We start from the raw sequence: 69,600 nt of genomic DNA on the forward strand, positions 1-69,600 counted from the left end.
CCCCCCCACCAGCCCATCTGCTCTGAACAAACGGCTTTTAAGTTTTTTCAGTTCAAACCCCACCAGGTGGGGCCAACGCTGCCACAGTCCCCCACCTCCCACCTGTTTCCATTTTCGAGTGGAAAAACAACTTGGTGGTCATAAAGAATCAAGAGGGCATACATATCATTAACCTTATCTTAGAAGAGGATTCCTCATTTTATATTCTTAACAAATGCCCTATAAACATAAAAACATTGAGGAGTTTGGTCTTGGCTGTCTGTTGGAATAGTAAGTGCCCGCCAGTGCAGTGTCGCTCTCCAGGTGTAACGAGGGCGTAAATCCCGCTGGCAGCGAGGGTATGAGCATTTATACCCGAACCACAGCCGCACGGCGTCTTAAAGCCCAGTTACCGAAAAATACGCAAATACGCAGCGCGGCACTCTAAGGGCTAGGCCTCCCAGCCCCAACAATCCAGGAGAAGATCATCCCAAGAGGATTAGGTCTTTAAGAAGCGGCCACTAAAAGCCTTGCGGTCTTCTTCCTGAAAATGGCAGGACTTACCAGTCCCCAGCCTGTCCCCGAGGGAACCTTGCAACAGGGTCGGCCTACGCACAGCAGTTGGGCTTCTCCATCCGAGTCCCCGGGAAACGCTGGCTGACTGCTCACCCGTGTTCACTGAGTTTCAGGTTTGATCTGATTGCTCTCTTAATGGGTTACCAGTAAATGGCAGTTAATTGCAGCCAAACAAGAGACTGTATGAAATTGCAGCCACGCTGCACCTGGGGACCCTTGCAGCCCACCGGTGGGGCCAGGCCAGGCCTGGATAACCGCGGCAGCTCTGCTCTTGCGTCTGATTTCTAGCCATTTGTTTACCCGTGAGCCTCAGTGTCCTCTCATCTGTGACGTGGGTGTCCTAACATTCCCCTCCTCCCAGGCTCAGAAAGGAGAGCTGTGTTTCGCGGCCCGGAGAGGACTGGCCCCGTGGCCTTTGTTCCCCCCCGATTTGAGTGGATTTAAGTTCAAATCAGAGACAGGGAAAATGTGTGCAAGCAGCTTGATACACGTCCTGAGCCCAAAGGTGACTCGATCCAGACAGGTGCCCCAGGGGTAAAATCAGGGCATCGGGCTGTGTGACCCCGACATCACTCCAGCTGTGTGCCCACTCCTCAGAGTCCGGGTTCCGTTCCAGTGTGAGAGACTCCGGGCTTCTCTGCCTCGGAACCGGGAGGCTTTGACGCGTGTGCCCGCTGAATCTGCCCCCAGAATCCACCAGCCATGACAAAATTCTTTCTAGATTCCAAGTAGAAACACACTCTTGCTGTGGCGAGCACAGAGAAATTTAGACCATGGGAAGCAATGAGGCTGCCCAAGCCTGGGTTCTTGAGGCGAGAGCCCCCAGGTCACTCCGGGGTGGCATATGTACACGGAGATGGGTGTCAGAACCTGGGCCAGCCTGGCCTCACAGTGAGGCCTGCCTCCAACTCTTTGCAGATACTCACTCATATAACCCTTCCAACGGCCCTCCAAGGTAAATACTGTGATTACCTCCATTTTATAGATGAACAAACCAAGGCACAGAGAGGTGAAGGTGTTGCCCAGAGTCACACAGCTAGAAAGAGGCAGGACTGGGTTTCAACTCCAGCCGTCTGGCTCCAGAGTCTGTGCTCTCAGGAATCGTGCTCCTCAGTCTCTGACCAAGCTCTCCCCCCCACCAAACCCCCCTGGGACAACTAATCAATAGGAAGCTTCAGAGAACTTGAGAAAGCCTCACGAGCCGAGCCCTGTGCAGGCTAGCTCTTTGGGGCTCAGTTTTTCTACCCAGTAGAGAAGAAATTGGAAAAAGCAGTACTTTTCAAACCGTGTTCCATGGAACACTTGGGGTTTCCTCAGAGGCCCCCTCAAGAGGTTGCCATGGCTGATGAAAGAACTAGCAGGCAGGGCTCCAGGCCTACCTTTAGCCAGAGAAGCTCTGCTCTTTTTTTTTTTTTAAGATTTTGGGAGAGGAAGAAGCAGGCTCATAGCGGAGGAGCCTGATGTGGGGCTCGATCCCACAACGCCGGGATCACGCCCTGAGCCGAAGGCAGACGCTTAACCGCTGTGCCACCCAGGTGCCCCGAGAAGCTCTGCTCTTATCTGTTGCACACTGGGCCTCCGTGCTGGAGTCTGTTCGAAGGATCCTAGGACAGAAAAAAACATGAGCAAGAAGGAAAAAAAGAGAGAGAGAGAGAGAGAGGAAGTTTGGGAACCACACATAGATCAGTAGTGGTCAGACCTGAGCATGCCTTGAGTTTTAAGGATACAGAGTCCCTGGCTCCATCCCGTACCTACTAAATCAGGTCTGGGGGTAAGACGCTGGGATCTGTGTTTCACACGAGCTCCCCGATGCGGGCTCATTTGCGAGAGGCCACGCAGGGCAGTAGCCGAGGGCAGCATCCTGGCCGTGGGTTTTAGCGCAGACTTGCCCTGGGGAAACTTCCCCTCGGGGACCGTGATAAGGGAGGTTGAGATCACCTCCCTGGGGCAGCTCCAGGGCCCCCCTGTGAGGGAGGAACGGCTGCCAGGGGCCTTTGCTGGGCCCGGCTGAGCAGAGCGGAGCGGTCCGGCATGGCACAGCCGCGGCTCCCGGGCAGCCTCAGAAACCTGCAGCAGGACCCCTATTAGAGTCACAGAGAGGTTCCCAACTTCCCTAGAGGCACACGGCCAGGAGGTGGTGGGGACAGAAGTCAAGCCTGGGTGCAGGCCAAGGTCAGAGCGTGATATCCACCATCCCAGACTTCGCCTGACCTGTGGCCGACTGGGCTTCAGCCAAGCATCCGGTGGACCTGCTGGCCTTGGCCTGGGGACACCAGAGGCTGAGCCCTGCATTGGGAGCGAGACCCCAAGCTATGCTCTGGGGAGCGGTCTGGGGTAGAGCAGCTGCTGAGGGAGGGGCCCCTGCAGGGTTCCACCCAGACCCCCGCCCTCAGCCTCCTAAGGAGGCCCAGCCTTCAACCCAGAAGCCCTACCCCAGCCCCGCACAGTGGAGAGCGCTGAGCCTGGCTCTGGACTTCCTGTTCCAGTTTGGCCAAGGACTCGCTGTGTGACCATAGGCAAGTGGGTCTCTCTCTCTCTGGGCCTCAGACTCCCTCTAAAACAAACCAGGCCAGTGGTGGCCTGTGGAGCCATACAAGTCCCTGGCGTCCTCCCCCTGGCCTCCTCCCCCACCACGCTCACTGCCCTTCACCCCAAAGCTCTAGTTTATATCTCTTACAGATGTGATCTCATTGGCACGAAAGATTTTTAACGCCGAGGCAGTGTGACCCCCAGGGGTTAGGTCATCTTGAAGCTACATCTTATGGGCTGCCTCAGGCCTCCTCCTGCACCCCATTGCGGAAAAGTCACTCCCCAAGAGGACCTCAGACTCCCCTGCTCACCCCTGCTCCGCACCAGAGACCGCTGGTCCAGGTCCCTTCCCTCCTCACCCTGGCAGAATAGGAAAGCCTGCAAATGGAGGGCCAGGGCCCCTCCCCAGGGGGCCACGCACAGTCCCCAGATGGACCGTAGCAAGACTACATAGAACGATGCCCCTCCCAGGTGACCGCCTTTACAGCTTGCAGTGCTCTTTCCCAGGCAGATGAAGGTCAAGTTGAAAGGCGTAGCTTCTGGGCAAACTGGGTCCAAACCTTAGTCCTGACCATTTGCTCCCTGGCAACCTTAGGCAAGTTCCTGAAACTGGCTGGGCCTCAGTTTCCCGATGTGGACACTGGGCACCATACGGTGCACTCAAGGGGTGGCTGCAAGGAAGAAACAAGTTACTGCATACAAAAGGCTGAGCTCGGGGCGCAGTGAATGTTAGCCACAATGATGACAATGACAATGACAGTGAGGACAGGAATCTCATTTCAGCCTCTCACCAGCCCTGGGAGAGAGGCCGAGCAGGAGCCTGGTTCAGGTGTGAAGGCAGGTTCAGCAACTCACTCAGGGATAAGACCAGAGGACAGGAGGTGCAGAGCTGACAGGGCTCTTGGCGGCTTCTCGCCCACTCTCCTCATGTTATGGATGGGAAGGGACTTGCCACAGTTAAGCAGGGCATCCGTGGCTGAGCTGGTGGTGGAACTCAGGGCGCCTGACTCCCAGACCAGTGTTCTGAGCTGCTGCAGACCACCAGATTCAGCAGAGGGGGGAAAAAAGTCCTTGTGTCCATTGTTTTGGAAACAATGCTGTGTCTCTAACCCTTAGAGACCATGAACACAACACATTAGTTTATCAAGGCTCTGACAAGTTCTGCAGTGAAGAAAAATAGCTCACTTTTTTCCACTTTGTGTTTCCCAAACAACTGACTACAGAACCATGCATTTGTACCTAGTTCTGTGGACCATCCTCTGGGACATGTTGTAACGGGCGACTCCTTCAGCCCCTGTGTTCCGTGCTTAGAGGCGCTAAGTCAGCGGTTCTTTGGAGAGCTCTAAGCACACCACACTTCTGACATTGTTTAGCCCTGGAAAGTCCCTGAGGCTCATAGGGGATTCCCATGGGCCTTAAGAAGTGAGCCAGGAGCAAGGCAAGGTGGAGTCTGGACCTCTCTCTAGCCGAGCATCCCCTTTGCTCAGGAAGAACGTGAGTCAGTGTGCAGCCTCTGAGCAGGGGAAGGGCCCCCGCAGCCTGGCTAGGAAATGCCAGCCCCAGGATGTTGGTTTTGCTGCTGTCCCAGATCCCAGATATACACAGAGGGGCTGAGCCCATTGCCACCGGGCCCTGGGGCAGGGACAGGAGTGGGCACGCCATCCTGCCAGGACATCTGGCCCCACTAGCCCTGTCACCGCACCTGCTTTGAGCTGCCTCATCGCTTTCCCTGGGCCGGGCCACAGACCCTGGCATCTTATCCTGATGGGCTCCATGCCTACGCAGTGCCAGCCTCCTTCCTTGTTAGGACACTGATGTCTCTGGGGGTGGCATGGAGACTGTGGTTGGGGGCAGGCAGGCCAGGGAGGAGAGAAGACTGCCTCTGATAGCTGTCACTGCAGGGACCGGTGCTGTGGAACAGGGGAGGAGGCTCTCTGCAGCAGAGCTGATCAAAACCAAACAACACAGGGAGGGGTGTTGAGGAAAGCCCAGGCTTGGGAGCCAGATCTCTGGGTGTGATCCCAGAGCCAGTGCGTAGCCGTGCAGCCCTAAGCCGCTCGCTTAGTCCCTCTGAGCCTCCGTTTTCCCCTCTGTAAAATGGGGACAAAATTGCCTATCTCCTGGGGCTGTGGCAAAGATGAACTTAGAAATGGAGAGAAATGTCCAGCCTCGGGCAGCTGCTCGTCTCCATGTGACAGGAGACTCCCACGAGTGGAAACGTGGGCCGGTGACATGAGACGCAGGCTCCGGGTCCTGGCTGCGTCTGAGTGCGCAGCCGATGGACGTTTCTGAGCTCCACTTTCCTCATCTGCGAGATGGGCCTGCTCACCCGCACAGGCTGTAAAGCACCCGGCGAGGTTAGCCGTCACGGTCACGGTCACGAGGGCCCCCCGCGCGAGCCGCGTGCCATTCACCGTCTCTGTTTAGATCAGCTCTAGCGGCCGCACTGCACAGAGTGTGGTGGGTGGTGACGGGGTCCGCCTCCGTGAGCACCCTGGGGAGCCGGCACCGTGCTGCGCACATGCCCACCTCATTCCCACTATCTCTGCACCCCAGAGGCCCCAGGCCGGTCAGGGAAGTGCGCGTCTGGGCGCTGCAGGCTGCCCCACCTAAGGAAGCGAGCCCTCCTGGGCTCCAGTGCTCCCAGAGCTCCTGGTTTTCAAGAGAAGCCAAAAGTGTCATGGAATACACTGGAATTCTTATACTGGCAACTCTTTTTTTTTTTTTTTTTAAGAAAAGTAGTGTTATTTAGCAAAAAAAAATATGGCCAGGGCCACAGTCGGACATGGGACCAGACTGCCTGTGGCCTGAGAGCCCAGCCAGGTGACCCCACCATTTCTCATGGCTCTCCTCTGTGGGACTCAGGATGGGGGGGCAGCGCTCCCCCTTCAGGTGAAGGTGCCGATAGGCCTGACAAAGGGCGACTCCATGCTGTCCCCGAGATGCTAGGAGGAGGCATGGTCGCCCGTGTGGAGATGGCTACGACCCTGCCAGCCCAGGGACATGGCGTGGGTATCAGGCTAAGGACCGAGGACCAGGGCTGACTTCTGCGGGGGGTGAGGAGGGAGTGATGAAAGCTGGCAGAAGAGAGTAGGACGTGCCTTGCTGACATTTACCGAGTGCCGGGCAAGTGCAGGCCCTTGACATACACTCGGTAAGTCATTCAACAAACACTGGCTGACCACTTCCCGTGTGGCGGGCCTAGGGCTCAGGCTGAGGACCCAGATGTAAACATGAGACCACGTAAGTTATCCTGATGTTGTCCTCCCCAAAATCACATGAAGTGGGGATTATTGTCCCAACCTCACAGGTGAGGCAACTGAGCTCAGGACAGACAGAAATAGCCCAAGGAGACACAGTAAGCGAGGGACCGGGGATGGGAATCGGGGGCACTGTACCACTTCCAGGCAGATGCAGGGGAAGCTGCCAGCCTGGCTTGGTTCTCTCGCTTCCAGAAAGCCAAGCCCAGCACCAGTTTTCTCCTTGACATTTCCAGTAGGTATCTAAGTGTAAGAATGCCCCACCATGAGCCTCACCAGGGCTCTGTCTTCATTTGGAAGCATTAAAGAAATACTGCTCATGAACATTCTTGCTCTTCCTAAATTAGCCTTGCGGCAAGAAGCAAAGTAGCTCACCGCCGGTGTGGGGAATTGCCGGGCAGCTGGAGGCCTTGTGAAGGAGGTGGGAGGTTGGACAGTCTGCATTAACCTGAGCCAGAGGTCTGTGCCTCCGACTCGCTGCGGGTCCCCCGGGCCGGCAAGCAAACGCACAGGGTCTCACGACCGTCACGAGGACCACAGTGCACAGGGCTCACCGAAGCAGGCTGAGCCGAGCCAGAACGAACCTGAGAGGTCCTGAGGCCCACAGGGGAGCTGGGAGGGTTGGTCACAGGAAGAGGCCAGGCTGAAAATCTACTCAGGGACCCCGGGCACAGCTGGGCCCTCAAAGCCCCCAGCAACCCGTAGCTCCAGCCCTGCCTCCTAGACCCATACAGATGCAAACTCCACTGGGGCACTGGGAGAAGAATCGTTCTCCAGCCCTCAGCCTCCACTCCAAGATCTCCCCTGCTTCACCTTCCAGCCCCGCCGGCTGTGGAAAAGCCGGGAAAACATGTGGGCAAAGAGGACTAGAAGTGGGAATAGAGGCAGAGGCCAGGCCCCCAGCTGGAATACTGCCCCAGCGCAAACAAAAGAGGGAAGAGGTTTCAATTGCAGATCAGACGCAAACAAAAGAGGGAAGAGGTTTCAATTGCAGATCAGACTCTAAGTAGGACTTCCCAAATGCGGGCACTCTTCAGCACCAGGACAGGTTAGCAAGGAGGACAAAGGAAAGTGTCTGTGTCTCTTTTTAAAGCGTCCTGTAGTTGTCACGGGAGAGCAGTCCGCTTGCCTGCCCCGGGCCTCGTCTTCGCCTCTTGCCCCTGAGTCTGTACGGTCAGGAGCTAGTTGCCAAGCATCTACCTGGGAGGTGAGTGCCGGAGCAGGGACGGCTCCGGGAAGTCAACTCCCTGCCTCCTGGGAAATCCTCCACGGGGCTGCTGGGGAGCAGTGACTGGGGGAGGATGGCCCCTGCGGTTGGGGACAGGGGTCCTGTCCGGTCGGGAGACAGACACAGCCAGCACCAACAATGAGGGGAAAGGGAAGCGTGGGACGTTTTCTCGAGCGCATAAAGCAGCAATGGCTGGTAAAATCCACACGTGGTGGGCCTTCTCTATGTGCTTTGCGGTGTCGCAGACGTTAAGGGACACGGGGGCTGGGCGTGCAGCCAGCTGGTTAGCTCAGGGCCTCCAAGGGCCCGCTTGGCGCTGGGGTCAGGGTGTTGCGGGTGAGTGACAGCCGGGGTCCTGCCGTCACCCCAGCAGCTGCCCCATCAGTGATTTGATGTGTTTGAACCCGGGTTGTCCGATTGGGCGCTCCAGGGTCTGTCTTTGGCACATGCCTCGCAGGAGCTGGGACTGGGGCCCTGGCAAAGCATCACCACCCAATGTGGCGGCTGATACTGGGCCGGGAAACGTGACTTTCTCACATTATAATGCAGCATTTTAAAAATGAGGGTTCAGCTTTTGGCTGGAGAAGTGCTGACCAGGGCTCCCTACCGTTGCCCATGGGCAGGGAGCTCGGACCAGCGCTGGCTAACGGGGCGGGACAGCCTGAGAAGAGAGAGGCCCCGGGGCAGAGGGAAGGGGGCGCTGGGAGCCATCACGCCGCGAGCTCACTGGCATCTGGTGTGTGAAGGCCAGAGAGGCCCCCAAAACAACCTACCCTGAGCAGGACAGCTCCCACGACAAAGAATGAGCCCGTCCCAAATGTCAGTCAATAGTGCTGAGGTCCAGAGGCCCTGCCATCCGCCAAGAAAAAGGAAGGAGACCATGTGTGCGTGTGAGGGGCCGCGAGCAGCTTGATGCGGCCAAAAAAGAAGTGGGGAGAAGACGAGCCTGGAGGGAGGGGCCTGCTCCCCCCCTCCTTACCTCCTCTCCTGCCTGCTTGCTTTAAACCGAAATCTACAGAGCGCCTTCTGTCTGGCAGAAATGGGCAGGATCTGCTCATACGGTCTCGCCGAATGATGCCCCGGTCCACATCCCGTGGCCTCTCGTTGTCACTGAAATGGCCTATGGTGGTGAACTGACACCACAGAGACCAGTAGAGATGGAGCCCTTGCTAGACATCGGAGACACCTAGGGAAAAACAGGCCCCGCTCCTGTCCCCATGGGGTTTACGCTCTAGTGGGAGGCACACTCCCCAATAATCCCATGACCGATCCTTGATTCCAGCCGTGAGAAGGGCCGGCAAGAACAGCGCCTGGCTCAATGAGAGCACTGTGGAGGCATGGACCCCCCTGCGTGCTGCAGGGGGTGGGGAACGGCCTACGCCGGGGGACCGGACAAGGGGTCCCTGGAAGAGGCAACATTTCAGTCGAGCCTGAAGGCTTCCTAGGAGGTCGCCAAGCAGAGAAGCCTGCAGCTGGGGTACTTACAGGGAGAGAGCAGCAGGTGCAACAGATTCAAGATGGGGGAGGGGACCGGGAGTGCTGGAAAAGTGCGAGAAGCCCAGGGGAGCTGCAGAGGGGGTGTGGGAATGAGGCTGGGTCCCCGGCACAGGGCTGGGTCACACGGAGCCTCGTCGTGGAAGGAGCTTGGGCTTTATGCAGGGAGCCAGGGACGGATGCTGAGCGGAAGAGGTCCTTGGGGAGATTCAAATTAAAACAGTAACAACAACAACAAAACTGTACTGACTGTCCCTTTCCCATAACTTGGGCTCTCAAGGACGGCATTAAGCATCACCATGAACCAGGCCCGGGTGATAAAGAGAAGGATAGACTTGACCTCTGACCTGGGAACTCCCTTTGCGGCAGGGCAGATGGACAGACCCGCCAGCAGAACGTGAAGCGTGCAGGGCGGACGGTGTGCGCAGCCAGAGGGATGTCCCCTCGGGGCCGTGTGGAGGAAGACAGACTCTGAGGGTCCTCCCTCTGCAGAACCGTTAATCTAAAATCAAATGTTTTAATGCATCTCTGGCCTCACCAAAAGTAAGCGGAATCCCCAACTTGCCCCCATCCAAAACTAAAAGTCTGTGAGCAAAGACCAGAACAGGAGCAGTGAGTGGTAAGCAAGTGTGACAACTGGGGTCTGTCCTGGGCCCAGACGCTGATGTCAGGACTATCGACAGGGAAGTAAATGCTGGGGTGTGGCCAAGTGAAGGAACGGAGCCTGTGGTCTCTCGTTCTCCCGGGTCCCTCTAACAGGAATGAAATGGTCCCTGCTACCAGGTACCATCCCCACTCCCTACCCCCTCCCACCCCGGCAGGTCACAGAAATCCTCTCTGGAGGGAAGCCTCTGCTCTTAAGACTCTAGAGATTCCCATAAGGTCAAATCGGAGTTCAGCATGCATGAGAGTCCACAGAGAAATATGGCAAATTGAGACCCTCCAAGCCCTTTTCAGATACAGTAGTTACCAATACCAAGTATAAGCTAATATGTATGTAATACTTAAAAAAATTTAAGATGAAGTCATAAACATGAGCAAACAAGAGACTATCTGAAAAGACCAGGTGAACTTGGGAAAGAACAAAATAGAACTTTTAGAAGTATATAGTTAGTAACATTAAAAAAAATAAAACCCAAGGGTACCTGGTTGGCTGAGTCAGTTAAGCATCTGACTCTTGATCTCAGCTCAGGTCTTGATCTCAGGGTCATGAGTCCAAACTCCTCCTTGGGCTCCACGCTGGGCATGGAGTCAACTTAAAAAAAATAAATAAAATAATAAAATAAAATAAAATAAAATAAAATAAAATAAAATAAAATAAAATAAAATAAAATAAAATAAAATAAAATAAAATAAAATAAAATAAAATAAAATAAAATAAAATAAAATAAAATAAAATAAAATAAAATAAAATAAAATAAAATAAAATAAAATAAAATAAAATAAAATAAAATAAAATAAAATAAAATAAAATAAAATAAAATAAAATAAAATAAAATAAAATAAAATAAAATAAAATAAAATAAAATAAAATAAAATAAAATAAAATAAAATAAAATAAAATAAAATAAAATAAAATAAAATAAAATAAAATAAAATAAAATAAAATAAAATAAAATAAAATAAAATAAAATAAAATAAAATAAAATAAAATAAAATAAAATCCAAGGATGGATTAAGCAGCAGAGTGAACTGCTGAAGAGAGAATTTTAAAAATGGAAAACAGGTCTAAGGAAATTACCCAGAATGCAATGCAGAAAAATAAGTTGGTGGAAACCATGAGGGGAAATCAGAGCCTTCTGGTCTACCACAACAGCCACTAGCCACGTGTGGTAATATAAACCTGTATTTGAATTCATTAAAATTCAATAAAACTTTAGACTCAGTTCCTCAGCTGCACTAGCCACATTTCGAGTGTTCTCTCCATGTGTGGCTCCCAGCTGCCATAATGGACAGTGCAGATTAACGCATTTCCACCAACCTAGAAAACTCTGTTGGACGGCACTGCTTACAAGAGGGGGAAGACAGAATTAGAAAGTCCAATTCCAGAAGGAGAGCAAAGAGAGACTGGAGCGGACACCTGGGTGGCTCAGTGGTTTAAGTGTCTGCCTCCAGCTCAGGTCATGATCCCAGGGTCCTGGGATCGAGCCCCGCATCCGGCTCCCTGTTCAGGGGGGAGCCTGCTTCTCCCTCTCCCTCTGCCTCTCCCCCGCTTGTGCATGCCCTCTCTCTCTCTGACAAATAAATAAATAAAATCTTTAAAAAATAAAAAGAGAGAATGGAGAAGGGTCATATTTTAAGAGATAATGTTGAGAATATTCCAAAAATAAACCCAGAGATACAGGAAGCACAATTTGTATCAGTCAGAATAAGAAGCAATCCACACGTAGCCGCATCATAACGAAACTGCAGACACCAAAGACAAAGAGAAAACCTTCAAAGGACTAATGAAAGAACAGTTGGGCCGGCAGCTGCCTGCTCTTTAGCAGAAAGGAAGACAGAAGGTAGTGGCACAATGTCCTTGAGGTGCCAGGAAGAAATGACTGTCAGCCTAAAACGGTACCAGCAAACTCTTTGAAGGACGAAGGGGAAACCTAGGTTTTTTTCAGATAAAAGTTGTAGGAGCTTGCCACCAAAAAATACCCTTCATCAGAGGAACTTTTAAATCACGTTCTTCAGGAATAAGAAAAATTATCCTAGAAGTTAGGTCTGAAGCACAAGAAGTGATGAACAACTTGGTCAACATGTAAGGGAAGTTATTTTAAGCAAACGTTAATAGGGTAAGATAATCACGATGACAATGTCTAAAATTGTGGGGTTTTTAAAGGACAGAATTAAAACACGGTAGGTTGTAAGTCAGAAACAGTGATGAGGATGTTTTCTTACTACTTAGGACAGAGCGTTAAGATACTGCTCAACCCTAGATTTTGTTACGTTAAATACATATGGGAAGTTTTCACGGGTAACCGGCACAGAACGGGTCTAGAATTTAGCACACATCGGAATCACCTGGGGGGGGGGGCTTGTTCAAATACAGATTACTGGGCCCACCCCTCAGAGCTTCTCTCCAGGAACTCTGGGCGGGTTCCTGGAATCTGCATCGCCACCCAGTTCCCAGGTGCTGCTGATGCTACTGGCCCAGGGGCCGCACTTTGAGAACCACTGAACCAAAAGCAGAGAAACGGGGTGCTTCACTTCCAAACCAAGAGAAGGGGGGAAAGGCAATGAGGAAAAAAAAAAACCAAAAACCTTCCATTTAACCCAGCTCTGTGCAGGACAGATCATACAAGCCACACATATAATTTTAGATTTTCTAGTGGACACGTCAAAAAGTAAACACCGGTGAAGCGAACTTAAAGAATATATTTGATTTAACCCAATATACCCCAAACATTATCATTTCAAGATGTGATCAATATAAAAATTATTGAGATTACTTTTTCTTCTCTTTTTGGACAAAGTCTTCAAAATTCAGTGTGTATTTTATGCCGTAGACGCATCTCAGTGTGGACGAGCCACGTAAGGGGGGCTCGATAGCCACGTGTGGCTTGTAGCTGACATCCTGGACAGAGGCGGTCTAGGCTGTACGTGACAGGAGCTTGCAGAGGACAGACGCCCCCACTCAGCCCCCGAGCACCCACTGCAGGCCAGACACCGAGCTGGACACTGAGAGCGTCATACATGACCTCCTTCAGTCCTCACTAGACCTGTGAGGTTAGACATTATTATCATCCCATTTCATTGACGGGAAAAGTGAGGCTGAGAACATTCAAAACACTTCCCCAAGAGAAGCAGAAGAGCCGGGGTTCAAACCCAGGTCTCTCATATTCCAATGCCAATCTCAGAACCTCAAGGTTTCTGTGCAGTATTTTCTGTAACAGACCAGAGAGTAAATATTTTAGGCTCTTTGGACCAGACACGATCCCTCGGTGGGAGAAGGGAGAACCTCTTCTTCCAGAGTCAATCTCGGTCCTCCCGGTGTTTGGAAGGATCCGGACTGACTGCCTCTTGGCGACACGGCCTCAAACTCTCTAACTCACTGCCTGACTGTAAACGTGAGTTATTCCTCCTCGTAGGGCTGAGACAGAGGGGAAATAAAAGCCAGGATGGATGGAATCCCAGACGTAAAATCTGGCACCATAAGGCCTGCATTTTGGAAATTGCCTTTAATTACTGGTTTATGACCCCAACGACGTCCCCCCTTCAGGCCTTCTGAGTGGCGTCTTGGAGCTCCGTCCTGGGTGTGAGGAGGTGGGGAGGTGAACGGCTATCTTCAGAAGCCAACATGCGTGGTTTGCTCCTAGGCCCCGGCTGTGGCCCTGGCCGTCCTGGAGCCTGAGCAGCGGGAGTGATGTGAACTGAACGCCAGCTCTCCTCCCCGGCCCGAGGCCTGTGAGCTACACGTATTCACACGCTCAAGAAACAGACACACACACACACTCGAAGTTTGCTTTTTCGCTTTGTCCCCTTATCTGTCCTTCCCCCCCCCCACCCTCCACTCATTCTCTCCCTCCTGTTTCCTTTGTGTCTTTTGTTGTTTCTGTGGCACTCTTTCTTTCCTGAAGGCTTGCTGGTTGAATCTCTCTCTCCAACTCTCTCTCTCGCTCGCTCTCTGACTTTTGCTTCCTGTCTCCTTCCTCCTTCCCCTGCCCCTTTAGAGCCTTCACTTGGGGAGGCCTAGCCAAGCGCCGACCCCCTGGGCACAGGATAGACAAGCCCACCCCTCACCTCCCAGGGAGCCCCGCCTCTCCCACCTAGACCAGACCGGAGTCCTGCTGGGACAATGCATTTCGGGGGAGGGGGGGTGGGGGGGCTTGACGGCACGTGGGACCCCTAAGCACCTGAGCTGAACTCAAAGCACGTTTCCTCCCAGGAAGGCAGCGGGACTGAGGCAAGTACGGTGCCTGCGATAGCTTCACGTTCAGAATTGATACTAGTCATTAACCTGGGAGGTAGATAGTATCAGTATTATGCCCCTTTTAGAGATGGGAAAACTGAGACTTTAAGATGTCATGAAATTGGCCCAGAGCCAAGGTCTGTTCAACTCCAAAGCCTCTTTCCACAGGCCTGGTCCAAATGGACAATGCAGGCTGTGTCTTGGAATGTCAGGTAACCCTATGCGGCGACATTCGTCTCTCATCTTCCCAGAAGCCGGTAATAGACAGGACTCAGCCACAGGAACAGCACAGAGACTCTGGGCTCTTTCCAAGCCAGGGAGACACACCCACGTTGTGTGCCAGAGGTTTGCACCCATAGGACCCAATCTGAAAGACTTCCCTGCGAGCCAAACCCGTCCTGGGGAGCCGGGGACCAGCAGGAGGGACACCGAGGCGGGGGACAGGCAGCTTTGTCACCAGGCAGAAACTCGGGGCCCCCAGGCGGTGCTGCCGAGGAAGTTGCTGTTTCCACATTCCCGGGCGTCATGGGCTCAGACTGGTGACCTGCAGGGAGCTCTGGGCCCAGCTGCCATTTCCCTGGGGGCAGGAAAGAGACCTGCCACCTACCCAGCATCCCCAGTCACTGAGTCCCCAGAGCAGCCCAGGGAAGGAGGCAGGTGGCAGGCAGCAGCATCCTGCCAACCTTAGGGTGTTGGAAACGGAGGCATGGGGCATCATCGCTGCCCACCCCAAGTGAGGTCGCTCTGCCCAGTGCCCTGCGGCAGCAGAGCTGCCGTCCTCCTGGCCAGCAGCCGTGGGCTCCCAAGGGCTCTTGGCTGAGCGGCTAGAGGCCCCAGTGTTGGGGAGAAAGCTTTTGGCAGAGCTGGACACGTGTACGGTCCCCAAGCGGATGCCGCTGTTTCCAAAGAGTTTATGTGGCGGGGGCAGGGGAGGGGTGAAGGAACTGGGGAGAGGGACCTCGTCACTCGGAAAAGATTTCTAGGCTGCATGTGTCCATTTCAAAATAACGCACCTCAATGCAGGAAACGTGGGAGACCGGAAAGTGTGCACACACTCAAATACCCTTGCACACTCACATGCACACACACACAAAACAATCACACACACACGCTCACACACAATTAACCCATCACCCCTTTCCAGCCGCAGACTTTTAACATTTATCCAACTAGTATTTTGTATGTCTAAATGTATAAATATATATACACCCAGTTACAGTTCACATCGGAGAATCGTCTATGTATCATTTTAAAAATACCGTTGGGATTACGTTGTACCTGCTGCCTCGTACTGTCCTTTTTCACTTGGCAATAGAGTATGAACATTTTCCCACGTCAAAAATATTCTCCAGTGACACGTTTCTCATTAACCACATATATTCCAGTATACGAGTGGGGCATCATTCATTCAGACGAACTCCCATCAATAACCATTTATAGCACTTCCTCTTTAATGTTTTCAATTTTTATTATAAAGGTATACATGTTTACTGTGGAACTTCGATGATACACAAAAGTATAGTAAAAGTAACCTCCTTCTTCCCGGCACCCAGTAACTGCAAATATTTATGTGACTTCACACACGTTGTCGTAACCACGCGCCCGATTTGGGGGTCGAGCATTTTTTACATCTTTATGATAATTTACAAAGTACAGTATTGGCAGGGTCCTTTCTAACCAGGCTTCTTTTTTTAATACTTGTCATTTCTCTGGTATTGAGTTTGTGTGGGTGTTGATTTAACCCTACTTTTGAGAAAAAGACTGTTTCCGTCTTGATCAAGTCCGCCCCGAACCTGGTCCATTCATCAGGGGTTGGATTGGAGAGTAGGGTTGGGACATGCCGGGGGATAGGCATTTTCGTGTATGAGGGGCTACTCCAGAAACAGATTTTGGTGTGTTAAGGAATGGAGCCGAGGCCCCATGTAGCCTAAGAAAATAGATCACCCAGCTGCCCAGAGACGATTGCCACTGTGTTGATAACAATAGCGGAAAAATGGGGAACAGGCCATGCCCACCCGCAGGAGGCAGGAGACATAAATGAGAAAGCGTCCCCGGAGGCATCCTGCGGCCATCAGAAGAGAGCCCAGATCTCTATGGAGATGGCGGGATGTCCTCCACCGTGTACTTGAGAGCGGCGTGTCACAAAATGGAGAGCGTTGTGTCTACGCGTGGGTCCGTGTGTGTGTTTGGAAGCGTGGGTCTGTGTGTGTTTGGAAGCGTGGGCATTTGTGTATCCCGAAGAATATTTAACTAAAACTAACAGCTGCTGTCTCTGGGTGGCGTGGGATTTGGGGCGATTTTCACTTTCTGTTTTATTTTCATTCTTTTCTGGATTAAGTTTTTTAAAAGTCTGTTCTTTGTGTGGGGGGGGGTGGGGGACAGATTACTTTTAATGGGGGAGGGGCAGCAAAACCAAACAAAAGGCATTTTGATTTTGGAAAGAAGAAATGCACCAGGGGGAGACATCTTCGCCCTCCTCCTGACCCTGAGAGTGCAGTCTGCCCAGCCCCTGCCTCCCCCCACCCCCAGAAGCCCCCCACTGCCCCCTCGCCATCTCCCCACCAAGTTTGCAATTGTGTGTTGCAGATTCCGACAGCCAGTGCAGCCCCACCCGGCAGAGCCTCAGCCTGTCGGAGGGCGAGGAGCAGATGGACCGGCTGCAGCAGGTGGAGCTGGTCAGGACCACCCCCATGTCCCACTGGAAGGCCGGCACTGTCCAGGCCTGGCTGGAGGTGGTCATGGCCATGCCCATGTACGTCAAGGCCTGTGCGGAGAACGTGAAGAGCGGGAAGGTAGGGCACCTCCAGGAGCCCAGTGGGAATGCTCCCTCTCCCTCCCGTGAACTTTACCGACCCAGAGCTGGCCTGCTCAACCCCCCCACCCCCACCCCATCCCGGGGTGAGAAGGAGACGTATTCTAGGAGCACGATGAATCCGGTTCAGGCTCCAACGTCTCCCCAGCAAGACACATAGCCCTCTGAGCCTCAGCTTCCGCATCTTTAAATTGGGCCTAACCTGCCCGTACCTGGCTAAGGGGGCAGGGCTGAGCTAGAGGGCTCTATTGGCCAGCATGGGATTCGCCCACCTCCTGGAGCGGAGATGCGCCAAGTGCTCTGCCCGGACTGCAGAGAAGGATGGCAGGGAGGCGGGTGGGCGCTGGGGCCCAGCCTCATGCTAGCAGACCCCTCCGGGGCTCGGCCGCAGCCAGCAGCGGGTCCTGGCGGCCTCGGGTGCCCACCCCCACCTCCCTTCCATGCTCAGTGCGCACCTTCCCGCGGAGCAGGTGCTGCTGAGCCTGAGTGACGAGGACCTGGAGCTGGGTCTGGGCGTGTGCAGCTCCCTGCACAGGCGGAAGCTCCGGCTGGCCATCGAGGACTACCGCGATGCCGAGGCAGGCAGGAGGTGGGTCGGCGCGCTGGGGCACCCTCCCGGGGCGGCGCCTCCAGGGAGAAGGGAGAAAAGTTCCCCCCGCCCAGACCTCCAGATCACACGGCGGGGGCTGGGCCAGGGGTGGGGGATGGTGGGGTGCGCCCCGGAATGCCGCTGGCCAGAGGGCCCAGGCGCGTCCCAGTTCGGCTCTGGGCCAGCCCTCACCCTAAAACGATGGAGATACAGGGAATCAGCGAGGCCCCAGGGCCCCATGATCCCCGCAGCCGGGAGGCGGTGGGAGGGGGGGGGCCTCACGCACCCCCAGAACCTCTCTATCTTCGAGGGCCAGCGCAAGCGGGTCTGGGAATTCGGCCAGAATGTCTGCTCTGCCTACTGCCACCTCAACCCCAGCTCTACCGTCCCAGGGGGAGGAAGGACGGCGTAAGGCAGGGACAAGTCGGGCGGGGCAGAGAAGAAACAGACGTGCAGGGCTTTCCTGCCATGTCGCCCACAGAGGATGAGGGCCAGCTGGGAGCGGGCTCCCTTAGCAAGCACACCTGGGAATGGGCGGAGGCTCCTCTCCTCAGGTGTGTCCTGCTCTCACCGTGCACACCTCCCCCCTCCCCCCACTCTGCCCCACCTCCCGCCTCCCTCCTGACCTTTTGTGAGCAGGATTTGTTGCTGGTGGGGGGGGAGCTCATTCACCAAGCAGCTTCAGGGAAACCAGAGCACCCCCCTCAGTGCTCAGCATGCAGAGGGGAAGAAAGAATGAGGCAGTAACTCTGACACTTTCTGTTTTGCGTAATTATCTCCTTCACTGGTTTCCCCATCATTTTTGTGCAGTTAATTAATCAAACCTGCTGGTGTGTGCTGTTATTTGCAGAAGCCGCTTTGTGGATTAAAGAATGAGGGGGCTAAGGCTGGGAACTCGGGCTAGTTTGGAAGCAGGAAACCAAATGCTTGTGTGTCCTGGAGAGGGGCCCTTGGCGTGAATCCTGGGGGGCAGCAAAGACAAGAGATCAGATCAGACACTCAGATAGCAACCCCAAACAAGCAAAACAGGAAGGTGCCAGGCTTGTCAGCCAATCAGGAGCCTGCGGGACAGGGCTGGGGTGAAGGAGGGGGGAGGGGAGCCACGGCATGAGCGGCATGAGCTCGCTTTCTCCGAGGGCTTCCCCTCCTTAGGGTCCCACAAGCACCTCACACTCACCACCCGCTCCTAACCAGAGCCTCCCCCCAGATCCTCTACCTGGAAGCTGGGGAGACCCCTCCTGCCCCCTTGTCCCGCCCCCAACATCGTCAGTAAACGCTGACCATTGAACAGGGTGGGGCTGCCTGCTTCACCCCCCAAAAGGCAGAATCACTACCCAAATTAGCCCAAAACATGACTGCCCCCAAGAACCTCCAGGAACCAAGATGCTACCGCATCTGGAAGGGGGTAAATGCAATCAGCAGCTGCAGGTCAACAGACTTCAAAAAAATTCTGAAAGCTGAGATCAGGACCATCTCCAAGGATCCTGTGTCCCCCACGTTAGACACCCCCAGGCTTCCTGCAGGAGGGGGGTCTCCTTCCCTGCGGTAATCTGGCCTTTCTTGAACTTGCGGTGGTCTTGCTCGCTCAGGCACCTAGTTTCTCCACCTGTGAATGAGGGGGTTAAATTAGAACAGCGGTTCTTTTAACTTTTGGAGACCGTGGCCACTCTGAGAATCTAGTAAAAACTGGACACTTTCCCCAGAAGAGATACACAAAACTTCACAACTTCATGGGACCCTTTGACTCACTCCTGGAACTTTTAGGGGCCCATGAACTCTAGGTTAAGAACCCCAGCGAGGTCATCTTCAAGAATACATCCTGTGTGGCTTTGGGCAGAACATGGCCCTCTCTGGGCCTGGTTCCCCTTATCTCTAAAACACGGACCGCAAAATCCACCAGCCCCATCACCAGTCGCTTTATGGACATGATTTTATTTAACCGTCACAACATCAATGTGGGATAGGCATTTTTACCCCCATTTTAAAGATGGAGAAAGTGAGTCCCGGGAAATCATGGGTATAAAGTCACACGACAAAATACCTAACTTCAAAGTCAATCCCTTTTCCCAATCCCACGTCGCCTCAACGTTAAAAACATCGACAACCCCTCTACTCGTACTGATGGAACACGGAATGCGCCCCAGACTCTGCGCTAAGGGTCTTACGTTCTCTCATCTCTTAGCCCCCATGGCTTCTGGGAGGCAAGCGTGATTAGCCCCATTTTACAGATGAGGCTGCCGGGGCACAGAGACGCAAGGTCCCGGAGCTAATGGTGTTAGAGCCAGCATGGCCTCGAGTTTTCTGTGTTGAAGCATAGCCCAGGTGATAGCTAAATTCTGTGTCCAAACTTGGATTTCGGGGTCTAATCCAGCCCCAATTTGGGGCGGGGACGATGTCAAATTTTATAAAACATCTGAATTACTTTTAAAGTCCTGACGTCTTATGCAACTTGGGAGCTTACAGTAGCTCAAACCAACAGCTGGGGAAGTGTTGCCAAGCTGAGGCCCCATGGGGACAACCTCACTGAAAAGAGAACCGTTCTGAAGGGCGGGAGCTCATTGTCAGCCTGCAGGTGGTATCACGGACTCTCCGGCGCCCCTCCCCCCACCCCACACCACCTCTTGTTGCACCATTGATTTGCTGAGCAAACCCTCCCTCAGACAGGAGAGGTGGGGTTCTGGTCCCCATTAGTGACAGCCCTGGCCCCAGGGCATCTGATTGGAGGGCGGGAGGACTGGGAGCTCCCAAGCCTGCCCGGGCAGGAGAGCCTTGACCGTGGCTGATGGTCCTGGGATGGGCGAATCTCGAATGACAAGGCTGGAGCCCGGCCCTAAGAGGGGCTGGGAGGGCACCTGCCTGGGACTTGTTTTGGGTCAGAAGTTTCCGGGAGGGGAGCTTCATCTAGGGCGGCCTCCTGGTGGGCGGGAGTCAATGCCCCACTCACCCAGCTTGCTTTGTCTTCCGAGTGTTGGTTCCTAGAACAAGGCTGTTGAGCATGACCTTGGAGCCAGGTGGGGTCCCGCCCTCCAGAGCTGGTGGTCTGGTGAGCCGCTGGCCAGATGAGCAGCAGGGTGACGAGTGCAGGGATGGGGACTCCCGGGGGGCTCTGGCCACAGAGAGGGGCTCTGACCCAGCACACGAGGGGCCTGGAAGGCTTTGGGGGGAGCGAAAGCACAGCAGAGCCCTGTAGCAGTCAAGCAGGTGAGGAGGGTCGTGTGGGGTGGACCTCGGCCAGGAGACAAGGAGGGCCAGACCCCAGCGATCCTGGGCGCTGAGGGTCAGGAGGAGACCGCGTGAAGCTGGGAGCCCGCCCTTGCTTTCCTTGGCCTCTCTTCCAGCCAAGTAGCTGCTGTGCGTCCAGCACTAGACCGGCTCCTCAGCAGAGAACACAGTCTCCGGGCTCAGATCAATTCCTTTTTAAAGTTCCTTGGGTGACCGACTCGGGCTTTGAAGGAAATACTCAGAGGCAGAGCAGCAGGCTGGGGGAGCAACTGAGACCGAAGAGAGCAAACCTCCGCTGGGAGGTGAGGAGGGAGCCACGCGGGGCTGGAAGGACATGGGCCCGGGGAGAGGCCGGGCACCACCACCCAAGGGGGCCAAGAGCTTGGTGCATCCACAAGCCCCCCCACCAAGCCTGGAGGGCCGGCCAGACCTTGCGGGGCCACCCCAAGACTTGCAATGGTATGCCTGCAAAAGGGAAGCCCTGAGAGTTTCTTGTTTTGTTTAGATCTACGCTTTGTCCCTTTTCCCCCTCTTTTACTGACTTTTTAGTAATCGAATGTTCCCACTGCTGGCTTATGAGTGATGCTTCTTCGTTTCATGTTTAATTGTGACTCTACAATTTGTAATACACAGCTTACTGCTGTCTCTCCTCAAATATTATACAACTCTTGTGTATAGTGTAAGGTGGTTTTTTGCCCCGCCTTTGTGCTATTGTTTTCATACATTTTTATCTATATGTATTGTGTGCTCCGTAATAAGTTGTTACATTTGTCTTTTAAACTGTCCATTATCTTATAAGGAGATTAGCAGATGAGAAAAATACTTATCCAGATAGTTACCATTTCCTACCATCTTTATTCTTTAAATTTTTTTTTATTTTAAAGTACATATAGTTATCATCTTAACTAGTTTTTGTTTGTTTTTGTTTTTGTTTGGAGAGAGAGAAGGGGTGGAGGAGGGGCAGAGGGAGAGGGAAAGAGAGGGAATCCTAAGCAGGCTCCATGCCCAGTGTGGAACCTGATGTGGGGCTCAATCTTACAACCCTGAGATCCTGACCTGTGCCGAAATCAAGACTCAGACCCTTAACCAACTGAGCCACCCAGCACCCCCCATCTTAACCAGTTTTAAGTGCACAATTCAACAGTATAAAATACATTCCATTGTTGTGCGGCCATCACCACTGTCCATGTCCAGGTCTCTCTTCATCTTGTAAAACTGAAACCCTATGCTCACGATAACACAATAAACACTAATTCCCTGTTCTACCCTCCCACCCCGTATAAGGGCAACCACCCTTCTACTTTCTGCCTTTATAGTTTTGACTACTCTCAGTACCTCATTTAAGTGGAATCACACAGTATTTGTCTTTTGGGGCCTGACTTATGTCACTTAGCATCGTGTCCTCAAGATTCACCCATGTTGTAGCAGGTGTCAGAATGTCCTTCCTTTTTAAAGCTGAATATATCCCGCTGTGTGTAAATTACACATTTTGCTTATCCATTTGTCTGTTGGTAGATACTTGGTGGCCTCTACGTTTTAGCTACTACGGATAATGCTGCTATGAACATGGGTGTATTAATATCTCTTTGACACCCTGCTTTCAATTCTTTTGGGTATTTACCCAAGAGTGGAATTGTTGGGTCATAAGGTAATTCTATTTTTTTTTAACGTTTTGAGGAACTGCCATACTGTTTTCTGCAGAGATTATACCATTTTAGATCCTCACCAACAGCACACGAGGGTTCTGATTTCACCAGACCCCCAACAACACTTGTTTTCCAGGGTTTTTTTAACCATCCTAATGGGTATGAAGTGGCATCTCGTAGAGAATTTTGTCCTTCCCTAATGATTAGTGATGGCATCTTTTCGTGTGTTTCTTGGCCACCTGTATGTCTTCTTTGGAGAAATGTCCATTCAAACCTGCCCATTTCTGAATCCAGTGTTTTGTTGGTTTTTTTTAATCATGACTTCTGGAAGTTCTCCTCTTTATTCTTTCATGTGGGCCAAGTTTCCACATGGTTATTATTTTCTTGCCTCTTGAAAAAAGCCCTTCAACATATCTTGCAGTTTATTTCTCTGACGATAAATTCTCTCAATTTTGTTTTAAAAAGGTCTTTTTTTTTCTCCCTCATTTAAAAAATACACTTGAATTTTTTAGAGCTGTTTTAGTTTCACAGCAAAATTGAAAGGAAGGTCCAGAGAGTCCCCACATCCCCCCTGCCCCCACTCCTGCACAGCCTCCCCCACCATCCACATCTCCCACCGGATGGAGCATTTGTTACAGGTGAGGAGCCCTCACCGACACGTCCCAGTCACCCAGAGTCCATAGGGTTCGCTCTTGGTGTTGTACGTTCTGTGGGTTTGGACAAACATGTGGTATATATACGAATAATTTCACTGCCCTAAAAAATCCCCTGTGCTCACCTGTTCACCCCTCCCTCTCCCTCACCCCTGGCAACCTCTGATCTTTCGACTGTCTCCATAGTTTTGCCTTTTCCAGAAGGTCATATAACTGGAATCATCCAGTATATGGCTCTTTCAGATTGGCTTCCTTCACTTAGGAAGCTGCATTTAAGGTCCCTCCACGGGAGGGTTTCAAGCAGAGGGACATGATCTGATTGAAGTTTTTAAAAGACCATTTGGCTACTGCGGGAAAAGTGGATGAGAAGGGGCGGGGCAGGCAGGGGCTGTGTGGGGGGAGTAAGGAGGCAATTGCCAAAATCTGTGCCCGCGGTGGTAGTCGTTTGAACCTGGAAAAGGAGAAAAAGGGACAGACACATGGACCAGAGTGACTGATAGACCGGGTGGGGGAGGGGAGAAGAGGGTAAATGAGGACGGGGAGCCGGGTGACGGTGGGGGGTGGGGAAGCGCTGGGAGAGGAGACAGGGCATTTCAGCCGGAGCCCATTAAATGTGGGATGCGTGATAGGCAGGAGAGGCCAACGGAGCCGTTGGTAAGCAGCTGGGTCTCAGAAGAGAAGAGGAGGGAGAGAGGAGAATTTGGGAGTCCTCATTTGCAAATGTAATCCAGAGGCCTGGATATGGGTGCCCCCGGGGAACAGAGAGCCTGGGGAAGTAGAAAGAAGGGAAGGGGCCGTGAGGGAAGATGCGCCCATTATAGGGCAGCACCCATCCCCAGCACGGCGGTCAGAGCTGTTCAGTACGTATTGGTGGGACGAAGGCAGGAGGGACAGCCAGGAGCCACACTGGAACACCCACGGGAGGATGGTGCGGTCAGCTCTGTGCTGTCCTGGGAAAGGGCCTGGGAGGGCAGAGTCCAGGGAGGCAGAGTTCCCGGAGTGAGCCGTGGAGAGTGGAAATGAGGAAGCCTAGACAGGTGGAGCTGGAAATCCCACCCAGGCCTCCAGCTTGAGGGGCTGGTGGGGCAGTTCTTAGAGACGGGTGCACAGGGAGGGTCTGCGAAGCGGGTGAAGGGTATTCTGTCTGGGGGGAAGGGAAGAATGCTGGTCCTGATCCCAGACCTGGGGAGGAAGGTGGTGTCGCTCTGTAAGCCCATATTTCCCTGTCCCGACCTGATCCCTTCCTGGGGACCCCTACCTGGCAGCCCCCGCGGCTCCCGTCTCGAGTTCTTCCGCCAGTGGGGCGCGCTGTTCTCATTCCTTCTGTGAGGCTGCCACCGTGTGGCGATCAGGGGAATGACAGCCGAGGGGACCTCAGTTGCCGAGAGTATCCCCGTTTTCATCCATTTGAGAAATACTCGTTGTGCACCTACTATGTGTGCGGCACTGAGATAGGTTCTGTGTGGGGTACAGAGAAACCTGAGATAGAGCGGCGAGGAGAGGGGGCTTGAACTAGGCAAGATGGGGGTTTTAGTTCTGCTTGCAAGACAGGCGCCACTGTGACTCTGGGCAAAGTCTGAGCTTCTTGGCTTGCCGAGCGAGGAGAAACGGCCCAGGCCACAGCTTTGCAGGCTTCAGGGGTTCTGTGGAGGAACATGTCCAGGGGACCAGACCCAGGGGCAGGCTGAGGATGCCGAGGGCTCGTGGAGGTGCTGCCTCCCCCCTGCACGTCCCTGCTGCTCTGCCGTGGTCTCCTTCCACTCCATGTGCCTGAATGTGCTTTCTTCCCTTTCCCCACTCCCTTGGTCTGCTTCTCTGTTGATCCCTCTTCTGTTCTTTGGGGCTCACTCTCTCTTTCTTTCTCTGTCTCTCTCCTTCCACTCTGCATCCACCTCTCTCCCCATCTCTGCTTTGTCTCTTTCTTCCTCTCTGTCTCTCCACTCCATCCCTTTTCCTGCCTGTTTCTGTGGTTTCTTGGTCCCCCACCCTACCCCGCCCTGTTCTTTTCCCTCTGTCCTCATCTCTGCCCATCTCTGTCCCATTTCTACCTGTCCCTCTGTTTCTGCCACCTGTCCCCACTCATCCCTCTCTCTGGCCATGTCTGTCCTCACCAGCCTGTCCAAAGCCGCTGACCTGGACCATCACTGGGTGGCCAAGGCCTGGCTGAATGACATCGGGCTGTCCCAGTACTCTCAGGCCTTCCAAAACCACCTGGTCGACGGGCGAATGCTGCACTCGCTGATGAAGCGGGACCTGGAGAAGCACCTGAATGTATCCAAGAAGTTCCACCAGGTCAGCATCCTGCTGGGGATCGAGCTGCTGTACCAAGTGAACTTCAGCAGGGAGGTGAGGACCAGGGCGGGAGATGGAGGCGTCTTGCACAGCCCTTCTCTCCCCACTGGTACCCGTTGTCTGTCCATCCAACTCTCTGCCCACCCATGCATCTGTCCGCACACATCCGTCCGCACGTGCATCCATCCACCTGGCCATCCGTGCACCGGGCCATCCGTGCATCCGTCCGCACACGCATCCATCCCTCTCTTCTTCCAACAGCTGCTTACTGGGCATGGCTCAGGCCGTGTGTCCAATTCAGGGGAAGTGGGGAGCCCTCATCCTCCGAGAGTTCACTGCTCATCAGGGTGTACCACAAAGAGCTGGTGCTGCCATACCATGGAAAGTTCCCAATGCGTAAAGTCCAGGGTTTTATGAAAACCCAAAGGCATAGCTTCCAGAGGGATCAGGGAGGGCTTCCCCGAGGTGGTGACAGCTGGACTGAGACCTGAGAGGAATTCCGGGCATCAGTCAGCAGAAGGTGTGAGAGAAAAGCAACCTAGCAGAGGGAACAGCATGAGCAAAGGCCCAGAGGACAGATTGTACAGTCCCAGCATTGGGTCTAAGGTGGGGGAGTGAACGGGGAGGCCAGCTACGTGACCAGGGACCAGGGGGCGAAGGAGTCAGAGTTTGGACTCTGAGTGCCCCCTTGATTCTGATCCCTGCCAAGTCAGACAGCACAGGGCATCTGCTTCAGCTCCCCCAGGACCCAAAGATGCCCGAGGCCAGTGGGCCCCACGGGGCAGAGGCAGTTCAGATGGCTTCCTTGTCCTAGAGTGAAGTCAGAGCAAGCCTCTCAGGGTCGGGATGGGAGGCACAGAGGAGGGGGCTGTCCAGTTCGTCAGCCCTTCTCACACACTCGCTGTGGGGCCCCGAGCACCAGACATGGTGAGGCGCAGGGAACCTGTCTGGTGAAGGAGGGATACAAGCAGGAGGATCGTGGAGTGAAGTGGAAATGGGCTGGTCAGGGCACGTTAGAGGAATCCATGGGCCAGGGGGTCCCTGTGTCCACCACCAGCCCAGAGCCCTTTCTCTGGGAGCCAGTCCCCCCAAGGAGGCTGGTGGAAGGGGACCAGGCTGATCCCTCTACAGGCCGCCATGAGTGAAGTTTTAAACTTGACACTCGGTGCCCCCAGGGGCTGGTGGACCTACAAAAGACAGCCCCTCATGAAGGAGCCACATTGTTGGGCCCCTACTGCATGTCAGGAAACTGGGGGTCTTGGATATACAAACTAGGCAGCTGCTGGGGGTCTCACCCAGCCCTCCACCCCCAGGAGCAGGCTTCTCCCCATTTCCCACAATGAAAGGCCAAGCCCCAGATTGACAGGGCCTGATGGGGCTCACTGGTCAGAACTCCTCCTTGTACCAGCACCCAGGGTCCCCCCAACACCGTGGACGCTCGCTCCTTGGGACCCCTGCGTGCCCCCCCCACCAGCTGACCCACTGTCTCCCCCCTACAAGGCCCTCCAGGAGCGCCGTGCCCGCTGCGAGACACAGAACATAGACCCCGTGGTCTGGACCAACCAGCGGGTACTCAAGTGGGTGCGGGACATTGACCTGAAGGTGAGGGGCTGGTGGGCGGGGCTGGGGGGGATCTGCAAATCCCATGCACGTTTGTGTGTCCGTTTTGTGTGAGCCTGCGTTGTTGCCCAAGCTGGTGAGAATGCCTGCCCCCGGTTGCTCAAGAAGAGGGAGCACCCAGCCCAGCCCTACAACAGGACCCCCATTCAGGATGCCTTTCTCATAGCAGAGGTGGGGGGGCTGGGCTGTCCTCTGAGGCAAGGCTGGGGCTGAATCCAGGCTCATCTCGTTGGACAAATAATTACGGGCTGCCTGCCAAGGTCTGGGGATACGTCAGTGACAAAATAGTCTTGGTCACTGTCCTCATGGCCCTTAAAGAGTGGAGGTTCCCCCTCAGGCTTACACTCCCTGGTCCCCAGGGGGACAGGCCCTTGCTGTTGGGGGCATGTCCCCATTCAGAGCTGAGGGCACCTCAAGCCAGCAGGGCAGCCCCTCAGGACACCTGAGGACGACAGGGTGGCCCTCTCAGCCGAGCAGGGCAGGACACCAGGGCGGACCCATCAAGCCTAACCAGCCCTGTGCCTTGCCCTTAGGAGTACGCGGACAACCTGACCAACAGTGGTATCCATGGTGCCGTGTTGGTGCTGGAACCCACGTTCAATGCCGAGGCCATGGCTACTGCCCTGGGCATCCCCAGTGGGAAGCACATCCTCCGGAGACACCTGGCGGAGGAGATGAGCGCCATCTTCCACCCGGCCAAGTGAGTGCGGGCTGCTGGGGCTTCTGGGGCTTCGGAAGCAGGGGATCCTGACCTCACCCTGGCCCCTTCTCTTCCTGGATCCCACTTCTTGCCTACAACATAGTGGCCTCCTTTTACAGATCAGGAAACGGGGGCTCCGAGAAGCAAAGTGCTTTAGCCTGAAGGTCATAGTTGAAAAAGGGGTAGAGGAGTGGTCAGGTCTTGAATGAAGTGTGCGGTGAAATCCCAAGCCCCACCCCCACCAGGCGTTTAGGGAAGGGAAAGTGAGCAGCACAGGTGGAAGGAAAGGCCATGCAGGGCTGGGGTTTGGGCTGGGAAGGATTCGCACTGGCCGGAGAGGTGGAGATGGCCATTCCAGGCAGGCAGAGCCGTGGGGAGGTACTAATGGTGTTGATGGTCCGGGTGAGCAGGCCACGTCAGCCTACCTACCCCAGTCTCCTCACCTGAAAAGCAACCAGAGAAAAAGCACCTGGACAGACAAATTAGACCCCTTCCCAGTGGATTCTCTCCTTAAAATAATTGCAGTTAAGCTAAAGTCACCCTTTATTGGACACTTGCTATGGGCACTAATTTCATTCTCGTGACAATACGGAGAAATCGGATTTCACTAACCCTCCTTTATAGATGGAAAAACTCCTTCAAAAGGGCTAAGGTACTTGCCCAAGGCCACCAGCTAGCAAGGAGCAAAGCCCAGATTTGTCCTTTGCTCTATTAATATGGCATATTACAATGAGTTTCATACTTTGGGCCAACCTTGCATTCCTAGGATAAATGCCTCAGTCATGGTGTATAATCCTTTTTATACGGTGCTGACTAGGTTTGCTAGCATTTTGATGTGGATTTTTGCATCTACATTTATAAAGGATGTTGGCCTGTAGGGCCTTTTTCTTGTGATATTTTTGTGTGGTTTTGGTATCCGAGAAATCCTGGCCTCATATGATGAGTTGGGAAGTATTCTCTCCTCTTCTGTTTTTTTGTCTGTTTAAGTTTGTGAAGGAGTGGTGTTCATTATTCCTTGAACATTTGGTAGAATTCACTGGTGAAGCCACGTGGTCCTGGGCTTTTCTCTGTGGAAAGTTTTGGTGTTTGTTGTGGTTGTGGTTGTTGTGGTTGTGGTTGTTGTGGTTGTGGTTTGGCTTTTTGCTACTTCAATTTCATTTGTTATAGATCTATTCAAATTTTCTGTTTCTTCTTGAATCAGTTTGAATAGTTTATCTCTTTCTAGAAATTTGTCTGGTTCATGTAGGTTAGCTAATTTGTTGGCATACAGTTGATATTATAACCCTTTCTCTATAATAGCTCTTATTTCTGTAGAGTTGGTAGTAGTGTCTCCTCTCTCATTCCTGGTTTCAATAATTTGAGTCACTCTGTAATTCTTGGTCAGTCTAGCTAAAGCTTTGTCCATTTTGTTGACAGAGCTCAGATTTGAATCTGAAGCTTTCTGAGTCAGAACCCTGAGTGCTGAGCCCCCAAACCACATGAAGCCTCAGGAAGCAGCTGGGCCACACCCCACGTTACACAGAAACTGAGGCTTCAGTGGGAGTGGGGGTTGTGCATCCATGGCTATGATCCAAAAGTCTTGAACTGCCCTTCCCCATCGGCAGACTAATACCCAAGAGATTCTCAAAGTGAGGTCCGTAGACCCCTGCAGCAAAACCATTGGTGCTCTCGTGATATGCAGATCCCCTGGCCCAAACTCAGATCCACAGGACCAGTATTTACTGGGAGAGCCCAGAAATCTACATTTTGGGCATTTTGAGGTAGTTCTATGGAGACCAGAGTTTGACAAGAACATTATTCCATGAGCCATGACTCAACAGGCACAAGAGGCTTTTCTCCTAAGAATTGTCCACTTTCCCTGCCCCCCCCCCCCCTCCTTGGGGCANNNNCCCTGTGACCTGTAACAGCCTTAATATATTCTGAGCCCTGGAGGGGCAGCACTAGCTCAACATTAGGAGGCATTCATGTGTCTCATTAAACCCTTGACCACCTCTGAGGTAACAGGTGCATTAAGGACTATCTAGGTTTCGTGGGTGAGCACTGGGGAAGTTTCTCATGGGGCACAAATGGGGTGGGTTCTTATGTTGTTGGCAGGCCAAAGATTCCCTTAAGAATGAGATGAAAGCAATCCTTCCAAGATCAGGGTAAGGAAGAGGAAAGTGGACTCAGTCCTCCTCCTCCTTTTTACGGATGAGGAGTCTGAGCTGGTCAGCCAGGGCACCGAGAGGCAGTGTCTGTCCTTGGCCCATGTGTCAGTTCTTCGTGTGGCATTTTGGAGGCCTTTGCTGGGAATGTGCCACAGGCCAGAGGAAGAGATTTCAGTCACCTTGGGGGAAACAGAACTTCGTGAGTTTCTAAGAAATTTTAGAGACCACCCCTGTTAGTGCAAGAGTCCCCAGCTAAGCGAGGCACCAGTGGAGACGGTGATCCCCAGGCCTGGTTAATATCCCCACAATATTTAACCACATGCCTGGGGATTATATTAACCGGGCTCTTCAGGCTTTGCCCCAGGACATCTCTGCAGTGGTCCAAGCGGTGAAGCTGCCCTGTCCACTGCCCTCTTGCTCCTTCTTCTGTTGCTGACTTCAGCTTTCCGGAGAGAGAGAGGGCAGGGCAGGTGGTGCTGGCCCTTTGGGGTGAGTCCTTCCAGAATGCTCTGATGGGGTGGAAAGATTCTGATGGAGAAACATCCCCGACCATTGAATAGCGATCAAGGGCTAACCCAAGACTCCATCCCAGATTGAATCCAAGCCTGGGGGAGCCTGAAGGAAAGATAAGGTGAAATAATACATAAAGCAATTGGGAAAGGAACCCAGGCATGGTGAGGCACCCAACAATGCAACTATTATCAATTATTATTCCAAACCCACTACCAGCACCTCCATGGCTGCCTCCCTTTTTTCCTCCACAGGGAGATGGCTGGGATGTGAGTTCAAATCCTGGCTGTGCTGCTTTCTACCATGTTGGGTACCAGCAGGTGGTTTCAGCCCTCTGGACCTCAGTTTCTCGTCTATAATATGGAAATATGAGTCCTCCCTTCCTGGCAGCTTGGTTTTCAGGATTCAGGGAGGCAAACTGTATGCAGTGCACCTGACTCAGACCAACCCCCCAGCACCTGACAGTTCATGACCCCCGACTTCTCACAAGCACGGGAGTATCTCCATGACGTGCTTTCCTCTGGAATTGGTTACGTGGGGCCCCCCTTTCTGTCGATGCGCTCCAGCTTTCTCCGTAGCATTTCAGTGGGGAAGAGCAATTCCTCTGGGGCTCTGACAGACTTTACTGTTAAGCACACGCAATCAGAGGCTTGGTCGTGTCTCCCATCTCTGCGGCTGGCAGGCTTCCCAAGCTACAGAGTGGGCAGAGGGGCTACTCAGGGGAGAAGGGACACCCATGACAAGGTGATGTGTTATGACATCCTGCCCACCCAACCCCTAGCAGCCATTGAAATGTTAGCCTAGAGACCAGGGGCTGGGACAGTTCAAGGTGGTCCCGTTTAATAAGGCGCCACATCAGGGCCTTTAGGGGCTCAATTGTAGCTCCTCCATCATCATCATCTGTGTGATTTTAGGCAAGATACTTGTCCCCTGTGAGCCTCAGCCTCAATCCATCCTTATAGCAAGAAAACAGGCTTAACAACATGTAAACTAATGGGCATGGCTGGGTTCCAATAAGACTTTATTTGCAAAATCAGTTGGCTGCCCGGCTCCAGCCTGCAGGCTGCTGTTTGCCAAATCCTGGTCTAACAGAAGCTTCCGATGCTTTAATAACACAAAGAAGGGAGTAATGGGGTCACTTCAGGCAACAAGTCAGTGGTGGGGGTGGGGGACACAGATTTCAAATGCAGAGTGGGGGAAATTTTCCTGATGCTTAAGTCATGCCAGGGAGCTCAAATGTGGGGATTCTCCCATCCAGTCTTCCTTTCCTGGTAAGGTTTGTCGCACGCTGGAGGGGTAAGAGCACGACCTTGGAGTCTCACAGGCTTCAGTTCAGATCTCAGCTCTGCCGCGTGCAGCTGGGTAATCCTGGGCAAATTGCTTAACCTCTCTAAGCACCATCCCTTTGCCCCAACTGTCCTGCAGGGATGTTGTGAGGATTGTATTCACCAAGTGCTTAGCACGGGAGAGGGCACACAGGAGATCTACAGTAAATCACAGCAGTTATGGTCATTGTCACCTGTGTGAGTGTGCGCGTCTCTGGGGGCGGTAACTGACTCTGTATGGGTCTCTCCCTAGCTCCTCAGGCATCCGGGAGGCTGAGCGTTTCGGAACACCCCCAGGGAGGGCCTCGAGCATCACCCGGGCGGGGAAGGAGGAGAACAGCGGTGGTATCAAGTACAAGGCCGGCCGGGTAAGTCACTGGATGCCGTCACCTGTGAGCCCTGCAGCCCGGGGGAAGGTCTTGCTGTCATCTGGCCCATGGTGGCCCTTCCCAGCTCCTCTCTTGGCCTGTGGAGGAGGACCGATGGGCCAGGTCACAGATGCAGCCAGGAGAGAGGAAGCCACCTTCAGCTGACCTGCATGATGCTTAAGCCCCCACCCCCCAGGCTTAGAGTAGTATCTTGAAGTGCAGGTCTCACCTGCCCACATCAGAATCACCGGGCAGTGGCTTAACAGGCAGACTCTGGGACCACCTGGGTCTCCTGATGCCAAGGGCCTCTGGGACGAGGGGGAACCCTGCATGCAGCCCGGCTGCCCAGACTCTGAGAACCGCTGACTTAGCTTTGGAACTCCAGTGACCCGACCGAAAGCAGCAGATTAGCCTCCGGTCTACGAAAGTTTGCCTCTGTTCACACAGACTCCGACTGACCCAGATTCCTAAGTGGAAGTGTGTAGGCACAGATGGGAGAAGGGGATAATCCAAAAATTCTTCCATTCACTCAGCAAACATTTGTTGGGTACCATCCTGAGCATGAATGGGGATCAGCATGAATCAATTCCCACCCTTACTCTTACGGTGCACTCAGTCTAGAATGTGCAGTCTCGAATAGGGTGAAAATTGGCTCTGGCAGGGGAGGGGCAAACCAGCCCCCCGCCGAAGAAATAGGTGTACCAACGGGACATGAACAGAAGCACGGTGTATCTGTGGTGTGAACATTTCACGGTGGGGTGCAATTAGGGAAAAAGTATCTTTAAAGTCTCCTTTTTTAAGGTAGCGGCACTGAACAAAAGGTTAAGGAACGCTGGTCTGGAAACAAAAGCAATCGAGGAAATACAGAGTTACAAAGCGCTGTCAGGATTATTCTCATAGACAGATGTTCGAAATAAGAGAGAAATCCGTACTGAGAGCCTAGTGCTTGTGACAACAACAGCTACGCTTTGCCCACACCTCTCCGTGTGCTTTACAGATCTGATTTCTACTCTTTATGACTCCCCTGGGAGAAAGGAATTGCTATTCCCACTTGGGAGCTGAGAAAACAGAGGCTCAGAGAGGGCAGGTGACTGGTCCAGGGTCACACAGCTGGGAAGTGGCAGAGCAGGGATCCAAACCCTGGTTTGTGAGTCTCCAAAGCACGCGCTTTCTTCCACACCAGGAGGTGCTAGAAAACTTCTCCCTGACCTGGGAACACAGTCAGACTTCACGCCCATGCTCAAACATTCTCACCTCTCCTCCATTGTTCCCATTCTCAACTCCCCTCCCGCTGAGGAGGGAGATGGGAGACTTTGGAGGACAATCAGAAGGACAGTTTGTCCACACCCTTGGCAGCCAACCAGTTCCCTCAGTTGGGAACACGAAGCTCTCTCCGAGGGTTAACTCCCGAAATCCGCTCAGTGTCTCTGAGCAGCAGAGTGTGATTACTGATAGGAGGAGCACAGAGAGGTTAGACAAGTTGCTTCAGGTCACACAGCAATTAGAACAGGGGACCCCAGATTCCCCAGATCCAAAACACTCAATTCCTCTTCTCTTCTCCCCACCCTTTCATCTCATGTCTCTCCTCTCAGCTGCCCCTGGGGAAGATAGGAAGGGGCTTCAGCAAAGACCCCGATTTTCATGATGACTATGGTTCTCTTCAAAACGAAGACTGTGGAGACGATGACCCCCAGGGCAGGCCCGAGCAGTGCCGTCTGGAAGGCTACAACGGCCTCGAGGTCACCAATGTGTAAGGAACGGGCGCTCTACTGGACCCAGCACGGACACACCCACCGAGGACGAGTAGCCAGAGGCTGTCACCACTGTACATAGGGACCGCGGGCCGAGGGTGCTCCTCTGCTCCCGGCGAAACCCCAGCAGACTGGCGCAGTTTCAGACGGGAGCCCCGGGGAGCAAGGAGGCACCAGCCTGCTGGTCTCAAGCAGGTTGTGGACCTTCCTGCTCAGTGGAAGGACCTGTCAGCCCAGCCTCTCTGTAACCCAGGCTCCCCGCTCAGAGTGACTGTCCGTCCATGAGCAGTCCAGGCGGTCCCCGGAGCCTGGAACTGAGCTGTCATGGTGGAAAGAGGCTGGCAGTTCCCCCAAACACCCTCCCAGAAGGAGCCGGTGGGACTCCTACCAGACACACAGAGCCCAGCACTGGCAGTGCTCGGAGCCCGCAAAGCCTGAGGCTCACCGGTGGGCCCTTCTGGCCAGCCTGGTGGAGCTCTTGGCTCCAGCACCCTGCCCCACATGACTGAGAACTCGGCTTCTGACTTGGGTCACTGAATCTCTTTTGGGAGAATGCCCAATGGAACGGTCATTCCCTTCCACCCGAAAAGCCGTGTGTCACGCGGGGGTGGACATGTAGAAAAGCTATTGCCTTCTCCCCCCGTGAGTGGCTACAGTGGGTGGAGGCAGATGGGTGATCCAGGCAGGGGTGGGGCTCAGCAGCAACATTTCTAGGAAATGCAGATTTCCTGCCTTCGGGATAAAGGATATCCTGAGGATAGGCGCGGGGATGATGATGGACTTAGGTCAGTGACAACCGAGTGCGACAGTGGGTTTGGGATTTTGGGAAAGGGAATGCTTGTCATTACTGACCCAACAGACCTTTGTTGTGAGGTCTCAGTCACCTGAAACAGGTGTGCACCCCAGCGCCCTCACTGAGATGAATCTGGCAGAGCAAAGTCATTAAGGTGGTGGAGAGAACCCCCAGCCCTTTTCCTGACCCTGCCACTGTTCTGCTATGTGGCTTCTTCCCAGTGGCCTCACCTCTCTGTGCCTCAACGTCTTCGTCTGCAATACTTCTGGTTCCCTCCCGGGGGCGCTGTGAGAATTAACACTTGCTAATGTCTGTAACACACTTCGTAACCTCTCAGGAGACAGGTGGGAAGGTATGGGGACAGAAGGAAGCGTCCGATTTCCCACTGACAACACAGGACTGACATCGAACTGGTCCTCTGCAACTGTGTTCTGATTGGGGCCACATGCAGAAGGAGGACAAGGGATGCCTAACGTTCAGACTCTCTAGAGCCCCCAGTAGGGCTTGAGCAAAGAGAGGGAGAAAAAAGTCCAAGTACAGCACCCTGGAAAATCAGTCTGATTCATGTGTTCGGGCTTGAGTCTGTTGACCTCGGTGCTGAGTGATGATTTGGGGGGGATGAAACGCATTGGGGTTCTACTGGCCCTTGGGTGGTCAGAGCGAATCATTTGTCGGGACCACAACATTGAAGCCGTTTGCCTGAGGCTCAGTGAGAGGTCTGAATTTCCAAGACTTGAACAGGTAGGTGTCAGCCTCCGAGAACCATCAGAGCCCGTGTTCTTCAACCCAAGGAACTGTTTCCCTCATAGGAAAAGCCTAAACCGAGGCCTGATGAACTTGAGTATGATTCCTCCCCAGCGCCGAAGACCATGGTGTTCTCTCTGACCTTAAGATAAGCACAGCTTTTCTTGCCGCTGGAAACCAAACGCCTACTGGTGGACGGGCGCACGTTTCACCTCCTAGGTCACATCTCCGATTCCAGGGCCTGAGGGAGAAGCTCCGGCATCTCACTTGGCTTTGCTGAGGCTCCAAACCCCGGGATCTTGGTGACGTCCAGCTACACACGGGGCCTGAAGAGGCAGAGCCCACAGCCTGGAGGGGGGCTCCCCTCTACCCTGATGCCACAGGCCCCTCCCAAGCCGGCATCCAGGCTGGGTGACCCGGGACCCCAGGGTATGTCTCTTGGAGAGCAGCAAGCCAGGCGGGACGTCACTCCCACGGGGTAAGGAAGGACAGCGCCAGGGGCCTGCATGTAGCTCTGACTATGGAAAGCCAGCGTTTACCCGAGCTGTCAGAAATGAAGCTGGCATCCCCCCTACATTCATTCCCATCGGGGATAAGATGGGCAAGTGGACAATTTGGGGGGTCACTGTCAGGGATGGCCTTGCCCCCCACAATTTGCAGCATTAGGCCAGCAGGCCTAGGGCAACACGAACAACGTCGAAAGCACCTTTCAGTCCAAATGATACCCTAGGCACGCTCCCCCCCGATGCTCGTATCCTTGGTAGCCAGCTGAGCGTTTGGAACTGACTTTTCAACCCGAGGGCAGGTTGGTTGATAAATTAACCTCCATACAGAGTCAAATCAGGTGAGCTTTGTCTGCTAAAAAAAAAAAAAAAAAAAAACCCAAACTTCAGCTCTGCTTCAAGGACGGGCAAGAAGAGTGGCGGGTGCCGAAGGACTTAGCAGAGACATTCTGGTAGCTGACGGACTAAGGCTGGCGGAGTGGCCGCCTACAGAACAGGGACTTGCCACGTCCTGTCCAAAGGGCCCGAGCTGTGATGGGGCTTTCGGACCTGGGAAGGCGTGACCGTGCTTCTTGGAGAGGTGTCCTCTGCACCCATGGGTGCTAACCCCTTAACAAGAGGTAGTTGGTGCCAGAGGTTGGGGAGAACCCAAGTAGGCACAGGCACCCCGTATTTCTCTGAGAAGCGGGGTGCCAGAGCCCTCGGAAGGCACCTGTCCGGCAGACTCTTGGCTTTCTAACCCCAGGCCCCTCTGAAAGGCCCCTTTGTCGTTACCTGCGCCGAACTTTTCTCCTAAGAAGTCTGTCTGTCACCAGGGCCCAGGCTATAGGAGGCAGGAAGAAGCCACATGAAAACCTGGACCAGATGTGGGAGAAGGGAAGGGGCCTCTGCACTGCCCAGCCAGCACAGGGTGGGGGGGGGGGAGCTCAGAACAGTGACCCCAAATCTTGAGATCACTGAATAGGGCTGCACATGGCAGAACGGGAAGATGTGGCAGGACGAGACCTCAGGGTCCGCGGCGGGGGCCCCCCGGAGCCCTCTAAGGCTCCAAGCCTAGCCCGCCCCACTTCCTGTTAAAACCCAAAAGTTGCGGCACCATCCTTCGCCGCTGCTCTCCCAGGCTCCAGCGGGCTCCGGGCAGTGGCACGGCCAGGAAAGAAAAGCCTGGGGGCACAGCGACTTCCAAAGCCAGTGTTATTACCAACGGCTGGCTGGCGAGAAGAATTTCCCAACACGAAGGCAGCTTGTGGCTGCAAAGGGATCAAGTTATCCGTGAGCAGAGATGATGTCCCTGGCCTTTCAGTGGCTGGTCACGGCCCCGTGTCTTCCCAGGAGTGAATTTTAACACTGTAACAATAAATACTACTGCACCGCTCTTTACTGATCAGGTAGCCCTTTTCTCTCATTTAATCTTGCCAACAGCCGCTTTGGGAGAGGAGATTACTGAGCCATTTCCTAGATGGGGAAACTGAGGTTGGGGAGGCGGAGGAGCTTACCCAGCTCCATAAAGCTAAGAATTCCCGAGGCAGGGACTCGGATTCAGTCGTCTGCCTCCCAACCCCAGGCTCGTCCGACCCCGCTGCACGCTTCGTACCCCCGCTGTGTCGGTGATCCCACCCCCACCTCCCAGCGTAGGACCTACCTCACCAGGTGGCATCACTCAAAGTGGAGTTCAGATGCGCTCTGTCCTGCTGGAAAAGTCTGGGGCCTGCCCTTCTGGTCCCAGGACGCCGCTGCCGGGAGGGAAGCATCTGGCAAGGGACCCCTCCCTTAGCATCCATGGCTTGCCCGTGTCACTCGTCCTGAGGTACTCATTTTGACATGGCCGGACAGATCTCCAGTGCTTGTGTCAGTCCGTTCAGGCTGCCGTGATGAAACATCACAGACTGGGGGGCTTACACACCCGTTCCGGAGGCTAGGCGTCCGAGATCAAGACGCCCGCTGCTCTTGGTGAAGGCTCTCTTTCTGGTTCGCAGAAGCTCACCCGTGGCCACGGGCATTGATGGCAGACAGTGGTAATGTGGTGGGGGTAATGTGGGGGCTCCCAGAGGACCTTTGAACTGAGACCTAAGTTCTGAGGAGCCAGCCCTGCCAAGACCCCCGGGGAGAAAAACATTCCAGGCAGTCAGAACTGAACTAGATGCTGAAGATATAATGGTGAATGAAATCTTGCCCAGCCTCCGCCCTTGCAGACCTTCCAGTCCAGTGGGGGAAAGAGACACAATGTGAGAGTGTAACCATGACCAGTCTTGAGAGAAGAGGTAGCTGGTAGTTGGGAGGGCTTATCACATGGGCATTTGATGTAGTCAAGAGGAGGTGAGGCCTGGATAGAGGAGAGTTCAGCAGGTGAAGAGGACAGGGAAAAGGATTCTAGACAGCCAGGACAGCATGTGCAAAGGTCCTGTGGTAGAAGGACCAGAGTAGATTGGGCTGAAAAAAGACCCATGTAGCTGGGAGAAAGCAGTGAGGGGCTCATCTCCCGAGACTGCTGGAGGGACCTGCTGGACTCCTGCCCGTCTGTGTCACCCTGATTGCAAGCAGTGCTTCCCAACTGGACATGAAGTCTCTACCTTTTGCACATGGGGCCCTCTTTCCCTTTGCTCTAACTTGCAGCTCAGCTGGGCTCCTCGGGTCACAGAATGACACAATGGGCCCATGAGGTGGCACCAGGGCTGTCAAGGCAGAGCTGACTTGAGGCCAACAGAAGTGTCCAGTGCCTCTTTCATGACCCCAAGTAGAAATCTGAGATGTCTATTTGAAGCCACGCTGGTCGAAAGAGGACCTGGTAGTTCTAACAGAGTCTTAGGGTAGAAACTCGTTGGCTCAGTGGGATGGGGTCTCTGGCCTACCAGGAGTGGGGGCAGCCCACCAGGTCTCACGTCCTGAGGGATGAGTGCCCATGGCTCTTAGGGGACTTTGGCAGAGGGTGTTTTAATCGGCCCAAAGGCCTTCTGCTTCCCTGATAGAGGTCTCCTCGCCCTAGCAGTGGGGCAAGCACAGATCCCAGGGGAGAGGAGCCCCCTGCTATTCATGGAGGGAAAGAAACTTGAGTCCTAGTACCCAGCAGCTCATAGAAGCACCGATGATGGATTCAAGGATTCAGGGTCGGACCCGGAGGTCAGACCTAATAACAGACAGCCTTGACTAGACACCTGCCCTGTCCTTTACCACAGGGTTTCTCAACCTCGGCGCCATAGACATTTGGGACATACTTTGTCGGGGGCCTGCCCTGGGCATTGCAAGACGTTTAGCAGCACCCCTGGCCTCTACTCAGTGCTGCTGGTATCACCCCCTCATCTAGTCATGACAACTCCCACATTTTTCCAGATATCACCAAATGTCCCCTGAGGAGGCAGAATCCCTCCCCACCCCCCGCCGTTGAGAATCACAGCTGGACGTGTTTTTGTCCATTGAATCTCCCCAGCAACCCCTTCAGGTAGGCATGGCCTTTCTCATCTGACAGATGGGGAAACTGAGGCATGGAGGGGTTACATAGATTCCCAGGGTCCTGGACGAGTGAGTGGGAGCAGGGAGCAGACTGACTCTTGGCGGAGTCTGGGCTCGAAACCAATGGCCTGAGGCTGACCAGCCACACCCAGCTGTTTACAATAAAAAATTCCTAAAGCCAGATGTTCCCAGGGCAGAAAGGACTTCCTCCATAGTAAGTACAACATTATTGGAAGCTGGGTCCGCTCCCTCTGCCGGCAGAAAATTGCTCCGTAAATTACAGGTTTGAAGGCGGCCTCGTGAGCTCCTGACTTAAAACAGGGTAATAATTTAGGGACTAGAACAGTCTGGTTGAGTGAGTTCCCATAATAGCTAATCTCACACCACACCCCCATCATGCCCATTTTATTAAAACACAAGCAAACAAAAAAATAGGAAACAAGCATAGGTTTTGGACACTCGCCCAAGGCCTCGTAGAAAATTAGTGACGGAGCCTGACAGCAGCTGAGATGCCAGCCCGCCTTCCTCTGCCAACCCCGCTGGGAGTCGCAGACCTGGCCCGGGGCTGACCGTCCCCGCAGGCTCGGCCACAGACACAGGCTGTGCGGTCCGAAGCCCATTCCTGTCCCTGTCTGGGCCTCCCTATCTCTGCTGGGCTTGCTTTCCCCTCCTCTGCCAACCGTGGGGGATGGCTCCACCTTCACTTCTCGGGGGTGGGGCTGATCCGGGGGCTCCTCTCACCCTCCCTGCCTCCACCCCCTCCATCCCCACCCACACCCCCACTCCTGCCTTCAGGGAGGTCACAAGATCCTGGCTGGACCTACTCCAGCCCTGCGGCCCCAAGGCGGTGCAAATGGCCCCAGGAGTAGGTGCTGAGATCTGAGAGGGGAAACCAGAATGCTTTTATCCAGACGGTTCCAAGCAGGGACTGCAAGGTTCGCGCTCACTTTCCTTTTGGATCTTGAGCCGTAAGATGCGCCCCAAGGTTGCAGGCTGCGTGTCCCTCCCACAAAAGGATGCCCCAGAGGGCGGGACTCACCCAGGGCCAAGTACAAGACGGTTGAAGGCAGCAGGGGGGATCATATATTCTCTGGACCAACCTGTCGCTGCCAGACCCACCCCTGCCTCCCGAGTTTTGGGTGAGTGACAGCCTACACCTCCCCCACCCACCCCCTTTTCTTCCCTGTTTGAGTTTGCAGAACTGCCGTAACAAAGTGTCTTAAACATCGAAATTTTATGTCTCACTGTTCTAGAGGCTAGAAATCCAAGATCAAGGGGCCAGCAGGGTTGAGGTCCCTGTCTGCGGCGTGTAGACGGCTTTCTTCTCCCCAGGTCCTCACACGGTCTTCCCTCTCTGTGCCTATGTCCCCGGTCCCTCTTCTTATAAAGACACCAGTCATATTGGGTTAGGGCCCACCCTAATGGCTTCATTCTAACTCAATTACCTCTTTAAAGACCCTGTTCCAAGTATAGTCCATTCCAAGGGTGACACTTGCAACATGTACATTGTGGGGGGACACAATTCAGCCCCTAACAGTCTCCCCACTTCTCCCGCCGGCTTAAGTCGGCACGAATTGGGTTTCAGTCTCCTGACCCTTGAGCCTCCGTTAAGCTACATGCTGTCCACTGGACTTGACCCCAAAGTGCTCCTGTCCCGTCTCCTAATCCCTCCATAGGCCACCTACACACACACACACACACGCACACGTGTGCGCACACACGGCCTCCCCCCCCACATTTCAAACACTATCTGCACTACACAGAACATGGAAGGATGAAATTATTTGAAATTCTTTTTTTTTTAACTGACCTAATCTTCCTAGCTAGAGGCGCCCTCCCTTGAGTCTGTGACATTGCATTTGTGGGGACAAGGCTGCCCTGTGTCTCCTCGCCACCACGCCATCATCTGGACACCCCACAGGATGTCACCTCTGTGACACATATGGTGCATCCAGGAGTTGGGATCATGGCCCCAGGGTCACCGGGTCCAGGATAGACGGGTCTTGAGCCACTACAGCTCCAGTCCCACCATCCACCACTAGATGGCAAGAATCTCCGTCCCTTGCCCGCCCAACTCAGCTCCACCCAGGAAGGAGCAAACCCAGACCCCCAGCCACCCCTACCCAACGGGTACAGCTTCCCGTGGGCAGGTGTCCCTGCCCCTCCCTGCAGCCAAAGAGGGTGGCTCTTGATGGGGAAATGTCTTTTGTTTTTGTTTCCCCCACATGAGGCAAAAACCCATCTTCAGTGGGACAGGCAACACTTGGAAGCTGGGCTCAGGACAAATTGGAACACCTGTTGACCCACCCAGATTCCCTCCCAGGCAGGACCCCAGATCCTGAGCGGGCACAGTGCTGGAGGTGAGCTGAGGACTGGGGCCGATGCGAACCCAGGCTCCAGCAGTGTCCCTCCCTCTGAGGGACCCCCGGTGGGTGGCCCCAGGAGCAGGACACTTGCTGGGAGGTGGCGGGGAGCAGCACGGTACTTTTCCCCAGCCCATGTCCTCAGGCAGAGAAGGCTATAAAACAGCCCCACGGGACCGTATCTGACTCTCCAAGAGAGTCAGTTGCACAGTTAGGGCACCGAAAGCGTGGCCACAAACTTCACCTTGTCCAGCCGCCTGCCTCGTCCTCACGTTCTTAGACAGTCAATGAGCCTTCCTCCTGGCCCCTGGGCATGCCGAAGAGGGCCTCTCACCTCCGGTGCTAGGTCACCACAGGGACGATCAGGCAGCCAGGTGTGGGGAGGGGGCGACCCTTGGTGCAAATGAGGACAAATGCATGGAAGGGCTCTGTGGTGGGCGGATCAGTGGGTCCCCGGAAACACCCACACCCCGTCCCCAGAACCTGTGACCCTGTTAGGCTACGCAGTCAAAGGGGGATTCAGATCGCTGATGGGATGAAGGCTGCTACTCAGGTGACTTTAAAATAGGGAGGTGATCCTCTTCTAGTATTGTCTGGATGGGCCCCGTGCAATCACAGGCTGTCTCAGAAGTGGGCGAGGGGGCAGAAGAGGAGAGCGCAGGGAGACGTAATCACGAAGAAGAAGCCGGGCTGGCTTTGCAGACTGGCCGCATGGGTCGGGATCCACAGAGCGTGGGAGCCTCTAGGAGCTGGAAAAGACAAGGAGACGGATTCGCCCCTGGAGCCTCGAGGAAGGAATGCAGCTCTGCCCACACCGGGACGTGTAGCCCAGGGAGGCGCGTGTGGGGCTTCTGGTCTGCAGGACTGAAAAATACTACATCGTGTTGTGCGAGGCCTCGCGTTTGTGGGCTTTGTTAAGCGGCCCTGGGAAACGACCGGCCAGGGCAGCGTAGGGGGCTCGCCACACTTAACCCTCTGCTCAGCCCCGGAGGAGCGGGCGAGGGAAGCAGCCTCCGTTTTGCAGAAGAGGCTCAGTGAGGCTGATGAATGTGTGGTTTCACGTTGTGGGGTAAGAGGAAGACCTGGGGTCAAACTCCGCTCTGCCAGACCCCAAAGCCGAGATCTTTGTGATGCCCTGACAGCAAAGCCGTGTGGCCCAGGTATGGGCGGGGTGTGGGGGGCTTCTGGAGTGGCTCCCATCAGCCCCACCTCCTGGTGGTCGCACTCTAGTGAAACCCCCTCCCCTTGAATGTGACTTGCTTCTAAGAATAGAATCCAGCGGAAAGGATGGGATGTCACTCCTAACATCAGGTTACAATGAGATCCTCAATTCAGCCCTGATGGAGGTTCTTCTAGACACGGCACTCGCTCGTACCAGGCTTCCCCTCCTGCCCCCCCCCCCCCAGCGTCTGCAGGAGCACAGCCTAAGGGGAACGGACTCAGGGCCCAGAGACCTGCCTTCAAGGTTGGTCCCACCACTGCCAACCTGCGTGGCCTTGCCTAGACAACACCCCAACCTCAGTCACCTCGTCTAGAAAAGGGGCATGAGATTAGGTGTACCTTTCTCTCCCTGGGTTGTTGGGGGGATTGGGTGAGACCGAGGCGAGGGAGTATCCCGAGGGGCAGAGTCCTTCCAATACCACTCTTGTCATGTAACTGTCACGGCTGAGCTCATCATGCCCCGTGCACCACACCTCGGAAGGGGAAGTGGTTCTGGCTGGGAGGGGGCAGGTGGAGGGGGAGAAATTGTACGGTAACAGAAGCAAATCATGCTGTGAATTTCAGGCAGTCACTCGTCACCCACTTATCGAGGGTCAGCAATAAGGAAACAAATGGTCCCTCCCCTCGAGGGCCTTACCTTCTACTGAAAGAAGCCATGTAAGCAAATGAATTCCTTGAGGAGTAACAGGAGCTCTCGTGGGGCACCCGAGGCACAGAAAAGGCCACAAAAGGGGTGCCCCGGCCTCCTAGGGCTCTCCGGTGGGCCTCATCTGTGTGGGGGGATGACAGCGCCCTCCTGAACCCGAGTTTGAGAAAACTGTAGGGAAAAGGAGAGGGAGTCAGAGCAGAGCAGAGAGAGCCCAGCGGCCAGAGAGGGCACGAGTTCGGGTCCACCTCGGCCTCTGATTTGCCGTGTGAACCCCGGGCATGGAAGCCACAGCCCTCACCGGTCTCAGCTTCTCATCCAGAAATGACAGCATCAGGGCAATGCAGCCCTTCCAGCCCTGACAGTGGGGATTCTAGAAAAGATGGTGATGATCCCACGAGAACACTCTGCCGGACTGACTCTGAACTTGGTGGTTCAGCCGGACGGCATTCCCCAGGAAGGGAGAGGGGGAGGGGTGTCTGCCCCAGCTCCCCCACCGCACCCCACCCGACTCCCCACCCCGCAGCTCTGTGCCTTTGCCCAGAGGGGTCTACTCTTCAGAGGCCACCCCAATGTCCTCGTGGCTCCTCGTAAGAAGTGGGCCCCGGTCATTTATGTTTGTACCACACAGGACATGGGGCTGCTGAGCTATTCAGCACAGCCCTGAGTGGGCGGCGATGACCCGTGCCGGATTGCCCCCTCAGGGCTCAGCTAAAGGGGTACAGGTGGGCCATGGGCTGCCGGCTCAGTTCTGTCAGCCATGGCGGATTGTCATTATTGGGATTATCGGGACTGCCCCCCCCCCCGCCCCCTGACAAATGTGTGTATCACACACCACCCATTTGCTGTACTGATATGATTCTGATTCAGGAAATAATCTAGACCTGGAAGGCAGAAAATGAAAGAAGATAAACGTCCTATATGCCTCAAACATACAGATTAAGAGGGAGATGTAAATATTTTTCTAATGATACAAAGTCTATTAACTCTGGAGTCAGTTTTTAGTTTTTCCCATCCATTATCTTAGATAAGTAATGTATGTGAAAAGTTATTCATATAGGTTTACAGTTATTCATAGGAGCTGAACAGATACTCGTGGAACAGCCTGGAAAACCACATAGGCTTTAACACCGTTGTTGCTATAAGAAAACAGATTTGATTCCCAGTTCGCGCACCCATCAAGACACCTTTGGAATGTAATTGGCTGGTCAGGACGGACTGGCCAGCTCCTTCTCGACTACTTTAATCAGGAACATTCACGGTGCAATCGTCACTGCTCATGCCATTGGGTAAAAAAGACAGAACTTTTTCTCCCCTAGGCGCCATCCTGTTAAAGAAACTCCAGATCTGAGAAAGGGGGAGAAAAAACCCTTAAGTCAATGCAAGGGGCAGGACCTAAGTTAAAACCTTCCGGGGAAGAAAGATACCATGAATTTCACAGGAAAATGAGACGATCAAAAATTTAAACCGGACTCCTTCTAAAGGGGCTAGGGCAATTTTAATGATTCAAAGATTCATAAAAGAGACTTTGGATTAAGTCCCCGCTGCCAAGTGGTGAAAGGGTCCTGAGAGATTCATCCCCTCAGCCTTCAGGAGACCCGCAGGTGCACCCAGACCAGTCACCTCTCGCCAGAAGCAGCCTTATCTGTTGACCTCACGGTACCAAGCTGTGCTGGAAAGCAGGGCCCTAGTTCCGGGGTCCTCGAGCGTAGGAAACACCTGCATGGCTGTTTAAAATACAGACGCTCCCTAGACACGCTGAGCCAACTAAGGGGTTCTTAATCCTGAGGCGAGCCATGGTAGAAACACCTGAGGGGTCCTTTCCACCCTGATGTTAGGGTCCCACCCCCAGAGATTACTATTCAATTGGTCTGGGGTGGGGCTCAGTTCTTCTTTAAAAGGTGTTCCTGACATGCAGCCAAGATTGAACACCGCTGACTTTTTCATCCAACTTCCCACCGAATATAGGACTTTCCCAAGAGACCAGAGCAAGCACTATGTAAATTCTGGCTGCCATTTTACTATCATCATCTGTATGTGGTCATAGCGGCACGTTCAGCCCACCTGTCCCGGAATCCCAGGTGCCAGGACCCTCTGGTCTAGGTAGAGCATGGGAGCTAGGCTAAGCCCATCAGAGTCGTGCTTCATTCCCCTACCTGCCCCCACCCACCAGGTAACCTACTTCTCGGTTGGAAAAGTTAACGTATGAGAACTAACAAGGTCATGTGTAGAAAGATTTTAGCCCAGTACCTGGTAAGCTCTAGATAAAGATGGTAGCTGGCGCCCCTCCCCAAAACAACGGTTGATTGTTTTCCCAACAGCTTTCTCATGCTAGGCCTTAGTGTAAGCGCTTTGGCGACACTAACCCATTTAATCTTTATAATAACCTCGGAAGATAGGTAACATTATCCCACTTTTCAGGAGAGAAACCCCTAAAACCTGCCATGTGAGATTGAATTATTAGCCATTATTCTGGAATCAGCCTCCCCTTCAGGCCTGTTGTCTATTCATTCAACAAACATTTAGTTGAGCGCCTGCTGGATGCCGGGCACTGTTTTAGGCACAGGGAATATTGCACTGAGACAGTCCTGGAGTTCCCATTTTAGTGGAAAGGACACCAATACAGAAGGGAATCCGTAGCAGAAACCAGCTCCTCCTGGCTTTTGTAAAAGGGGATTTCCTGGGAGTGGCCCTCAGGGCATTGCTAAACGCACCGCCTGCTCAAATTCAGATCCAAACGAGGAGCCTCTGGCTGGCGAGGCCTGGGTCACGTGCCCACCACCGTGGCTGCGGGAAGGGAGAGCTCCCAGTGTCCTCCCTCTCTACCAGACCTTGTCCAGAGGAGGTGAGTAATTCCCCCAAAAGGACATCAGGCGGGTGGGGAGAAAGGGGAGATGGCTGCCAGGCAGGCAGAAAACAAGCATCTGTGACCCCAGCCCTCAGATACTTAAAGACACAACCTTCCGCCTGGACCCGGTCTCTCCTCTGAGCTGAAACCCTGTTCCCCCCTTGGGACTTGGTTTCCATCCACCTAACCCTGGGCCTGTATGACTTTAGACCTGAAAGCTAAAGTAACCCAGCCATACCGGGGACAGGGTCCAACCAGAGAAACAGAACCAACGGGAGACATGTGTGGAAATGTATTGCAAGGAGTGGGGGGGGCTGGCGAGTGGAGCCTGAGCTCGGTAGGGCGGGCCAGCGGAAGGGCGGGCTAATGCTCTGGGGCAGGGGCGGGGCAGCCGTCCCTAATCCACAGGTGGGGTTTATCCTTCATCAGGGAAACCTCAGCTGGGCTCTTAGGGCCTTTCAACTGATTAGATTAGCCCTACCCAGATTATCTGGGATAACCTACTTTACTTAAAGTCAATCATCCCAGACTTTGATCACGTCTATACAATACTTTGGCAGCAACACCTAGATTAATATCTGAGGGTAACTGAGGGCCGAACCTGGCCGGGTTGACGCATCGAAGTGTCCCATCACACAGAGGCGACCTCCCTAAGCCTCTGAGAACATGCGGCACGTTTAGGGTCTCAAGAGAGACTAAAGGAAAATCGAATGCCGAGTTCAGTTCGAATTTCAGACACACAATGAATAATTGTTTAGTATACATATGAGAGACAGCACAAGGAAGGGAGGGAGGGAGGGAAGCAAAAAATATTCTTTAAAAGCCCTCCTACATATAAAAACTTGAACTCGGGAGCAACCCCGGGAAGAAATGGGGCGCAAGGACCCTTGGCCCCTCTCGTTCACTGACCAGCCATGCATTTGGAGAATATTTATTGAGCAGCTATTATGTGCGAAGTATAAAGTATAAAGCTAACATTCCCATAGTGAGTGTGTATTCCAGGTTCTAAATGCATTGTGTGCTTATTAATTCATTTCACATGCACAAATCAGTGGGGTAGGTATAATTCCTATTTTATAATGAGGCAACCAAGGCAAAAAGATTAAGAAATGGTCCACAGTCCCAGAGCAGGTAGACCTGGGATTTGAACCCAGGTAGTTTGACTTCAGAGCTCATAACCCTTGATTGCCTGTGTATTAGTCAGGGTTCAAAGCAGCAGAACCAGCAGGAGATTTTATATGCATCTAAAGGAAGGGAGGGAGAGGGGGAAGGAGGGAGAGAAGGAAGAAAGGGAGGGAAGGGAGGGAAGGAAAGAAGGAGGGAAGGAGGGAGGGAGGAATTACCCTTTAAAAGCCTTTATATACGATAAATACGTATATATGTATACGTGGCTTGGAAGGCACATTCTGTCACCTCCCTGTCACCTCACGCTCTGTCGGTCACACAAGGCCAGCCCTATTCGGTGTGGAAAGGGATGCGCAAGATGCGAACACCAGGAGGTGGGGGTCACCCAGGCCATCGCAGAGGCCCTGTCCCTCTAGGTACTGAGCTTTGTACTTGGGGAATTGACAGCCAACAAGACCAGCTCCTTCCCTGCCCTTCTAATGCCTCAGAGCACAAGCAACAAAACAATAAGTAAACAAATAAATAAATCATTACAAACTGCAGTGTTATGTAGAAAGCAGAGGGCAGCTGGGGTGACTCATTTCCAGCAGGGAGGGCAGGGAAGGCCTCTCCAAGGAGGTGACATTTGAGCTATGACCTGAAAGATGAGAAAGAGGTGCCAGTCAGCGTGGGTCCGAACGGCAAATGCAAAGGCCCTGAGGTGGAAAAGGCTCGGGGCCCCAAAGAAAAGGTCAGTGGGGCTGGAGCATATTCGAGGAGTGTGGCCTTATGTGAGGTTTGATCGTGCAGGTGTTTGTAGGCCTGCTGAGTGGTTAGAGCTTTGTCAAAACGCCTCCCAGAAAAGAGAATGGGGGGAGCAGGCAAAGGACAGGCAAAGAAGCATCGAAGTGATCCCCCCTCCCCCAAACACACCCACGTACACACACATGTCCGCACGCACACATTTCCTTGGTTGCAGGGCTCAGTCCCATGTTGGGGGCAGACATGGTGAGACTTTCCCTGGCTGACTTTGGGGAAGGGAACCTAAAAGGGATCTAGAAGAGGACCTTGTACCTGGAACTCAATGGCCCACTTTGCAAAGCACACCTGGTCTGCACTCAAGGTGGTCTTGTATCAGCACCAGCAGCGACCTGCCAGGGACACCTATTGGCGCTGCCTTCAAAATATTACTGGCACACGTCTCTCTCCACTGTCTCCGCCTGCCAGGCCAAGCCCATCATCTGTCCCTGGATTATCGTCACAGCCTCTTAGCTGGTGTCCCGGCTTCTGCCCTTACTGTCTAGTCTCCACATAGCAGCCAGCTCCCCTTAGGAACGTTAAGTCAGGTCTTGTCACTACTCCTGGGCAACTCTGAAGGCTCTCCATCTCACTGAGTAAAAGCCGAAGTCCTAGCCACCTATGTGGCCCCTCTGCCCCTCCCCTTTCCGACCTCATCTCCCACACCCCTCCCGCTTGCTCAACTCATTTCTGCCAAACAGTTCTCAATGTTCCCCGGATACCCCCAGGGCCCTATCCCAGGGCCCTTGCACCTGATGTTATCCCTGCCCAGAACACTGTCCCCATCCCACAGCCCCCGCCTCACCCCCCCCAGCATCCCTCACCTCCTTCAGAGCTTCTGAATGTCACCTTCTTGGACCACTTTGTTCAAAACGCCAACCCTCCCTGTCCCCCAAGCCTCTAGCAACTCCCATCATCCTCTCTTTGTTTTACTTATAGCACTGACCTTTGTCCAACTTACTTCACTTTATGTACTTACTTACGAGGTTTATTGTCTTGTCTGCTGTGAGCATGTCACGTTATATGAGGGCAGGCACGCTAGTCTGTGTCCTCCCCTGCTGTATGCCCAGAGACTAAACCAGTCCCGGCACACAGTAGGTGATCAATAGAGTAAGTCTAGAATCTGACACCCACTAATCATGGAAGGGTGACTACTAGGGGACTCCAAACTTTGGGAACAGCAGCTCCCGTTTAGCCGATAGCCCTGGGAAAGACCAGTGACTACGATCCCTTCCTCCCAACTTACAGAGATGGCCACTGGAGGCCAGGATTCTCTGGTCCGTGGTCCTGTCACTTACCAGCTGTGAGGCTTCAGGCAGGTGCCTTCTCTGGCTGTCAGTTTTCCTATCTGTAAATGGGGAAGATGTACTCGTGCATCTCTGAGTTCCTCCATGACATTCGAGACTTTAGCAGGCACCATAAGCAAGAGAAAGAGAACTTTCTTCCAAGTTTCAGAAAATCTCTACGTACATCACCAGCCTAAGGTCAGATGACATTTTTGAAAGGGGAAATGCTGTTGGCAAGTGGCCAGCGTATTTTTACATCTTCTTCTGAACGTGGCTGCTGTGGTGTGGTGCCCTCTGTCTCCTTTCTGCTTCTCAGACTCTCACGCCTCTAACCCGGAGGCGGCTGTGCAGGGGGAGGGGAGAGGAGGGGCGGGAAACACGCTAGTTCCCTATTCCCTGATCTTGGAGCATTTTCAAATAGAACGTCTAAAAGGCCTGAAAGCACTTCAGGGCGTATGCCTGACAGAAACAGGAACTTCCGTGCCCCAAAAGTCAGGTGCAAAAGTGTTCCTAGCTTCTTTATTCATAGTAGTCCCAACCTGGAAAGGAACTGAATAAAAACATATATTATGGGATATTCCCATGATGGAATATTATACAGCCGGGAAGGAAAAAATTAAGTGCAGATGTACGAAAACCCAGACCCAATGTTGAACGAAAGAAGTCAGACACAAAAGAATACATCTTGGACGATTCTGTTTATTTGAAGTTCAAAAACAGGCAACAGGGCAGCCCTAGTTGAAGGTGATAACGGTTAGAATTGAGGACTCTGGGGAGTCGTGAGCTGGGAAAGGGTATGAGGCAGCCTTCCTGGGTCCTGGGAACGCTCTAGATTTTGATCTGGGTGGTGACCACACGGGCACGTGCATAGGAAGAAACCCAGCGAGCCGTCCACTCAAGAGTTTTGCACTTCACTAAATGTAAATTATGACTCAATAAAAAGAAATAAATAAAAATCAGTAAAAGGCTGGAACCAGAGGAGAGTTCCAGCACAGGGAGACCCCACCACCACCACCACCCATCCACAGGGGATTTCCACGGGGTGGGGTGGCAGTTCCCATCTCCCCTGGCAGCCCACGAAGTCATTAACTCAGAACTCAGCGCGTCTGGCCACGACTTCCTCCTTCTGAGCAGCCTGGTCCCCAGAAGCCAAGAGGACACGGGACACAGGCTGCTTACCCTCCTCCACTGCCCTCCTACCTCCTTCCTGAGAGCCCTCTGAGTGGGCCCCACGTCTCCAGCCCTTGCCCTCCTCTTCCAACAGTGTTCCATAACGCAGGATGCACTGGAGAGGAAATCGCAGCCTGGCACCTTCCTCCTGGCCTCGACAGCTCGCTGGGTCAGTCCTGCAGCTGAGACACTGAGAGTCCAGGTGGACTAGCAGCGCTATGCCCTTGACACTCCAATCACAGGTCTGCTGAGTAACCCCCACCTCAAGGGCAGCGACCCTGTGACCCCACCCCTCCCTGACCTAGAACAGTTTCATTTGTGTTGGGCGTTTCTCTTCAATAATAAGGTCTTCCTTTTACAGAGCAATTTGAGCCAGGCATTGCTTGCTGCCCTTCAGACAGTGACTTGGTCAGGACTCTCACTAAACCCATTTTACAGATGAAGAAGCTAAGGCTCCACAAGGTTAAATGCCTCCCCCAAGGATCTGTAGTCAGTGACCGCGGAGCCAGGATTGGATCCCAGGCAGCCCAGCTGCAGGGCCAGGTGCCCCTAAGTACCGAGCTAGACTCCCTCCCATAGGAACAACTCAAAATCAAGCGCCAGCATTTCGAATGGTGCCCCGTGTTAGCTGAAGAGCAATCTAAGTGAAAGAAAGTGTTAAGTTTCTAGCAGGAATTTATCTCAATGTCACTTAATACCCATTTTTAAACGTTGAATTACATTGAACTAAAGACAAAACAAAACCTTCCCTGTTTCTGGCCAAACAGAGGACCAGGTAGCTCGATGGTGCTGTCCAAACCCGGTCCCGAGGCTGTGCAGGTGGATGCCGCCTCGGAGAAAACCCAAAGCCATGGGGTGGGTCTGTCTTCTCTAGGGGCTGCACTGACTCATTGTTCCCAGGCGGTTGGCTGCAGACAGCCTCAGAGCAGAGCCCGTGGCTGGGCAGCGGGCTGGCAGGACAGACGGCTTATCAGCTGCTCCTGCCCACCAGGGGTGAGGATGGAATGCCTATCTGCCCAAGTGCTTCCAGAGAACAGCTCTTCAGAGGCCCCGTGACAAGCAAGCTCACGGATTGCTAACAAGGCCCTTGGACAGGGGACAGTGGGGCATGGGCCATGGTGGCCGGTGGGGAGCGGGGAGGGGGGCGGGTGGGAGTTCTGCAGGGAGCTGAGCAGAAAACCCAGGACGGCTCTCTAGGCTCTGTCTTATAATTAGATTTTGGAGAAAAAAGCTTTATCCAGCTTGCAAGGCGGGCTGCTGATCTACAAATTGATAGCAGCCAGCTTCTATCCTTTCCCGTAACTCGATTTGCCAACTTTCTGACTCAACCTCTTGTTTTGTCCTTCCATTTTTATCCCTGCTCTTCTCCAGGGAGTCGATCTGTCCTGGCCGTCTGGACTCTCATGCTGTGGGTAAAGCGGCGTGCGGTGGGGGTCAATGTATTTCCCTGGGCCAAGGATCAGCAACCTGTCAGTCACGGCCACCCTGCCAATCAGCTGGGGAATGGGCGGGGCTGGATAAAAAATTCGACCAATGGCCTTTCAGATTCACCCAGGTAAGAGTTCTGACTGGCCTCTGCCACGGTGGTCAGGTACCCGGGAGCACAGGAAGCCGAAAGGGTGGAGGTGTAATAAACCCATACCTTTGGGGAACCCGGTGGCTAGGATGATCTACTCTGGGTTCAAGTCTCAGCTCTGCCCCTCGCTAGCTGTTGACTTTGGGCAAACACTTCATCTCAGCCTCATTTCCAATTTGAGGTTGAAATGAGATAACGCACGTAAAGAGCTTAGCACAGCACCTGGCGTGTAGAAAGATGATGAAGGGTGACATCTTAAATTAACTGATGCGTTTTTCATTCCCAGGTTTTGTTACTGTTTCAAGATCCTCTCCACCCCCAAAACTCAGGCAGCTGTTATCATATGCCTCCAGGAAGGAATGACACAGCGAAAAAAAGAGAACCAAATAGTCCTGGCTTTGGATTTTGAAAGCCTAGGAAATCAGGGGAAATAGAAAGGACTGGTGTGTTTAGACAATAGAAGAGGAGGGGGGCAGGGCGGGGAGAGAGACACAGATGCTGGACCAGCAAGGCTTCCTGCCTCTTAGGGCGGACAAAGGTTCCCAGATCAGGAAGATGAGGGAGTGCCTGAAAGGAAGGGAAACTGAGAATGAGGGCCCTGGGCTGTGTTCCATTGTGTTCCTTTTCCTTGTGGAACCGGGGAGGGGAACAAGACCCCAGACTGAATGGCCATTTGATAGCTGGAGGCAGACGCATCTGAGACAGCTCCACCGCGTTTTTCTGCACCCCAGCAAGGAGCAGGAGAAAAATGGGCCCTGGGAACCCAAAAGTGACACAGAAATCAAGCCACTACGTGGGCAGCACTTGGGCAGATTTTGCAAATGAGTGAACCAGACCCCGTGTAATAGGGAATGGTGGGGACTGCGGCGAGCCCACAGTGGCATGCCTGGGGTACTGGGGCAGTCACCACGCAGTAGGATCCAGCAGATTGCTGCCCCATTGAGATGTGTCCCCAGAGTGATCTGCTCCAGATTTCTAGATTTTTTTTTACAAGACATGAAAATCTTTATTATTTTTTACAAAACATGAAAATATTATTTTTAACAAGACATGAAAATCTTGTTTTTCTTTCAAATATCTAGACTCTTAGGTGGAAATTCCCATTTCAAATATTGGCAACTGAACTTTTAAAATACTATATGGGTCAAATGAAACATATATCTGTGGACTACATGTGAGTCAGAGGATACCAGGTAGTGACTTGTCCTGCTAGATTTCCCTCAGGCTCAGCATGGGTTTGCCACGACCAACAGCCCAGCAGCCAGTCTGGGAACAGGGATGGATGGCGTCTGCACCAGATGTGCCCCTAGGAGGCTTTGGCATGACACAAGCTTCAGAATTTAGATGCAACCCCAGCAGGGGTGGGGGGCGGGGGGGAGGGAAGCATTTCTGCCACCTGGCAGAATAGGGGCTCCTAAGATAAATCAGGCTGAGTCATGGAAAAATAGTTCTATTTCCTGCCAGCTTGAGTTTGTGGTCTGAGTCTCTCACCTCCTCCAGTGATCTGGGGAATTTAACTATTTTTATGCTACACATGTTTTGGGGAATTCTTTCTTCCCTTTTGTCCCTGTGTATTTATTTTCTTCAGGTTCAGATCTTTATTTTGAAACAATAATAGATTCACAGGAAATTGCAAAAAAAAAAAATAGCTGGGAGGTCTTGTGTGTCTTTCACCCAGTCTTTGCTACAATAGTGCAGCCAGGAAATTGGCATTGAAATTGACATTGGTAGGGGGCGCCTGGGTGGCACAGTGGTTAATCGTCTGCCTTCGGCTCAGGGCGTGATCCCGGTGTTACAGGATCGAGTCCCACATCAGGCTCTTCCGCTATGAGCCTGCTTCTTCCTCTCCCACTCCCCCTGCTTGTGTTCCCTCTCTCGCTGGCTGTCTCTCTCTGTCGAATAAATAAATAAAATCTTTAAAAAAAAAAAAAATTGACATTGGTAGAACCCACAGAGTTTGTTTGGATTTCATGGTCCACCTATATACAGGGGTGTGTGTGTCTACCGGTGTGTAGGGCTATACAGTTCTAACATGTGTATAGATGCCTGTAACCAGACCTTCCTCGTCAGTATCCAGAACTGTTCCGTTCCCACAAGCTCTGTCAACGCTGCTCCGTGGAAGCCACGCCATGCTGGCACAAACACACCCACTGGCAATGTTCTTCAGCTCCATAATTTGGTGGTTTCAGGAATATTCTATGAATGGACTCCTACAGTATGGGACCTTCTGAGATTGGCTTTTTTAAAACCCAGCATGATTCCCTTGAAAGCCATCCAGATTGCTGCATACCTCGAGGATCTGTTCCTTTTTACTGCTGTATAGTATTCCATGGTGTGGCTATACCGCAGTTAACCCCTCGGCTATTGAAGGACACATAGGTTGTTTCCAGTATTTGGCTATTATGAGTCTTTGCGTTTTCATAAAATTGGCTCAGAAAATGCCAGCCAGTGACATCTGTGTTCTGAATTTGGACAGAGTGCAGTATTTTCCAGGATCCCTCAGTCATGGAAGTTTGCACAGACTTTTCCATTTGGACCCTGCAGAAGCCCTTGGAGGGAGGCAGGGCAGAGATTCAGTCAGTCAGTCAACACATTTTTATTGAGCACTTACTATGCACTATGTACTATTCTAGATATTGGGGGTGCGGTAGTGAACAAAACAGACTCAGATCCCTTTCCTCGTTAATTATCCCCAATACTCATCAGGGAAAACTGAAGCTCAGAGAGGCTATATAATTTGCTTAAGGGCACACAGGTGGGAAGTGAGACTTGACCCCAGGACTTCTGACTTCCAGGCCACTGCCTTTCTGGTTAGATTTTGACATCTATCTTCACTGACATCAACTTCAGAGCAAAAGCACATGCTGGGGGGCCTGTATGCAGTACTTTAAGCAGTGCTTCTCAGTGGGGGCAGGGGGTAATTCCCCTTTCCCCCCAGGGACGTTTGACAATGTCTGGAGTCATGTTTGGTTGTCAGAACTTGAGAGGGGTGCTGCTACTGGCATCTGGTAGGTAGAGGTTTGGGGAAGCTGCTAACCATCCCACGGAGCACAGGGCAGCCCCCGCGACAAAGACGTACCCCGCCCAGATGTCAGTAGTGCAAGGTTGCACAACTCTGGTGTTAAGCGCCCTAAGAGTCACAGACAAAGACGGCCACTACCTAGAAGGCACAGTGGTATGTCAAACCTCCACCCCAGGGGACACAATTATTTGCAATGACGAGTACAGTGAAGGCAGCACACCGGTGGTTGGGGGCTGATAGAGGGTCACTATGAAGCAGGTACAAAGCACCGTCGCCTCCACTATATCAATACTGGGTGGCTTTTCTGCAGGGGATGAGGGCACAGGGATAGCTGGGATGGTAGAAGACGGAGCCTGGCGGGCTGCCTGAAAATGGACGCAGAACATGCAGGAGTATTGTTCCTCTGCTCCACACTCTCTTCCTCCGTTTCTCTTGAAGAACCTGATTAACCTCCTCCGTGCAGAAATGTACGTGAGAGCAGAGCTGGACACGCAAAGCCTTTTTAGGAACAGCCAGGAAGTGGGCAGGATGCTCCGTCCACATTGTGGAGTGTGCAAGAAACGTAACCTCAGTTTTTAGAACTAGGCTTAATTTCTATTCCAATCCCTGTTCTGCTGGGTGGGAGAAAATCACAATCAGTCCCCCTACCACTTGTTCTAGGTTGTGTCTGTCTGGGTTGTTTTCTTTCTTTCTTTCTTTCTTTCTTTCTTTCTTTCTTTCTTTCTTTCTTTCTTTCTTTCTGAAGGGAGCTCACGAAGTGCCAAGACCTGGGCAGGGGCCAGCAGCAATCTGGTCTTCTCTGGCACCTGCTGACATGGCCTCATTTCTGTCTTCCAGATGGCAGACGTGCCCTCCTCGCCTCCTGGGAGCCCTCTCTTTGCCCAGCTTCTCCCTCTTTCTTCTCTCAGCTTCTTCTGCCCTCCTCTTAGGCACACGGGGGACACTGGTGGGGCCAGGCACACTGCTGCAGGGCTGTCACCACTCCATGTGACCATCCCCTCCCGCACCACACTGGGTGAGGGACAGACATTCTCTGGGGCTCCCCCCAGCCCACACCCACTCTCAGACTGCCACAGGGCCATTGCTTTGGCCAGCACTCACCTCTCTGGAGACCCACATCATCATAACCGTTTCCCCTCTCCTCTGCCCCTCTGCGTGGACCTCCAGCCCAGAGACACCTGATCTTATCTGGGTCTGGGCAAGTGGTTGTTGGATCTTGCTTAGTCCCCAGACCTTTTGTTAATGATGGAAACCTTATGCCCAGGGCTCCCACTTTTGAAACTCAGAGCTCAGGTTTTTACAACCTCAAAGTCTTGATTCTTAAAACTCAAAAATGTTATATCCGCTCTTCTGCTGAATCTGGCTTACCCTGAAATAAGAAGAGCCACTGGCTGAAAGAGCAAAAGAGGACGAAAAAAACAAACCTTTCATCACTCTGACGAAGTATTAGCTCACTTGAGCGGAATGCGCGGAATGAATGGAAGACAGCGCCGTGCTCCTTCTTTGGGCCCTTCCCAGCCAGGGGAAGCCGAATCTCGGTCCCCAGGCTCATCTCCCATCCTCCAAACCTGGATCAGAAGTCCTGAAGAGCATCGCAAGCCACGCTAGCAGGAGAGCCAGAGCAGAGAAGCGTGTGGCTGCACGGACCGCAGGCAGCCTGGGTTCCCAGCCAGATGCCACCACCTACCAGCTGAGTGAGCTTGATCAAGTCACTTAACGTCTTTGGGTCTCAGTTTCCTCGTCTGTAAAAGAAGGAAATATACCATCTCCTTCCTGTGGTGATGAGGGTGATGAATGAGACAGAAATTGTGACCTGCCTAGAACAGTGCCCAGCGTGCAGTCAGCATGTAGGAGCGCCCGCTGCTGTTGCTGCAGACTTACCTAGAAGTGAATGGGGTTTCCAGAATCCGAGTCACCCAGGGCCCCAGTGCTTGCTGCTGGGGGTTTCGGTGCAGTCACTTCACCGGGAGAGGAGCAAGGCATCTGTGCCCGGCCTCTGGCACTGCCATCAGTGGCTCGCAAGAGCGTCCAAGGGATTCTCTTAGGATCCTTGCATTGCAAGAAATGGAAGCTCATCAGACTAGTTTAAGCAAAAAAGGAAACTCACTGGAAAAGCACTACGAAGGGAGGAAGGTGGACAGCAAACCAGGGATCTGCCCTCTCGTGCTCTCTCTGAAGCCGGCTTCCTGCCTCGGTGGAACCTGGTGGCCTCCCTGCACCCGGCTGGGGGTGGAGGGGCCTGCTCTAGGTGCCTGCTGGATGCACCAGCCTCTTCTTCCCATTGGCAGTGCCTCCGTCTGGTTCGGGCGTCCGCCCCAACCCAGTGACTCGGGGGTCTACACGAGTCTCGAGGGCCCTTGCCGGTCATGGGTTTCAGAAGGAGCCTGTGACCCAGTTCCGGCAAGGGAGCTGTCAAGGAAGTTTACGGGGAGCTTCTGGGAAAGGTTTCATCCCTGATGGAAAAGGGACCATGGAAGAGTGACAGGGCCTGGAGCCTGAGGGGCCATGAGTAACAAGGCTGAGCACGTCAGAGGGGCCACCCGGTCATGAAGTCCTGTGTCTTGGGCAAGAAGTCCAGACTCTGCGCTGAGGGCCCCGGAGAACCATGGCTCAGGTCTGTGTGTCACATCGCTCGCTAACCGTGCGACATGGAGAATGCATCCAAGGGGGACAGCCTGGAAGCAGGACACCAGTTAGGAAGCAGCTGGATGGACTGAAGATGAGACATAGAGGAAGGTTCTAGGGGATGGGGCACCAAAGATTAGGGGTGATAAGGAGAGAGACTTGCTGGCTGTCTGTGCTCTGGGGCCTCAAGAACTGGTACCCTAATGCCAGGAGGTCCTCACTAGCTCCATTCTGGGCTGAGTCGTCTACACAGGACCAGTTACAGTGGTAACTGAGGTAGAGACATTTCTGAAACATTTTTTGGGCGATTGGATCCAAATGGTTTCATATAAACCAACAGTCCAACTGCCCAATTTCACTTTGCACCGTATGAGCACAGTTTCTCTGCCACGCAGACCTGATGCAACCTTCCGAGAGGCTGGGCCAGTACGTCACAGGGGACACCTGCCGGTGGGCACATCCCTCCCCGGTGACTGACGGGAACCACTCCAGAGGAGGGACACGTTACAAGTACACGTACGTATGTGATTTACTGCTGACTTTGGCACGACTCACACAGTGGAGACATTGCTCAGCTTCTCAAGGGTTTAGAAATGAACCCTCGTCCAGAGTGAGTGGGAAGAAGGGGTCACCTGCTCAGAATGGAGCAAAAGAGTGGAAGATGGGGGAAGACACGGGGGTAAGGGAGGATGTGCTCCTGGGGGACAATGCACACGGCTCCTGGCCTCCTTTTGTTTTTTCTTTTTAAGATTTTCTTTATTTATTTGTGTGTGAGAGAGAGAGTGCACGCAAGCACAGGCGGAGGGAGAAGCAGACTCCCTGCCGAGCGAGGAGCCAGATGCAGGACTCAGTCCCAGGACCCTGAGATCATGACCTGAGCAGAAGGCAGATGCTTAACCGACTGAGCCACCCAGGCGCCCCTCCTTTTTTTTTTTTTTTTTCCTTAGCACATACACACGCTGCTTTTTGATTTCTAAGGGTAACCCCAGTTTGGTTTCATTCCTCTCATACACTCTTTGTTTGTTTGTTTGTTTTGAGAGAAAGAGAATGAGCGAGCACAAGCAGGGGAGGGGCAGAGGGAGAGGGAGAGGGAGAGGGAGAGGGAGACAGAGAACTCCAAGCAGACTCCCTGCTGAGCGTGGAGCCCAACGCGGGACTCGATCCCACGACCCTGAGATCATGACCTGAGCCGAAATCAAGAGTTGGACGTTCAACTGACCGAGTCACCCAGCACCCCCTCTCATATACTTTCTATGCATAAGCAAAAATATGTGTGTCTATATTTAAAAAAAAAATTTGTGTGGCATCATAATGCCCAGTCCCTTGCCCTTCTCCATTCACAGTACCTCTTGGCTCTTCTTCCCTGTCAGCTCTATCTCCTCCTTTTTCATGACCACATAGCGTCCCGGCACAAGCCTACATCTCAGCTCGGCTGTCTTCTACCGGCGGCGCTCAGGGTGGTAACCCCATCGCCCATGTTAAATACTCAGCAGTGAAAATCCTTGAACACGCGCCCTTGAGCACCTGTGTGAGTTCCCCATGATGATCTGTCCTCTAAGTCGGTTTTCAGCTTCACTTCCCGACCAATGGAGGTCTCGTCACCAAGCAGAGACAGTCTAATATGTTAAATTAGTTACTCGCCCACTCAGCCAGAGCGAATAGAAATGTTTGCCAGGAGAAGGCTCAGAGCAGCATCCCCTCCGCTTAGAATCCAGACTTCCAGAAACAGTGAGGCTAAGGCGCCAAGAGACTCATGTTCAGACAATGCTGGGCCGTTGACGAGACACTCGGCCACATCCTGTCTCACCTGACTCTCGTATCAGTCCTGCAAAGTTGGTATCATCAGCATCACTGTTTTTACAGAGGATTGGGAAACTGAGGCTCAGAGAGGACGAGACATCGATCCAGGGTCCCACAGCTCGTAAGCGGCAAGGGACTCAGAAATGAGAGACAGATCTGATGAAATCCTGCCTTCTTTCTAAATCCGTGGTGCAGGGTGTGTCACGGTGCGTCTTGGAGAAGAGACATATGGGGGACGCTTAGCTGGAAAGGTCGGTGACATGAACATCTGTCTCCATGGCTGAGTTTGCCAGCCCTGTTGGTTTCCTAGAGCTCCTGTGACAAACTACCATAAGCTTCAGGGCTTGGGACAACGTAGATTCATTAGCTTACAGTTCTAAAGGTCACACGTCCAACCAAACTCTGTCTCAGGATGCTGAAATGAAGGTGTCAGCAAAGCTGTGTTCCTTCTGGAGGGCCCAGGGGAGAATCCGTCCCTGACCTTTTCCAGCTGCTAGGGGCTGCCCCCGTTGCTGGGCTCGTGGCCCCTCCAGGAATCACGTCGCTCTGCCCTCGGCTTCCACCACTACAACTCTGTCTGACCCTCCTGCCTCCCTCCTAGAAGAACCCCTGTGACTGTGCTGGATCCACCGGGCGAGTCAGGATAATCGCCCCATCTCAAGGGCCTTCACTCAGTCGCATCTGCCATGTCCCTTTTACCGTGTCAGGTAACACCTTCACGGGTTCTGGAGATTAGAATATGAACATCTTCCGGCAAGCCATTATTTTGCTTATCCCGTGCGGTTCCTAGCATAGTGGTTAAGAGCAAGCGTATATGTCAGTTCAAATCCTGGCTCTACTGCTTGTTAGCAGATGGAGGTGTGTAATTTCTCTGAGTCTCAGTTAGCCCGATCTGAAACACTGAAATAACAGAATTTTCCTTCCAAGGCTGTTGAGAAGATTAAACAGTACAATGGTAGCAGAACTCTTGAAATATAGTGCTCAGTAAATGGGAACCGTCATCTTCCCCACTGCCTGTTATGGTAATGGTAACAGAAATTCCACCATTCGAGATTTATTTCTTTGGCTCTTTCCCCAAGAATGAAGACACATCTCGGGCCCTTGTGAGCTGGCAGAGAAGTTGGCAGTTAAATGAAGTCGGGCTCCTCAGTAGGACCTAGAGAACCTGGGAAGGACCAGAAAAACTTACCATGTAGAGGGAGAGGGCCATGAAGGGTAGGATGACAAGGAGAAGCACACTTCCTCTGCCAGTTTCTAGATTTGCCTGTGCCTTGCCTTCGGATGGGAATTTCTCCAGCCTCTTCCCAGATTAGCCAGGGTGAGCCTGCCTAAAAGGAACACTCCGAAGATGATTTGCTGAGATAGACGAGACCTACCCAGTTAGATTTGTGGCAGAGCAGGGTGGATCTGGAGCTGGATCCTGGCATGGAAAAGTACTGAGCTCCTTGCCTCCAGGTGGGAGCTAGAGCTGCTGTCTGAAATGATTATCCCCAGCCCGGGCCTCTCCAAAGTTGGTCTCGCAGAGTGAAATGAAAGCCAGATTCTGGGTCTTATCTGAGAGCTACGTGACTGTTTCTCATCAACCATTTGGAAGCTGGAAGGTTCCCAAATTCATTGTCTAAACTTTGTGATAGAATACACAGAGCTCTCCAATGTGAGCTTGTGATCACAGGTACCTGCCTACACAAAGAGTTGTCCCCATTCAATAAAATAGTGTACTATTTGGGGCTTTCATTTAGCCAACAAATATTTATTAAGCACCTGCAGGGGGCCAAGAGAAGGGGTCCTATCCTCAAGGAGAGCAGGAGGCAGACTTGTAAAGAATTATGTCACTGTGCAGAGTGAGACAAAAGTCACGTCTCTTCCTGAAACACAGGAGAAGCAGGGAACCTTGTCTCAGGGGAGAGAGTCTGTGCAGAGTGACAAGGAATTCTTCCAAAGATGGGAGAGCACGGGCTCTGTAGCCAATGAACTGGGGTCTAATTGCTGATACTTCCCAGCTGTGTGACCTTGGGCAAATGATGACCTCACCTCCTGAAGCCTCAGCTTTCTCTCCTATAAAGTGGGTGTAACCAAAATCCTCCCTGCGGTTGTTAAAAAGGCTTAAATGGGCTGGGAAGTGAGTAGCAACCTGGTAATGGGTCCATAGTAAGGCTGTGAGGAATAAGTTGTTATATTCATGGAGATTCATCGCTGTTTCCCTAAATGCTTTCCTCATCCCCAAATCACAAGTCAGCCCCAAATTTGCCTATTTGTGGACACCAGGCACCTGTTGAAGTGTTTCTGTTCAAGTTAAAAAGCAACAATGGACGATAGGTATACACACCTTTGGATGATGTGCACCCATGAACTTGGCAGCTTGACAGTGAACTTGATTGCAATTCCACCAGGGCCTCTAATTTCTGTCCTGGACACAGCAGATTCCCAGTAGGAGGCGCCTTCTGTCCTCAGCTGGATTCTCTGACACCTGGCCAGCTGCCTATTGGCCTTTCTCAGGGTTTTAACTTCAAAGAATTGGACAGTTGGGGGAGAAGGGGACCCCAGACCTGGCCTCTCTTGGAATTCAAAACAATCTAAGATTGGGAGAGGCAGCGGGCTATCTTCTCCCTCTAGGTTTAGCATCCAGGTTTTTTTGTGGTCTGGCTGAGATCAGTTTGGGCACCAGAGAGGCATGGTTCCAGGGCAAACCTCCAGGTGGGGGAGCAGAGGCAGAGCCGCAGCCAGTCAGAGGCACCTCACCAGTTGGGGTTTACCCTCCCCCGAGCCAGGCCTCAGGTAGCAGTTCTGGGGCTCTAGGCATTGGTGGGCCACTGCCTGCAACCTGGTGGTTAGGCCAACAACGGCCGGTGTTTCACTGGGAAAGTTCTCCGGAAAGCTGGGAATGAAAGCATCCAGTAGGCAAGATTCTCTGGACAGGGCGCCCGCATCCGGTATGCATGCAGGCGCGGGCCCCCGAAATGGGCTCCACCCGGGTCGGGCTCCACCCGGGCCGTGCGACCGGGAACCCACAGGAGGCGTGCAGGGGACCGGGTGGGGTGGGGGGCCGAGCCGAGGGCAGGAACAGACTCGTTTTTTAAAAACCTGCTTCCTCCTTTCCCACCTCCACCCATCAGTCACCTCGCAAACCACCAGCCTTGGGCGGTGCAGGCGGGTCCCAGCGCCCCGAACACGCCCAGTGGTGAAGAGGGAGGCGGTGGCCTCCCGAGGAAGTGGAGGGAGAGGCCGGCGCACCGGGTGGCCAGGTGAGCGCCCGGCCAGGTAAAGGCGCGGCAGGTGGGTCCTCAGTGCTGTACCTGCATATTCGCGCCTGAGTTGCGAGTGGGGTATGGGGGGGGGGGTCTCCCAGCTCTACATAACAGTTAAATAACCTGGACTCCCGGCCCGAGTCACCGTCCCCCATTCCACCCCCACATCCAACTCCGCGGCCGGGGGTGGGGATGTCTGGGCTCTGTTCCCTTCCCCCATCCCTGCTTAGCCAACTCGGAGTGGCGGGGGTCGGGGAAGGACTTGGCCCAGCGTCCCCCCACCCGCCGACACCCCCCCACCCCATCCGACGCGAGAGTAGGTGCCTTCCCTCCGCAGCTCGGGTCTTCTTCCCAGTCCTGGGGGTGGTGCGGCGGGCCGGGGGGGGGAGGGTCGACTGGTGGGCGGTGCCTCTCGGGGCTGGAGGCCGCTCCTGGCCCGCCCCGCCCTCTGTCTCTCGCGGTCCCTCCCTCCTGCACGCCGGCGCTCCGAGGCAGAGCTTCCTGCGTCCCCATCCCGGTCCCGGAGCGGGCGCTGCGCCCTCTCCGCCACCGCCTCCCTCGACCGAGACCCACCCCCCACACCCCGAGCCTCCGGCCCCGGGATCATAGCGCCCCGAAGGAGGCAGCCCGGGGTACCGGGTCGTGGAGCCCCGGGTCCCCGGCCGCCCGACCGTGACCGAGCTGGACCCGCAGCCGCCCGGGTGAGTCTGCGCCGCCGCGCCTTCCGCTCCGCGGCGCCGCGGAGTGACTGTTGGCAGGGCCGGGGAGGGAGTCGAGGGCTGTCGGAGTCTGTTTGTCCGTCCGTCCGGGAGCTTCCTGTCCCGGGTCTGCAGCCGAGAGGACTCCGAACCCGCACCCACTGGAGCCGCGCCCCGCCAGTGCGGGGCACCCCGCCTCCACGGCATCGCGCTGACCTCGGCGAGGGGAGGGCAACCAGCCTCCGGGGCCCCCTGTTGGCGAGGACAGGTGCCATCTGCCAGGTGGGTTTCGAACCCTTGGCCTCGACGAAGAGGCACCTTCCACTCGTGCTTAGAGCAGAACTTCCCAGTAAGTCCCCGGAAACCACCCTGGCGCTTCCCAAATTGATCCCCCTTCCCCCATCCCTAACTCTTTTCTGGAAACCGGGGCTTTGGGGGGATTTAGATTCGTGTGTATGTTTTACGTGCTAGAGGCACAAAACGGTGAGAAATCGGGCGTGAGAAAAGTAGGGTGAAACTCAGTTTCTTCACTGTGAAATGGGCATGATACCCTCCTGGGATGAGGCGGGGCACTCGTACCTAGCACACAGCAAGTACTTAAAATCCAAATCAGATCTGTTGTCTGCTTCCCGATGGGAGGTGTGTGGCCTGGGAGTGCCAAGTCTAATTGAAAGGGATGGTCACTTAGAGAAAGTAAGCTTTCCTAACCGACGGGTGGGGGAAACAGGAAACTTGGATGTACGGCTGGTTCCCCAGCCCTGCCTGGGCCCTCCCTGGCCGGTAGCAGCCTTGGGGCACCTGTGCACTCTCGGATGAGCTTGTGTGGCCAGCGTCAGATACCCTCCTAGCAGTGCGGGTGGTCCAGGCCCGGGAACCCAGGCGCTGCCGGAGCGGCGCGGGCGGGGCCTGGGTGGGCGGGGCCGGACCGGCGGGGGCGGAGTCGGAGCCCGCCCGGGCGAGCCGCGGGAGAGGGGTTACCCTCTAGTGCTGGTTTTTGGTTTTCGTTCGACGTGGTGCTCTTCGAGTATGGCTTCTGTAGTGAAAGGTCGGCTCTGGGACCTGTGAGCGCCCTTCACACTTTGGAGACTTGTCACACAAGGATCTTGACCTAAGTTGATAGGAACGAATGGAATTGGGAAGGAGCCCCTTACCCTCCAAATGCTTCCCTCCGCAGCTTGCCAGAGGAACTGCCCAGACTGGGACAAAAGGCAGAAGAGGGCAAGGGGAGGAGGCTGGCGGCTCATCTGTTCGTCACGATGTTCTGTCCAGTGGTGGGATGATTAGGGCCTCCTGGGCACTAGCAGGGCCAGGCCTGCCCCAGGGATGCAGAGCCTAGGGGACCTCAAGAGCTCCCAGCCTAGTGAGTAGTAAACGACAGGCGTCGCTCCGAGGTGGTGATGCAGTCAGGCCCCAGCACTGGCTGGCTGTGTGACGCGCCTCACTGAGCCTCCGGCTTCTTCATCTGTCCGATGGTAGTGATAACCTCCCAGGTGGGACCTTCGTGCCTGGCACATGGCAAGTGCTCTGTAGGAAGTTTCCTTACAAGGCTTAGGGGAGAAGAGGAGAGAGAAATAACTCAGGCTGAAGCATGCCAGGAGGTCCTGATAAGAAAAGGATGTTGGAATATGCAACAGGGTATTGATAGAGTCCCTGGGGGGTGGGGGGGAGGAAGGGTGTCTGGGCAGATGGAACCGCTCAAGCCAAGGCATAGAGGTACAAAGGCACACGGGGTGTGGTGGGCCTGGGGGAGTGCGCTGAGGCAGTGGCGGCTGGGTTTGTGGGAAGGTGGGGAAAGTAAAGGGAATGGAGGGTCTGGAATGAGCTAGATGAGATAGGCAGGGGGCTGGTCGTTGCACGGGCGACTTATCCTGTGGTCGTCTGGAAACCATTCCGCAGGTGTTGACTGAGTGCCTTCTGTGGGCCAGGCCCTGTTCTAGGTGCTCAGGATGGGTCACTGGGGAAGAAAGACAAAGACAGACACAAATTCCATTCAAGTTCCTTAAGCAGGGGAGTCATTTGATCCTGTTGATACGTGAGGAAGACAACTCGGTGCAGAAGTGGATGAGAGGTTGGGGAGGGCTGCTGGGAGAGAGGAGGCTGTCTGCAGGCCGGGGGCGGTGGGAATGAGACAGGGGCTGGAGTGGAGCCTCGCACAGGAGGCACAGATGAATGGGGTCTTCACACGTGACCACTGCTCAAGGGGAGGTTTGTGGATTTGGCGTGAGGCCCAAACTGCCAGCCTGTCTCCGCCAGAGAGCGCGGGCGAGTGCCTGGGGACTTGGCAGGGCCCGAGCCCCTCCAGCTGTGGCTTTCCTGCTCCCAGACTCCAGAAGGCACAACACCTAGGAGTTTCTGCGTGAGGAATGGCAGAGCTGGAAGCAGAGCCAGCAGCCCGTCTCCAGGGCAGCCTGCCTCTTTTAGGGCTCCTGTTTTCCTGGGTCACGGTTCTGGTAAATGTCCTCTCCCTTCGTGGGGCTGGCAGTAAACCCCTCACGACCCTAGGGCTGGAAGAGGGGCTTTAGCTCTGGGCTTCTCTTCTCCCCATTCCAAATTAAGCTGGAATTCGAGGGACTGAGGAGAGTTTTCTCCCTAAGTGCTGAGAAGGTTCCAGAAGCTCAGATGTCTTCTGTTGGGGATTTGGGGAGGGGTCTGCTTCTGGCTCCTGGCTTTTGCTTTCACTTTGGTTGTGTCTGTTCTGAAGCTTGGACCGGTCGTTCTTGCAATTAACAAGCTCTAAGAGCATCTTCCATGTTGGAAGTCTCCTTTTGCTTGGAGGGTGACCACACTCTGTCTTTCACCAGCCACAGGAGGACCCCAGAATGATGTGGGTGGAGGGGACCCCTCTCATTAACAAAACTCGAGAGGGGAAGCGTACATAGCAAGTCAGCAGCAGAACTGGGACTGCTACCCCCCCACCCCCGACCGCTCTGCGTTCTCCCAGGAGACCTGGCCACATTCAGGTCAGAGACCTGTTTTAGACCCCAGTTTAGTACAGGTTTTGTGGTTTCTCGGGATCTCCATCTTGCTGGCCGCTTCTAGAGTCTGGCTCCTCCCCTGCCTGGACAGGTGGCCCAGCTTGGCCCGGCAACATTTTTGTTCTCCTGGTCCTGGATTGACCCTTGATGCACTGGCTGCCCCTCCTGGGAGCTCTGGCTCCCCCAAGAAACAGGTTTTCCCTGCTTCAGGCCAGACTGCCCCAAGACACTGGCCAGAGGCAGCCTTCCAAGAGTCTCTGCTGAGCTCTCCCCCACTAGCTGTGGCCTCAGACTGATTCTTGACTCCTCCCTCCCCTCGGCCCCAACCCTTATCTCCCCAGGCTGGTTGGCCTGGCCTTCTAGCCAGTGTTGTTTACTTGGGCTAAGCTGCCAACAGTCTCTTATTCTCTCTTGCCCTAGATTTATGAGACCTAGCAGCCCTTAAACCTGAATGCTGGTCCCTTTAACTCTTAGAATTTTGGAGCCGGAGGGGACCTTAGGCATCAGAACATCTAATCTGCTTATTTTACAAATGGGGAAACTGAGGCCCCGGGAATGGAAAGGAACTCGCCTGAGTTCAGAGCTAGGACTAGACCCCACTTCCTTGATTTCAGGGATGGTTCTTGAAAATAAACCAAAACAATAAAACCAGACGAGCCCCCTTCAGAAACCTCTTTCTTTCTACACTCCACACCGGCAGGTGCTTTAGAGATGTCCACAGTGACCTATCCAGGAGGAGTAGGTGCTGAGGGACCCGGAAGACGAGGGGTACACATCAAGGAGTATATATCTTGACATTTTCAGGTCCTATCTGTTCAAACTGGTATTCACGCCAGGGAGCAAGCTAGTAATTAACCAACCTTACTTGCTGCTCCTCTGAGCATACTTTATGATATACCTCTGAACGGACAGGCGTTTAAAGTTGTTTTCTCCCCCAGATTACAAAGGAAGTACGTCCTCATTGTAGAAAACCTGGACGGGAAAACATCACGATATGCTGGCAACCACTGTGGATAGTTCGGTGTTTACGCAGATTTTTCGTTTGCTTGCTCTGCTGTTTAATATCCTGGTTCATCGTCATAACATGTATTTTCCCTGTCTGACAGCACACCGGTTCTAACCTGTCAATCTCAGGCGCTTCTACCCTCTGATGGCTGGAAGGTTCTCAGAAGGCCAGCTTTTTGTGGCTATGTCAGAACACTCCAGCAACCAAAAATCCTAGCACGCTGTGCAAATTACTCACCGTGTGGGACTCCAGGGGGCCATTTCTCTGCACCACCATGGTGTTCGGGGAAGGGCCATGTTTACAAAATCTGGAGCAAAGATAGATTCTCAGTGAGTCCCTTAGAAATGGAGGAGGCTAGCCATCTCAGTGGGATGGGCGTGATCCAAAGATTATGGGAGGGAAAGAGAAGTCTTCGTTTCCTCTGATTTTTTGCTGTGTTGGTTTTTAACCCAGCCAAGTGCTCCCACCCCACTGTTACCACCCCTTGCCCTGAATCTCCCCAGGAGTAGGCACTGGGGTGGCAAGTGTGGGTCCCTAGGAAAATCAGTACTGTATTGGGCTTGCTTGTCTCCGAGCCCTGCTTCTTGGACAGCAAGTGGTTCGATGGCAAGCCCAAGCAGAGAATTTGTTGCCTACTCAGGTGTTCCAGGTTGATAACGTCACCTTTGGGACAGGGTCTCTTAGCGTCGTCTCTCAGACTCTAACAGGAACACAGCTTCGTTAATGCCATATGAATTGTCAATGCTAGAAGTGATCTTGGAGGATCCCTTAGGCCAATGTCTACAGACTGTGGGCAGCAACTTAGTGGGTTTTAAAATCAGTTAAGTAGTTTTCCACTGGCTTTTAAAAAGTGAAATAGAAGAAAGCAGACTTAGAAAACAAAATGCATCTCCTGTCGTGAGAACCATTCTTTACTAAAACTTTCATCTCAATTATCTGTATATGGGTATGCACTGAGTCACCAGATAAATAGATTTCCATCTGCATGGTAAGAACCGTGGGCAGCCCTTGCTGTGGTCCATTGGGTTTCTTTTTAAATTGAGGTACAGTTAACATACAATATTATGTGAGTTTCAGGTAGACAACATAGTGATTTGACATTTGTATCCATTGCAAAATGATCAACACAGTAAGTCTGGTTACCGTCTGTCACGTGACAAAGTTATGAAGACGTTATTGACTATATTACATCCCCATGACTTCTTTGTTTTGTAACTGGAAGTTTGTATTTCTTCATTCCCTTCACCCATTTTGCCCCCCCCCCCACCAAGCCCTCTCCCCTGTAGCAACCACCAATCTAGTCTCTGTGTTCATGCGTCTGGGGTTTGGTTTGCTTTATTTGTTTTGTTTGATTCCGCCTATTTGTGAAACCATGTGGTATTTGTCTTTCTCTGATTTATTTCACTTTACATAATATTTTCTAGGTCTATGCATATTGCTGCAAATGGTAAGATTTCATTCTTTCTTATGGCTAGGTAGTATTTATTTATGTATATAAATATTTGTATCGTGTCTTTGCTAGCCACTCCTCCGTTGATGTATACTTAGGTTGTTTCCATGTCTTGGCTGTTGTAAATAACACTGCAGTGAACATAAGGGTGCATGGTGTTTTCAGATCAGTGTGTTTGTTTTCTTTGTATCAGTACCCAGTAGTGAAATTGCTGGATCAGAGGGTAGTTCCATTTTCAATTTTTTGAGGAACCTCCACACTGTTTTCCACAGTGGCTGCACCGATTTACATTCCCACCAACAGTGCACCAGGGTTCCCTTTCTCCCACATCCTTGCCAACGCATGTTCTTTCTTACCTTTTTGATTGTAGCCATTCTGCCAGGTGTGAGGTGGTATCTCATTATGGTTCTGATTTGCATTTCCTGATGCTGAGTGATGTTGAGCAGCTTTTCATGTGTCTGCTGGCCGTCTGCATGTCTTCTTTGGAAAAACCTCTATTTAGATCATCTGCTTATTTTTTAATCAGATTCTTTGTGGGTTTCTTTTGTTATTGAGCTGTGTGAGTTCCTTATATATTTTGCATATTAACCCCTTATCAGATACATGGCTTGCAAATGTCTTCTCCCATTCTGTAGGTTTTCTTCTCATTCTGTTGATGGTTTTCTTTGCTGTGCAGAAGCTT

At 53.3% G+C, this 69,600-nt stretch overlaps 3 protein-coding genes and 1 long non-coding RNA gene across 6 annotated transcripts in view; 2 read left to right on the forward strand and 2 right to left on the reverse strand.

Annotated features, from left to right (window-relative positions):
* Positions 1-15,402: 15,402 nt before the first annotated feature.
* Positions 15,403-18,095, reverse strand: LOC121106413. The gene is made up of 3 exons (XM_040645803.1): positions 17,991-18,095; positions 17,231-17,557; positions 15,403-16,727 (listed from the first exon to the last, which is right to left on the reverse strand). The coding sequence occupies exons 1-3, from the start codon at positions 18,030-18,032 to the stop codon at positions 16,353-16,355; spliced, it is 744 nt and encodes a 247-aa protein (XP_040501737.1). The 5' UTR covers positions 18,033-18,095; the 3' UTR covers positions 15,403-16,352.
* A 6,887-nt stretch (positions 18,096-24,982) lies between these two features.
* Positions 24,983-37,016, forward strand: LOC121106384 (kazrin-like). The gene is made up of 5 exons (XM_040645544.1): positions 24,983-25,231; positions 26,678-26,779; positions 27,331-27,497; positions 31,733-31,847; positions 33,440-37,016. Exons 1-5 carry the CDS (start codon positions 24,983-24,985, stop codon positions 33,599-33,601), a joined length of 795 nt encoding a protein of 264 aa, XP_040501478.1. The 3' UTR covers positions 33,602-37,016.
* Positions 37,017-40,301: 3,285 nt separating this feature from the next.
* Positions 40,302-49,651, reverse strand: LOC121106414. Its single transcript, XR_005839038.1, has 3 exons — positions 49,364-49,651; positions 43,307-43,486; positions 40,302-42,197 (listed from the first exon to the last, which is right to left on the reverse strand). It is a non-coding gene; the product is annotated as an uncharacterized LOC121106414 (long non-coding RNA).
* Positions 49,652-63,277: 13,626 nt separating this feature from the next.
* TMEM51 (transmembrane protein 51) overlaps positions 63,278-69,600 on the forward strand; it is a 79,868-nt gene continuing 73,545 nt past the window's right edge. Inside the window, exon 1 of one of the 3 annotated variants that reach the window (XM_040645808.1) lies at positions 63,278-63,490. The gene's annotated coding sequence lies outside the window, so the exon portion shown is untranslated. Of the gene's footprint in view, positions 63,491-63,623; positions 63,770-69,600 lie in introns of those variants that run through there. The other 2 variants (XM_040645804.1, XM_040645806.1) reach the window with 2 other exon arrangements.

Source organism: Ursus maritimus, unplaced genomic scaffold (genome assembly GCF_017311325.1).
Source record: "Ursus maritimus isolate PB19 unplaced genomic scaffold, ASM1731132v1 scaffold_32, whole genome shotgun sequence".
Lineage (NCBI taxonomy): Eukaryota > Metazoa > Chordata > Mammalia > Carnivora > Ursidae > Ursus > Ursus maritimus.

Excerpts from the sequence above, each read along its gene's own strand:
- LOC121106384 (XM_040645544.1), top strand. The coding sequence starts at position 24,983 with ATGTCTGTCCTCACCAGCCTGTCCAAAGCCGCTGACCTGGACCATCAC. Across the intron at positions 25,232-26,677 it reads AAGTGAACTTCAGCAGGGAG|GCCCTCCAGGAGCGCCGTGC; the intron begins GTGAGGACCAGG and ends CCCCCCTACAAG. Across the intron at positions 27,498-31,732 it reads GCCATCTTCCACCCGGCCAA|CTCCTCAGGCATCCGGGAGG; the intron begins GTGAGTGCGGGC and ends GTCTCTCCCTAG.
- LOC121106413 (XM_040645803.1), bottom strand. The coding sequence starts at position 18,032 with ATGAGCTCCCCCCCCACCAGCAACAAATCCTGCTCACAAAAG. Across the intron at positions 17,558-17,990 it reads ACAAATCCTGCTCACAAAAG|GGTGAGGGCTGGCCCAGAGC; the intron begins GTCAGGAGGGAG and ends CCATCGTTTTAG. Across the intron at positions 16,728-17,230 it reads AGCACCTGCTCCGCGGGAAG|GCCTTGACGTACATGGGCAT; the intron begins GTGCGCACTGAG and ends TTCTCCGCACAG.